This window comes from Amblyomma americanum, chromosome 5, assembly GCF_052857255.1.
Source record: "Amblyomma americanum isolate KBUSLIRL-KWMA chromosome 5, ASM5285725v1, whole genome shotgun sequence".
NCBI classification, from domain to species: Eukaryota; Metazoa; Arthropoda; class Arachnida; order Ixodida; family Ixodidae; genus Amblyomma; species Amblyomma americanum.
In genome coordinates, this window is record NC_135501.1 from 73,703,085 (window position 1) to 73,767,987 (window position 64,903).

Here is a 64,903-nt window from a genome sequence, read left to right on the forward strand (position 1 = left end):
GAGGTGTGTTGTGTTGGCTTTGAAGATTGAATGGGCAACTAAGGCCATCAAGTTGGCTTTGAACATTGAATGGGCAACTAAGGCCATCAAGCGGTTGAAAGCGAATAAAAAAGTACCTATAGGAATGCCATAACACAAAAAAATACTAAAACTCTCAAAACTTGTGATTAAAGTACAAGGAAATAAAACACACCTTAATCTGACTAGTACAACAAATCTTCAGACCTTCATCGGTGTCCACAAAGAACACGTGTGGAAGCGGCCGTGATCGCGCGTAGGTTTCTGCACTCATGATGAATTATAAGGTTCGCCGTGGCGGCAGTTCTGGAAAGGACAGCTCACAGCGGAAATATTGCTGATTACTTGAAAGATTAACAACAGCTGGATGTAGAATTTTTCTTTCAGGCGTCTTTATATGATGACGTCACAGTATAAGAGCAACAACCACCAAAGCGAATCCCAAAATGCCGTGTCGCGTGTGCCATTCATCAGTGCACCTGTTGGCCCACTTTTTTTTGGTGACTTAAACTGGCTGTGCGCAAAAGTGCCATTTAAATTTGATGTTGTGATGGCGTTCAATAATATCTATATCGAATTGCTTGGACGGCCCCTGCGAATGTAAAAAGATGAAAAGAAATGGTGTTAAACATACATTTAGCACCACTGCATGGAGGGTCAACTGGGTCACGTATCCCTATAAACAACACTGTTGCGGGGAGCTTGAACAAACTTTTCTGGCATTTGCTATAAGCGTAGGGCGCACGAGGAGCACAAGATCTAGCGTTACAGCGTTGGGATTCTTTTTTTTCATTTTGGCTGTGAAAACGGTAAAAAATTAATATTTAGGTTGTTCCAATTTGGAGGTCGTCATGAACGCGTTCTTGTGTTCTGTATAGGAAAGCAGCTGAAAATATTTATAAATGAGGCATAGTTCGCTAAACACGAGTTCGCATTTGAATAGGCAACTAAAAAACTTAGCAGAAATGTCTACTTTAATGAAAGTAATAGATATTCGTCAAAACCCGAACTTTAGGTGTTTGCTTGTACACCACACAATGTCGCACTGAGGGTTCTATGTCAAAAATTATGTGAAGGGAGATTTCTCTCCTTGCAGTTGCATCAGCGCGCATTTAGCGTAGGTGATCTTGGTAGAAAAACTTACTCGTGGCCAAAAGCGTGACAGTAGCGCACAGTTATTCCCGCTAATTCCGTGGGGATGGATATGGAAATGATCCAAACAGTGTGATGAGAGCTTGCAGTCCCTGTTCTGAAGCAAGGCCACAAAATGCCCGAAAAAAAACTACGTGATGTTAATCTTGCAAACTACATGAGACATGCAATATGCTTGAACAATGGTTAGCTCAGCCGTTTAACATTAGTCACATCGGGTGATATACAGAACACGACAGGGAGGTAGGCCATCAACAGTAGAGCCAGCAGACGCCATTTCATTGTTGTTTGCCCGCTGGCCAGGTCCTGACCCCCGACGTTTTGCTTTATTCTGTTATTCGCCATCTGGAATAGTTAAGATATAATATTTTGTAGCAGCTTATCTCAGAGGCAGTTTTTCGCTAAAGTTGGAATGTTAACCAAGAATTGATTTTATTTCGGCTGATAATTTGCAACGCTGCTTGAGCAATTGTGGCTGCTTAGCTGGGGTGTCAACAGTATATGAGCAATGAGCAGCAGAACCTCATTACAAAAATGAAATAGCTGAACAATACTACAAAGATCGTGTATGCTTGTTAACCCCCAGCCAGATACAACTGCAAGCACAATATAGAAAAACTATTAGAAAATGAGATTGCAAGAATAAACCCGAGCAGCATTTATCTCTTCGGACGCCTGAAGCCGATAACCTCGCGAAAAAATTTCTGTATATGGAAAGGCGACGTTCTTGTTCTATCTGCTAAAGAGCCTTCCTGCATTTTGATGTGGAATATAAGAAACACGATTTTTAATTGGGTGACGGCAGGGCACAGTGCGGTTGTCGCAGTATGGAAAACTGGAAAATTACACCTTGTTTGCATAATATTTACTCATTTACTGGAAGATTGGAAAAACCAACATGCGAGTTGTAGTCATCATTATGTATTTTTTCAAAAACATCAGTTTCTTTTCAATTTTCTCCCCGAACGCATCTGAAGGCCTGGATTGCAAAATGTTTTGCTTGCTGGTTTAACTTACCAATTTCCTTGGCATAATTCAGGGTATGGGGTGTTCGTTGCCTCGTTGTTGAGACACGTAATACCTTCAGTCACATTGTACACAGCACATTATTTCTGCCTTGTATCCAAAGAGATGAGGCAGCCTTCTTCAACTAACGAACATCCTGAGCAAATGACCAAAGATACTAAAACAGTTGGTTCGAGTCATTATGGAGGCAGCTCACGCAGCTGCACAACTGTGTCCAATTGAAGCTTTCCTTTTAAAATGGACAAGGCATTAACTTTCCATACCTCTCTAATTGCCCGAATTTAAGCGTCATTTAAAGCATACAATAACCGTTTCAGTTAAAAAGGCTGGTTTTATAAGCTCTAATGCGAAATAACTGTAGAGAGAAATTCTTTCTGAAATGTATTTACTCCCCCTTTATCAATATCATTATGAAGATATCTTCAAGAGCTCTAGTTTCCTATTGCCTATTCGATTTGATACATTTGAAGTAGTTTGTATTTTGGACGAGCTTTATATTAAAGAAAATCGGGTAAGCTATTTTCCTGAAAGAGCCTGGGCAAGCTCTTGATCATATTAATACCGATCGGTGAAACGTACAAGTATTCCTCCTTTGTGACACTAAATCACAGTTTCTCCCGTATTTAATAAATATTGGTTAGAAGACTTGCACGCAGGCCCGCGATCCTGCTGAACATAGCCAAAAGGTCAAATGATAAAAGCGTGGAGCATCCAAGATGGCAGAAACGCGTTACGAAGCCGTATTTTCACCCTCCGCAGTGGCTCAGTGCTCTGACCGAGGTTTTATGTCTCCCAAATGTATCAGGCCGGGCACTTCGAAGGGATACTGCTGTCATGTGCAAATCGCTCCGTATTAAGAGCATCGCATATGTTCCTAATAATTCAATTACAAAGTGGTAAAAGCACATTCTCTGACCGACAGTTTTTGCATCGGCAATGTGTTAGGCCGGGCACTTGTAGGGGTATCGCAGTCATATGTATATAAGAGCGTACTATGAGCGTCGATTATGTTCTTAATAATTCAATTACAAAATGGGAAAAGCACATTCTCTGACCGAGGTTTTTTTCTCGTCAATGTATGATGCCGGCAACTTGGAGTGGTACCGCATTCATGTGCAAATCACTGCCTATTAAGAGCGTCGCATATGTTCCTACTAATCCAATTACAAAGCGCGAAAAGCACAATCTCTGACCAAGGTATTTTTTTTATCGGCAATGTGTTAAGCCGAGTACTTGTAGGTGTATCGCAGTCATATGTAAACAAGAGCGTATTATGAGCGTCGGATATGTTCTTAATAATTATATTACAAAATGTGAAAAGCACATTCTTTGATCGAGGTTTTTTGCGTCGGCAATGTGATAGGCCGGGCACATGTAGGGGTATCGCAGTCATATGTAAATAAGAGCTTATTATGAGCGTCGCATATGTTCCTAATAATCCAATTGCAAAGTGGGAAAAGCTCATTCTTTGATCGAGGTTTTTTGCATCGGCAAAGTGTTAGGCCGGGCACTTGTAGGGGTATCGCAGTAATATGTATATAAGAGCGTATTATGAGCGTCGGATTTGTTCTTAATAATAACATTACAAAGTGGGAAAAGCCCATTCTTTGATCGAGGTTTTTTGCATCGGCAATGTGTTAGGCCGGGCCCTTGTAGGGGTATAGAATTCAAATGCAAATAAGCGGGTATTATGAGCGCCGGATATGTTCTTAATAATTAAATTACAAAGTGGGAAAAGCCCATTCTTTGATCGAGTTTTTTGCATCGGCAAAGTGTTAGGCCGGGCACTTGTAGGGGTATCGCAGTAATATGTATATAAGAGCGTATTATGAGCGTCGGATTTGTTCTTAATAATTAAATTAAAAATTGGGAAAAGCACAATCTTTGATCGAGATTTTTTGCATCGGCAATGTGGTAGGCCGGGCACTTGTAGGTGTATCGTAGTCATATGTTAATAAGAGCGTATTACGAGCGCCGGATATGTTCTTAATAATAACATTACAAAGTGGGAAAAGCCCATTCTTTGATCGAGGTTTTTTGCATCGGCAATGTGTTAGGCCGGGCCCTTGTAGGGGTATAGAATTCAAATGCAAATAAGCGGGTATTATGAGCGCCGGATATGTTCTTAATAATTAAATTACAAATTGGGAAAAGCACATTCTTTGATCGAGGTTTTTGCATCGGCAATGTGTTAGGCCGGGCACTTGTTGGTGTATCGTAGTCATATGTAAATAAGAGCGTATTATGAGCGCCGGATATGTTCTTAATAATTAAATTACAAAGTGGGAAAAGCACATTCTTTGATCGAGGTTTTTTGCATCGGCAATGTGTTAAGCCGGGCTTTTGTAAGGGTATAGCAGTCATATGTAAATAAGAGCGTATTATGAGCGTCGGATATGTTCTGAATAATTAAGATACAAAGTGGGAAAGCGCATCCTTTGATCGGTTTTTTGGCATCGGCAATGTGTTAGGGCGCGCGCATGTAGGGGTATCGCAGTTATATGTAAATAAGAGCGTATTATGAGCGTCGGGTATGTTCTTAATATATAGATTACAAAGCACATTCTTTGATCGAGGTTTTTTGCAACGGCAATGTGTTAGGCCGGGCATTTGTAGCGATATCGCAGTCATATGTAAATAAGAGCGTATTATGAGCGTTGCATATGTTCCTAATAATTCAATTGCAAAGTGGAAAAAGCACATTCCCTTACCGAGGTTTTTGCATCGGCAATGTGTTAAGCCGCGCGCATGTAGGGATATCGCAGTCATATGTAAATAAGAGCGTATTATGAGCGTTGCATATGTTCCTAATAATTCAATTGCAAAGAGGAAAAAGCACATTCTCTTACCGAGGTTTTTGCATCGGCAATGTGTTAAGCCGCGCGCATGTAGGGATATCGCAGTCATATGTAAATAAGAGCGTATTATGAGCGTCAGATATGTTCGTAATAATTAAATTACAAAGTGGGAAAAGCACATTCTTTGATCGAGGCTTTTGCATCGGCAATATGTTAGGCCGGGCACTTGTAGGGGTATCGAAGTCATATGCAAATAAGAGCGTATTATGAGCGTCACATATGTTCCTAATAATTCAATTACAAAGTGGGAAAAGCACATTCTCTGACCGAGGTTTTTGCATCGTCAATGTGCTTGGCCGGGCACTTGTAGGGGTATCGCAGTCATATGTAAATAGGAGCGTATTATGAGCGTCGCATATGTTCCAAATAATCCAATTGCAAAGTGGGAAAAGATCATTCTTTGATCGAGGTTTTTTGCATTGGCAATGTGTTAGGCCGGGCATTTGTAGCGATATCGCAGTCATATGTATATAAGAGCGTATTATGAGCGTCGCATATGTTCCTAATAATTCAATTGCAAAGTGGAAAAAGCACATTCTCTTACCGAGGTTTTTGCATCGGCAATGTGTTAGGCCGCGCGCATGGAGGGGTATGCAGTCATATGTAAATAAGAGCGTATTATGAGCGCACATATGTTCCTAATAATCCAATTACAAAGCGGGAAAAGCACATTCTTTGACCGAGGTTTTTGCATCGGCAATGTGTTAGGCCGCGCGCATGTAGGGGTATGCAGTCATATGTAAATAAGAGCGTATTATGAGCGTCACATATGTTCCTAATAATTCAATTACAAAGTGGGAAAAGCACATTCTCTGACCGAGGATTTTTGCATTGGCAATGTGTTAGGCCGGGCACTTGTTGGGGTATCGTAGTCATATGTAAATAAGAGCGTATTATGAGCTCCGGATAAGTTCTTAATAATTAAATTATAAAGTGGGAAAAGCACATTCTTCGATCGAGGTTTTTTGCATCGGCAATGTGCTAGGCCGGGCCCTTGTAAGGGTATAGCAGTCATATGTAAATAAGAGCGTATTATGAGCGTCGGATATGTCCTTAATATTTAAGTTACAAAGTGGGAAAGCAGATTTTTTGATCGAGCTTTTTTGCATCGGGAATGTGTTAGGCCGTGCGCATGTAGGGGTATCGCAGTTATATGTAAATAAGAGCGTATTATGAGCGTCGGATATGTTCTTAATATATAAATTAAAAAGAGGGAAAAGCACATTCTTTGATCCAAGTTTTTTGCTTCAGCAATGTGTTAGGCCGGCCATTTGTAGGAGTATCGCAGTCATATGTAAATAAGAGCGTATTATCAGCGTCGCATATGTTCCTAATAATCTAATTGCAAAGTAGGAAAAGCACATTCTCTTACCGAGGTTTTTGCATCGGCAATTTGTTAGGCCGCGCGCATGTAGGGATATCGCAGTCATATGTAAATAAGAGCGTATTATTAGCGTCGCATATGTTCCTAATAATCCAATTACAAAGTGGGAAAAGCACATTCTCTGATCGAGGTTTTTGCATCGGCAATGTGTTAGGCCGGGCACCTGCTGGGGTATCGCAGTCATATGTAAATAAGAGCGTATCATGAGCGTCGGATATGTTCTTAATAATTCAATAACAAAGAGAGAAAAGCAGACTCTCTGACAAAGGTTTTTGCATCAGAAATGCGTTAGGCCGGGCACTTGTAGGAGTATCGCAGTCATATGTAAATAAGAGCGTATTATGAGCGCCGGATATGTTCTTAATATTTAAATTAGAAAGTGGGAAAAGCACACTCATTGATCGAGGTTTTTGCATCGGCTATGTGTAAGGCCGGGCCCTTAAAGGGGTATAGCAGTCATATGTAAATAAGAGCGTATTATGAGCGTCGGATATGTCCTTAATAATTAAGTTACAAAGTGGGAAAGCACATCATTTGATCAAGGTTTTTTGCATTGGCAATGTGTTAGTCCGCGCGCATGTAGGGGTATCACAGTTATATATAAATAAGAGCGTATTATGAGCGTTGGATATGTTCTTAATAATTAAATTACAAAGTGGGAAAGGCACATTCCTTCATCGAGTTTTTGCATCGGCAATGTGTTAGTCCGGGCACCTGTAGGGGTATCGCAGTCATATGTAAATAAGAGCGCATTATGAGCGTCGCATATGATCTTAATAATTAAGTTACAAAGTGGAAAAAGCACATTCATTGATGGAGGTTTTTTGCATCGGCATTATGTTAGGCCGGGACCTTGTAGGGGTATCGCAGTCAAATGTATATAAGAGCGTATTATGAGCGCCGGATATGTTCTTAATAATTAAATTACAAAGTGGGAAAAGCACATTCTTTGATCGAGGTTTTTTGCATCGGCAATGTGTTAAGCCGGGCATTTGTAGGGGTATAGCAGTCATATGTAATAAGAGCGTATTATGAGCGTCGCATATGTTCCTAATAATCCAATTGCAAAGTGGAAAAAGCACATTCTCTGACCGAGGTTTTTGCATCGGCAATGTGTTAGGCCGGACACTTGTTGGGGTATCGCAGTCATATGTAAATAAGAGCGCATTATGAGCGTCAGATATGTTCCTAATAATTAAATTATAAAGTGGGAAAAGCACATTCTTTGATCGAGGTTTTTTTTGCATCGGCAATATGTTAGGCCGGGCACTTGTAGGGGTATCGCAGTCATATGTAAATAAAAGCGTATTATGAGCGTCGCATATGTTCCTAATAAACCAATTACAAAGTCGGAAAAGCAGATTCTCTGACCGAGGTTTTTGCATCGTCAATGTGCTAGGCCGGGCACTTGTGGGGGTATCGCAGTCATATGTAAATAAGAGCGTATTATGAGCGTCGCATATGTTCCTAATAATCCAATTGCAAAGTGGGAAAAGCTCACTCATTCTTTGATCGAGGTTTTTTGCATTGGCAATGTGTTAGGCCGGGCACTTGTAGGGGTATCGCAGTCATATGTAAATAAGAGCGTATTATGAGCGTCGCATATGTTCCTAATAATCCAATTACAAAGTGGGAAAAGCACATTTCTGACCGAGGTTTTTGCATCGGCAATGTGTTAGGCCGGGCATTTGCAGGGGCATCGCAGTCATATGTAAATAAGAGCGTATTATGAGCATCGGTTATGTTCTTAATAATTCAATAACAAAGAAAGAAAAGCACATTCTTGATCGAGGTTTTTTGCATCGGCTATGTCTTAGGCCGGGCCCTTAAAGGGGTATAGCAGTCATATGTAAATAAGAGCGTATTATGAGCGTCGGATATGTCCTTAATAATTAAGTTACAAGGTGGGAAAGCACATCCTTTGATCGAGGTTTTTTGCATTGGCAATGTGCTAGGCCGCGCGCATGTACGGGTATCGCAGTTATATGTAAATAAGAGCGTATTATGAGCGTTGGATATGTTCTTAATAATAATAATAATTGTTTTTTTGGGGAAAGGAAATGACGCAGTATCTGTCTCATATATCGTTGGACACCTGAACCGCGCCGTAAGGGAAGAGATAAGAGAGGGAGTGAAAGAAGAAAGGAGGAACTAGGTGCCGTAGTGGAGGGCTCCGGAATAATTTCGACCACCTGGGGATCTTTAACGTGCACTGACGTCGCACAGCACACGGGCGCCTTAGCGTTCTTTAATCCATAAAAACGCAGCCGCCGCGGTCGGGTTCGCACCCGGGAACTCCAGACCAGTAGTCGAGCGCCGTAACCACTGAGCCACCGCTTCGGGTTTGGATATGGTCTTAATAATTAAATCACAAAGTGGGAAAAGCAGATTCTCTGACCGAGGTTTTGTCTTCGTCATTGTATAAGACCGGCCACTTAGAGGGGTGCCGCATTCATGTGCAAATCGCTGCGTATTTAGAGCGTCGCGTATGTTCCTACTAATCCAATTACAAAGTGGGAAAAGCGCATTATTTTTTTTGTATCGGCAATATGTTAGGCTGGGAACTTGTAGGGATATCGCAGTCATACGTAAATAAGAGCGTATTAAGAGCGTCGCATATGTTCCTAATAATCCAATTACAAAGTGGGAAACGCACATTCTATGACCGAGGTTTTTTTGTATCGGCAATGTGTTAAGCCAGTCACTTGTAGGGATATCGCAGTAATATGTATATAAGAGCGTATTATGAGCGTCGGATATGTTCTTAATAATTAAATCACAAAGTGGGAAAGGCACATTCTTTGATCGACATTTTTTGCTTGGGAAATGTGTTAGGCCGGGCACTTGTAGGGGTATCGCAGTGATATGTAAATAAGAGCGTATTATGAGCGTCCGATATGTTCTTAATAATTAAATCACAAAGTGGGAAAAGCTCACTCTTTGATCGAGGTTTTTTGCATCGGCAATGTGTTAGGCCGGGCACTTGTAGGGGTATCGCAGTATATGTAATTAAGAGTGTATATTAGGCGTCGGATATGTTCCTAATAATTCAAATACAAGAAGGAAAAAGCAGATATCCCTGATCTCGGATTTTTGTCTCGTTAATGTATGAGGCCGGCCAGTTGGACGGGTACCGCATTCATGTGCACATTACTGCGTATTAAGAGCGTCGCATATGTTCTTAATAATGCAATTACACAGTGGGAAAAGCACATTCTCTGGATGAGGTTTTTTGTATCGACAATATGTTAGGCCGGGCACTTGTAGGGGTATCGCAGTCATATCTAAACAATAGCGTATTATGAGCGTCGCATATGTTCTTAATTATTCAATTACAAAGTTGGAAAATCAGACTCTCTGATCGAGGTTTTTTGTCTCGCCACTGTATCAGGCCGGTCACTTTTAGGGGCGCGGAAATCATGTGCAATTAGCTGCGCAGTACGAGCGTCGGACATTTTCGTAATAATTCAATTACAAAGTGGGAAAAGCACAATCTCTGATCGAGGTTTTATGTTCCGCCAATGTATGAAGCCGGGCACTTCTAGGGGTACAGAAGTCATGTGCAAATAGCTGCTTGTTGAGAGCGTCGAATATTTTCGTAATTATCGAACTACGAAGTGTAAAAGTCACATCCTCTGATCGAGGTTTTTTTGTCCGCCAATGTATGAGGCAGGGCACTAGGAGGGGTTGCGCAGTAATGGGCAAACAGCTGCGCATTAACAGCGTTGGATATATTCTCAACAGTCTCATTACAAAGTGGGAAAAGCACAGGCTCCAACACGCAACTGCGTGGTGCACCAGGAGATATTGGAAGAACAGATTCCTCACCGCTATTGTTGATGCCCTCATCAGGACAAGTCGGACGCACAGCTGCATAGGCAATGAGATAATCAGCTAGACAGATTAGCGGTATTTTATAATTAATGAATCGTGCGGGATGCAGTCAAGCGCTTTACAGTATTAACAGAAAAAGAGTCGACATTGACTAGACTACACTGAAGATAGGGCTACTCTAACATTAAAAGTTCCTCCTTTGGGAACCAACGTGAACTGCATTTTATTGAAAAAATATATTTGTAGATCAAATGGCGATGGCAGTACTGACAATAAGGACAGCAAATAAAGATTAACGTGTTTTAGATAAAACGTTGAATAATATTGAGCGCTGCCTTTTATAAGGTACTTTTGAGCGCACTCAAAGCCCTGGCATCAATAGTGCAGAATACTTCGTAAGAACTACAGGTAGGGACACAGTGGCCCGCGCCGTGTTGACATAGTGTACGCTAGTTGTCTGCGCGCCGCAATATCATCCTTCTCTGAGCCGACCATTTTCGTCTTCTATTTTAACCCGCTACACGGGTAAGAAGCACGCCGTGATGACAAAGCAGTAACTGTACCCTGAGGTTCCTTCACTGTGTCGTTTCTTCAGCCCATTGTTGGCTCGCTATTCTGCCGCTGCACATGCATTTATCACTCAGTACACTGGATTGCCATAATTAAAAAAAATACCGCATGCTTGTGGAGTGGTTGTTTTTGACAGCGGCCACCTGGCGAAAGGAAAAAAAGAAAAAAAAGCGTCGCCCGATAGCATCTCATTTTATGCTGACGAGAGAGTTAATGCGTGTTATTTTCCTCCTGCGGGTGTAGTTTTCCGTCTGATGAATAGCAGACGCTGCGATCAAAGCCCCGGTTTGGAGGTGTGAGAGGCGTAATACACGTGGCCGCTGGCATCCAGTGCAGTTCGCTTGCTGTCCCCTCGCTTATGTACAGTAGACCGCAATGCTGGACGACGCAATATGCATTCTGCGGTGCAGAAGCTACAAACAAGAAAACAACTGCTCACGTAACGCTCCAGGAGCTGAAATGAAAAAATTACAATGCTGCAAGAGAACTGAGAGAAACACACCTTTTTTTTCTTCTTTGACTGAAGTAAACATACTTATTTTCGAAATGAAAAAAAAAGATTGAAAAGGAGCGCTCAGACGTTCTTATGCAGTAAAGTCACAGAATTCACTTATTCTGAGAATGGTGTCTCTGAAAGGCCTTTGCTTTTGAACCAGATGCTGGATCTGACATAAGCGCCTTCCTTTTCTGTCAGATAGCATCTGAAGAGCTCAAGAGGCACCTTTTGCATGTAGTAGGCTCAATTTTTTGCGGCCACAAAAATAAAAAAGAAAAGCCCCTTGAGCAGCACCTTGCGGCGAATATTTATGACAGCTGTTTCTGATGGACAATAGTAACTTTCGAGCCGATTTTTTTTCTTAAGCCAAAATTTAAAAAGACACCTAGATATGCTTAACTAGTTAAGCAATTCCAAGGCGAAAGTATCTTCCTCATGTACGCGCCGTGCGTCTGCAGGAAAATACAATAATGAATCCAAGTTATAAAAACCAAGCGTAGCTTTGAGGACAGTTTTTTTTATTTGTGGTCACGAATAATTTAAAGTTAGTGTTATGACTTAATGTCCGAAAATAACAGAAAATAGACGACGGTTGGTTTCACTTGAAAAGGTCTCCTGTATTTTTTTATTTTTTATGTTTACTTCTGGCTCAAGCAGCTGTATTCTATTGCGATCTATTACCCATATTGCAGCCTGTATTTATTTCCGCCTCTTACAGCGTTCACTGCTCTTCGGGGCAGCAGCGACTTTCAACATTTTGTGGGAAGTGACCTGACCATTGGCTCATTGGTGGCCGCACCGCGCGACTGGCCACATTTCAACAGTCAGTGCTTAACCGGTTCGTGAGGCGGGTTCTGAAGGTTATGGCTGATTTGTTGACCTGCTACCTTGTGATTTCCGTCACTGGATGCATGCTGCTTTCGTCTGACGCTGCCGTCAAGTTGACCTGACACCAAATGAATTGAAAATTTAATAATGACTCCCTACCGAACATGACCCCTGGTAAACAATCGTGTTAAACCGTGAGCTTCGTTGAGCTGTTGGATGAGCTAGTGCAGCTGAGGAAGGCGCAGCGCTTGTTCGACGCGGAAAACAGCTCCCTCTTTTAATTGCTTTCGGACGGTAGCCATAGCAGTTCAGAGTGGATGCGATTTGTGTATGTTTATGGCTACTAAATTTATTTTTATTGGTAGCGCATTCTTTTAGCAAGCTTATATTAAATACAAGCATCCACAAGGGTACAAGATAAGTTATTCTAACAGTTCTCAAATTAAGAGTTCATGCAACTTCCCAGTCACACATATTTAAAGAGGTATGCGCACTTCCACTCCTTCCGTCCTGACGTTTTATCGCAGTGTGAAAAAGAAAAGCAACTAGGCTACCTTTACACTCCGCCTCCCATTCCCCCCCCCCCCAAAAAAAAAAAAACTTGGTGCGAAGATGGTGAATGAATGAATGAATAAAACTTTAATTTCGTTTCTTTCGGTTTAGCGGATTCCGGACGTCTTCATCTTCCGAGTTCCAATGGTCGGTGCCCTCATTCCAGGGCCCCGCTGAGCTTTGCCATCTAGCTTGCGTGCCGCACGAGTCCTCTCTGGACCGCCAGCTCGCTGCTGGTGAGCAGGCCCTCTCACTGTTCCGCACTGGGATTTTCTAGTTTATGGAATGCATAGTTGTGCCTACATTCCCATGTAATTTGATATAGCGTGGGTGTTGCCCCGCACCACGCGCATTTGTCATTGTATTGTCCTGGATACATCTTATGTAGTGTGTGTAGGTTTGTAAAGGTACCTGTTTGTAATCTTCGCCATCCCACTGCCTCGTGCTGTGCCAGCAACGGGTGTGGTGGAGGATACGGCAGTCTCCTTCCTCTGTGGTAATTTAGTATTTCTGCATATGTGGGTTCTACCGTTGTGGTATGTTCCTGTGACTCCGTTGTGTCTGCTCGGTGGGTCATCTCGCGAGTTGGACTGTCTTCCCTCAGGTTCCCTACCACTCCGGCGCGTACCGGTATCCAGAAAATTTTGTGTTGTAATGATGTATTGGGAGGCCCTGCCTGGAGGATGATTTGCAGTGCTCCCTTGTATATTCTTCCCGCCGTGTAGCTTCTACACGCGGCTCTCGAGTCCGTCAGAATCGTGAGTGATTTATTTAGTCGGTTCCCTTCAGCTACTGCCAGAGCAACGGCAACTTCTGCCCCCTCGGTTAACGAACACTTTTTGGTTGTTACACACGTGACCGCCTCTAGCCTCTTGTTGACGACCACTGATGTAACTCTATGTTCTTTGGTGTCCCTGTTCCACGGATACAGGCCTGCATCCGTGTACACCGTGTTTTCTTTGGTAGCTAGGTGTTTTTTCTGTGTACTCTGCCCTAGCGGCTCGTATAGCCTCGAGCAGGTTTGGGTCCATGTTTCTCGGTAAGGGGCAGACTCTGATGGTATGTCTGACTTCGTCTGGTATGTTAGCTACTCTGCCTTCTGTTTCTTTACTGCTATACCCTAACCTGCGGAGGAGCGCACGGCCGGTGGTCGACTGCCGGAGTCTGGTTAGCTGCGATCCAGCTTGCACCTCTCGTAGCTCTTCGAAGGTATTGTGGATGCCCAGCATCAAGAGTTTTTCATTTGGTAGGTTTAGCGCTGTCTTGAAGGCTTTCCTTATAAGCGTGTCCGCTTGGTCCTTCTCATTATTTGTCATGTAGAGATACGGCAGGGAATAGGTGATCCGGCTGATTACGAGGCTTATAATCAGCTTTACTGTATCTCCCTCCTTCATCCCGTGCCTGTTCTGTGAGACTCGGGTGATCATTCTGCTGACTTGCTGTGTTGATTGTTTTAGGAGGCTGAGTGTGTGGCTGCATCTATTGCATCATTGGATCCATATACCCAGTATTCTTATCATGTTTCGTTCTGGAATGGTCTGTCCTTCCAAACGCACTGTCAATTCTTCCGGCGTTGGCTTCTTTCCGATCCGCAGAATTTCCGATTTCTCGGATGAGCACGCGAGTCCTCTAGTCCTGACGTATTCCTCCACGCATGTCACTGCTTTCTGCAATAGTTCTTCTTAGTCGGCCACGTGACCCTTGGTTGACCTAGACAGTGATGTCATCCGCATACATGGCATGCTGGATACCTCACATCTTGCTCAGCTTGCGTGCGAGGCCGATCATTGCCATGTTGAACAGGACCGGTGAGATCACCGATCCTTGTGGAGTTCCTTTGTTTGGTGTGTTAAATGTTTCGCTTCTTAGGTCTCCCAGTCCCACCGTGGCCGTGCGGTTTGACAGGAAGGCCCTTACATAATTGTGGATTCTTCTCTCACACCTGGTATTGTTGATTCCTTCCATGATTGCTTCATGACTGACGTTGTTAAAAGCTCCCTTGATGTCCAGGGCCATTGCGATGTTTTCTCCTGTTTTGGGAATTTTTCTATTATTTCCTCTTTGACTTCTAGGAGTATGTCCTGGGTTGACAAGTGTGCTCTGAAGCCGATCATACTTTGGGGGTATTGCTCCTCGTCTTCAAGGTGTTGCTGTATTGTTTTCGTGATGACTCTTTCGTAGAGTTTGCCTAGACATGATGTTAACGAGATGGGTCTTAGGTTCTCTATCTGAAGCTTTTTGCCTTGTTTTGGTATCATAACCACCTCCGCGTGCTTCCAGTCTTTGGGGACGGTACCTGTGGCCCATAGTTCATTTAGGTATTCCATAAGCTGGGCTATTGCTTCATCGCTTAGATTACGGGTTAGCGAATTCTTGATCTTGTCTGCTCCCGCTGCCGTATTCTTGGTTATCGCTCTAACTGCTGCGTAGACTTTTTCATTTGTTATCGGCCTAAGTGTGGATTATCCTCTCCTTGATATTCTTCTTTGTATTCTTGGGGCCTGTTCTTGCCGTATCATTTCGTCTTGATCGCTTCGATCAAGTCATCGTTGCTGCCCTTGAATTGGTGTACTAGTCTTTGTATGGCTTTGGCGCTTTCTGCTTTTGTTTTGTAGGGATGCATTAGCGCTTTAAGAAGCCGCCACGTTCTTGCTGTGCTGAGTGTACCATTCAGTGAGCTGCTGAACTGTTCCCAGCCCTGCCTAGCCAGTTGCGTTGCATACTCTTCTGCTTTCTGCGTGATCTTCGCTATTTTCTTCTTCAGCTTTCTGTTTAGTTTCTGTCTTTTCCATTTCTTCGTGAGCCCACGTCTCGCCTCCCATAGCCTGAGAAGTTTACGGTCTACTTCCGGTGTGGTCTCCGTCCTGTCTATTTCTTGCGTATGTCGCTCCTGTATTTGTCTGATTTGCTCGCTCCAGTCCTCGATCGAGGTGATTTTGTCCTTTATTTGTCTGCTGCTGTCTCGGAATGCACTCCAGTCTGTAATGTGGGCTGATACTTTTTTTCTTTTGATTCTTTCCGCCTCTAGTGTGATTTTTATTATGTGGTGATCGCTCCCTAGGTTCTCCAGCAGGTTCTCCCACTCAGCCTGTCTCGCTCCTCTGACAAAGGTTAGGTCGGGACACGCGTCCGGGCTGACGGTATTTCCTAGGCGCTTTGGTTGGTTTTCATCGGTCAATAGGATGCAGCTTGTATTCTCTGCTGCTATGCATATCTGCTGTCCCTTTTTCTCGCCTTTTAGATAGCCCCCCAGCGTGGGTCTCTCGAGTTAAAGTCCCCAGCTATGATTAGGGTATTCGATCTTGCTAGATTGCCCGCATCCGCAAAAAGTCTTTGGAAGTTGCCGTTCTTCTGTCTGGGCGGGCTATATAGGTTAATGATGAACGTGCTTCTTTGGCTTTGTGTTGCTTTTTTCGAATGACCTTCGTGATTATGTGTTCGATTCCTGTGTCCGTGATTTCATTGTGCTCTATGGTGACTAGGTCTTTCCTAATTAGGGTTGCTATCCATCCTTTCTCCTGGCATTGATAGCCCCTTAATATCGGTGTTGTGTTGGTCTCTCGTAGTAGTATTAGATCGGGTGATGCCCCTTGTTTATATATAAACTGCTGTAGGAGTCCTTGCTTACGCCTGTATCCCCTACAGTTCCAGTGCCATATGTTTAGTTTGTTGTGTCCTGCCATGCAGATTGATTGGTGTTGCTTTGGTTATCATTTCCGAATCTTCTGTCGTTGTAAAGCCTATCCCTGGCTTCGTTAGTGATTCTTTGCATGGTATGGCTTTTAATGAGGCTACGAAAGTATTGGTTTTTTTGTTGTTATTGCATTAGCGCATTCTGCATTGTCTGCATTTGTGTATGCTTTGCATAAGGTTCTTCATCTGCTCCTCTAAGCTATTGTCTTTTGCTGACGTCTTTGTTTGGTTTTATGATGCCGGTGTTATCCTTGGCTGGCTTCCTGTTCTTATTGTTTGCATCTCATTTATGAGTTCTCTAATTTTCTCTTTGAGCTGTCTGTTTTCCTCTCTGCATAGCTCTATCTCTTTCCTAAGTGTTCTGTTTTCCTCGTCCTGTTTGTTATTATTGTTTTGCCCAGAATGCGGATAAAGTGATCTGGGAGGGCCCGCTCCCCAGCTCACCTTCAGTCCGCTCTTCTGCTGCTGTTGCTTTGATGCCGCTTGCTTGGTGCCCTGGGTGCCGAGCGGTGGGAAGGACTCGTCCCTGTGTCCCCTGCTGTGGCTACGTCCCCGGCTCCGGCTTCTTGAGCGGTATTCGGCCTGGCTGACCCGGCTGTGGGAGCGGCTGTTGCTCTCGTTCTCCGGCCGGAACCACCATGGTCGTCGTCCCCGGCCGTGGCTGTGGCTTCTCTGTTGTTGTCCCGGCTTTCCTTGGCGGCCCCTCAGTTCCGCAGAGGTCTTCAGCCTTCTTTTGCAGTCTCTGGTTCCTGTCAGGTGGTCTTCCCCGCATATCATGCACTTGGGTTGGCACTCGTGGTTTTCCGCCGGGTTAGATTCCCCGCAGCGTCAGCAGGTTCTCGCTCCCTGTGTTGGACATACATCGCAGCGGTGTCCCTGCATTACGCAAACGAAGCATCACTGCCTCGTGGGTTTGTAGGGGTAAGTCTTGTATTCACCGGCGCTGAAGGTTATTCATTTCGGGTCTGGGCCGTCGAGGGTTATCAGCACCGTTTCTGATTTCCCTAGCATCCTTGCTGCCAGGATTTCCATGCCCTGCGATCTTATTCTCAGCCTGGATTCCAATTCCTTGGGTGATATTCCTGATGGTAGGCCGTGTATAACGACACGTGTGACGTCGCTAGGCATTGCCACGTAAGTCTGGACTTGGTAGCTTGTTACTTGGATCGGGAGCTCTCTTATTTTTCTAATCTCATTCGCAGAGTCGTCATTCGAAGTACTTGCGATTATGATATTGGAGCCCGGCCGGAGTCTGAGCAGAAAGTCTTCTTCTTTGATCTTCCCTCCACAAGCCTGTACGATGGCCTGTGTGGCTTGATATGGTTTCATGTCCTGTATTTTGAGTCCTCCTCTTGGTCTGATGATGATCTTCGCGTCGCTCCTTGGAAGAGGGGCAGGTTTTGCCGTTGATGTACTCGCCGTCCCTCTGTCTCCGTGCTTTTATTGCTGTCCGATTGCGTCATCCCACCTGCTGCCGTGTGAGCTGGCGCCATCTTGTTCTTTCCGATGGGGTGTGTTGTGGCTTTCGAGTTGGCGTCGTTGGCTCGCCCTCTCCGTTTCTTGCTTTTCCTGAAGAAATATATCTCCCAATTGGTTTCTTCGTCTTGCGTCAGGTCACTCCCGTTCTCCTGATGCATGCGTTCCTCCTCTCCGTTTTCGCTGGGGCCTGTCCCGGTCCTCGCGTCGTAACACGCGGTCATCGGTACTACCTCAATTTCTTGAGTTTTATCCTGTCCTTGGATCTGACTAGTTGTTATGTTGCTTGCGGTGAGGTTATTCTGTGCCCGAGCTGCCATGTCCGCCGTTCCGAATGGCGTTCGGCTCGGTGGCGCGCCCGCTCGGGCCTGAAGGTGCTAGGCCTAGCGTTAGGTTTAGCTCTCCGACCACGTTGTTCCGCTTTCCAAGCCAGATAAAAGTAAAAAAATGGGCCTACCGGGTCGAAATCGGTGTCCTCGTGGTCCTGGTGTCTTGATCTTTTCGATTTATCCAAAAGTTTTGGTGGCACGATGGTTTTTCAGCACCGAAGATGGTGAAAAAATATTCTTGAATGCTTACCTAATTTTGAGATGTTATACTCAATTTACGAATGGAGCAAAAAGAAGATATGTATTGCCCTTATGAACGGCAGGTAATTTCCAGGCACGTTAGCAGGCGCACAGGAAATTTATTGTTCTTTAAACACATTGACGATTTCAGATATACAGTCCGTGTAGCTTCAGCATGAGGTACAGTTGTTTTAATATTTTACCTTTAGGAAACTATACAAATTATTTTAGGGTGTTGAAGGAAGCAAGCCTAGGCATAGGCCTTTCACTTCTGATGGCCTACACATTACTGTGCTGCTCATTACTGGGCTGGCCTGGCATATTGTTGCGACTGAAAGAGAAAGATGAGGCGCAATCGCTGCGCGCTGACGAAGACGCTGCTGCTGGCGAACCTGCCTGCTTGTGTGCTCCTGCTTTCACATGTGCTCGCCGCCGGTCTCTACGTCAAGCCGTGACATTTGGTGGAGATGCTGGTTAGCGCGTTTCATGCAGCGCACTCCCCTCGTAATTCGAGCCCGGTACTAAGTCCTGGACGTCGGGTTTTCTTGGAGCCCTCGGCAGAAACAGAGATTTGCGCTAGCCGACGTCAGTAAGGTCAAGCGCCGGAATTCTGGCTGTTGTCCGAGAGATCAAGGATATCTTGTAGCAACGTAACCATGGCATCCCAGACGCAACAAACTGACCCCGCGATTGCATCGAGGAAAGCCCACGTGCCGGTCAACCCAAGATCTGTCGCCCTGTTCCGTGAAGATAGTCTCGATGATGTTGAAGACTGGGTCCAGTACTAATGGGTAGCTCGACTTAACCGGTGGACACCCTACCAATGTCTGCAGGGCCTATACTTCTCTTTAGACGCCCCAGCGAAAAATTGGCCCTGGAACCATGACGCTTCGCAAACATCAGCGGAGACGTGCAAGATAGAACTGGTATTCACGTTCACGAACCAGCACCGGCTACAGAATGCTGAAGATCTGCTCCACGCTCGTATCCAGGGTCCTATTGATAGCGTCATTAATTTCGTCGAAGACGTGTTGCGTGTTGCGTCTTAGTGCCCGTGCTGACCCTCGCGCTACTGAAGAGAAGAAGGTGCGGGCCTTAATGAGGGGTGTCCGGAATGACATCTTTGGAGGTCTCATCCGCAATCCTCCTACCACAGCAGCCGAATTCGTCACTTAAGCGACCAACATATTGAGCATGCATTGGCGACAAGATCAGGGCACTTTCAGCGACTGAGCGCCCTTTCTGTCGTCTCAAGTCTTACCTCTTCTGGCCTGAGCGGTGCTGTCCTCACTGAAGTTTTCCAAATAGTCCACGACGTCGTCCGCGAGGAGCTGAAAAAGCTGTTCCGAGCTCCAGAGCAGCCTGCTACTGCCTCCATCGCGGCAGCTGTTCGGAACAAACTGCGACACGCGCTGGCGACAGAATACGTACACTGCATGAATTGATTCACAAGCAGGGACACACCACCGCCTTTCCGTCCATTTTGACAATTCAGGAATAAATTTCGTATGAGGGAAGCGTGAACACATTGTCTTTTACATTACATGTCTCAGATATCATAAGCACATCAAAGTCAAAAGCAAAACTTGCCAGTAGCATGCAAAATTGATCAATATTTTCGCAAAGAGACAGGGCATTAATATGAAAGCATTTTAGGGGAGCGTCGAAAAGATAGTAAATTCCAAGGTGGGTTTTTAAATCTTTGGGAAAGACTGGGACAGACAATTTTGTGTTTTTCGAAGTTTTCTTCAGTTGCCACCCATTTTACCTCATGAGAAATCTACAGTTGCGGAGAAGTCTAAAAATGCAGACGTGATGAGATCTAAATCACGCATTGAAGTTATGCGTAGAACCGTAGACGTTTCGCTCTGCTTTGCAAGAATTTTGCCGTTGCTCGTACAAACAAACTTCCAGCCTGCTGCCTTCTTTCGAGAAATAGCAGCACCGAGGAGCACCTTATTTGTTCGAATGAGATGTTCATTAACAAAAACTGACTTGCTTGGGCCATCATATTCAAGGGACTCAGTTATTAGGTGTGTCTTGCGTGCCTTTGCCAAGATGCTATTTCGCTTTCACCGGCGAGTGAAACGGATGATCACGTTTTTATCACTGGAATTCGCACTTCCAACTTTGCTGACATATGTCAATATCGGCATCTGTAATTTCCTCACCCAATGTCTCAGCTATGGTTTTAACCGTGCCCCCTTCATTTCTAGTTTGTTCGACCTTTGGTACTGTTCTAGGTCGTCAACTCGATCCTGCAATGCCCGATTTTCTCTTAAAGTTCTCTGTTGTTTTGAATGAGTTGTTTCATGTCGTCCTTCAGTTCTTACTGTCTTTCTGAATTTCTATTGCATTATCACAAGTGCCCATACATTTTTACATTATCACATGTGGTTTGAGCTAAGACATTAGCCTACAGATTGTGCGCCCTCAATTCATATGTATGAATCTATAACTGCACCACATCACTGCGGCTGTTTCGTTTGTAAACACATTTTCATCCCGCATTAGGTAGCCGATAATCGCTGAAGACCGTCTTTGTCTACTTTAAGAGCAATAACCGTAAATGTCTTAACAACGCACCTCTTTCTCGTCTCTTAATGTTTGTTTCTGGAGGTGTTTAAAGAACAATAATGTTATTAAAGTTAATTAGTGTCCCCAGAAAACTAAAAATAGGAATGCCATTTGAGAATTTTCAGACGAGGCGAAAGCAGGTACCACATTTGCCAAAAGTAACCGAGCAACGGGGTTTGCTTCTCTTCCGTATTGTGCAACCCTTAACACTCTTCTACGGACGAAAAAGTCTCTGAAAAGGAAGAACAACGGTTCTTCTCACCTTGCACAACATAGAGCTTAAGGGCTGCCACAAATGCCCCTCACTCTGGCTAAGAAGCAAAGCTCGTTCATCGGGTTCTTTTGGCAAAGCAGGTACTTCTTAGGAGGTGTGTCCACTGCCGGTTTGTAGTCCAGAATGCATTTCGTAACGCCGAGATTACGACAATGCAACAAATCCACCAAGAGGCTTACAAACTTTCTGTCGAGTAGCATTATGAGAGTGTTATCTTTGCGCCACCGTCGTGAAATGAGCAACGAGTTTCTCATCACGTGATTATGCAGGTATCAGTGCCATAGATGGAAAAAAATTGTGTGGTATACGAAGAAATAAATTATCAGGGCAGCTATCGCTTGAACAATTTCTTCTAAAATTGAGGTACTGGCGTACTGCTATGCATTGCACACAGATCATGCCTCTTCACTTGCCAGACGCTGAACTTTCGCTTAAGGGGAGAGCATCAGCTTCGTTTAAACTCGGCTGACTTCTCTGCCCGGCGGCAGAGAAAAAAATTGTCTATCATAACGGAGAGCTTCTCTCAATATAGATGACAGGTTAGAAACGCGGGCTGGATTTGAGCCGGTTTGACGATCGTTGGGATTATTCTCGCCCTCGCGCTACTGTTTCTTTGAGCGCTTCTACTGTCGGCAGGTTATATTCAGTTTTATAATCATCGCTTGTTCTTGTCTAGTGGAAGGCTGGGCACCCGCATAGCTATCTTTTTCCTTCCTTCCGAAAAAACTTCCGTCGTAAGCAAGAGCCCACGGGAGTTGGAATGATGCAATCGTGGAAGGTGGGATAAGCTACAATTTCTTGCAGTATTTTACGGGGCGTGAAGAATATTGAATGACTTAACTGCACACGATGGCACATTATTGCATCAGATGTCTCCAGTGCCAGTACGCTAATCGCCTCCTCTGTTTGCGAACACGATGTTGGTATATAACCACTGGCCACTTCTACCACCACGTGTTAAAATGGCCTCTTGTCCAACGCTACAGCACGCTTTCGGCAAGCGGCATGCTGGGAGTGTTTCTTGTTTTGTCACATTGCTGCTATACCTAAGGCCACGGTGCTTAGCCCATATAAGCTCTCTACAATAGCTGTCAGTGGAAATTAATTAAATATGGCAGCAAAGACAAAACGTACTTAGGTGCTTAGAGGTTTTGACGATCTCACTGGTTCGGAAGCATCATCTCATTTTATTGTTGATAACATACAGATTACTTTTCTTTTATACTGTCAGAACATTATCTGCATAAAGACAATCCAGATTTTGAGTTTTTCGAGCGCGGAATGATGAAGAGGCAAAGAGAAGAGGAAATATAAGTCGGATGGATCAACCAGGACGCAGCACCGGTCAGTCGGCCCGCATCGCGGGAAGGTATGAGAATATATTACCGTGATGAATAATACTGTAGACTAAAATAAACTTTGTAAAGGCTGTGAATGTAGCGTACGGCTAAGCTATAATATAGCGTACGGCTATAGCGGACATAGCGGACATATTGGACGGGATGTAGCGTACGGCTAAGCGCTCATATGAAGAATGAGGCAAAAATATCAGAGTATTTATTTCGCGGAGAAAACATTTCTACAGGAATATTTAGGTCCGCTTAGACTGCGCTTAGATGGAGTTGAAATGAAGCGATAGTGCGTCAGCGTGACCTGTAGTGGCAGTGCTTACTCTGTGCTTAAGTACACAAGAATAGTAAACTTCTGTACAATTAGAGGTGCACTGCGAGAATGCGAATTTATGGCAGTATATTTCGTTGCGAAAGCAATAATTCAGTAGCAATCCTCTAAAAGCGATGTCTGTCCGAAGCCTCTCAGATTCCTGCGCAAAAGCAAATAAATACTACCGTGACTGGTTTTCGAATCTGCGGCGACGCCAACAGATCAGCTTCGCTGGCCATTGCACGAGAGGACTATGCTATCGCCACAGCCGATCCCGCCTTGTGCTAAACCGAAAACCACTTTCGCGCGGTGCATTTCATATTGTCGTCCTGATGACGTTTCTTCTGAGCGCAAAAGTCGCGAAACGAAAAGAAACGCAGATGAATGACTGCCTTGGTAAGAGGGCACGCCAACCATGCTTTGAGCTGCGTGGCGGTAGTGACAGATAGATGTGCGCACCTCGCGCTTGCGTTGCTAACGTTTTGACAGAAACGCAGCACCGCATCAATAGGTCGCAGGCGTTGTATATGTGCACTGGCGTTGGCAACGTTGTATGTTTCGTTCACTTTCAATAAAGGGAAGGTGCATTACTGGCTGCCTCTGTCAGTGGACATGTTCCTCGCACTTTCAGATGCGAGGCGGTGGTGTCCACCTAAACAAAAACTGCTTCCGGACAATATTTTCTGCTTAGTAATGCTAAACCTTCCACAATTTTCGTTGCCTTTATTTCTAATGAAATGCGAAGCATTGGGGCTATTTCAAGATTCGACTATTTTGCCTGTTCAATTAGTTATATTGTTATGAAAGTTCCCAATTTTGTTTGAAAACATTGACAGTTGGCAAGAATAAGGTTACAAATACAGACGACTTAGTTTTTCCACTCCCTCAGGTCTCATAAGCTCCTCCCCCCCCCCCCCCCTCCTCTTTTTCTGGCGTTCAAGATAATTCCCATAGAGGCAGCATTTTTTCCTCTGTGTTAAGTGCCACTGCAACTTCGATATCGCCGGCACCGTCGTGCTTATAAAATATTTCTAAAATACATAGGTCCCAAGGTTGGCATCCCGTCTTGCCAACAGTTTAAAATAATAAAAAGTTTGAGTTGATCAGTACGTGAAGTAAGGTTTACTACAAGAACCGCGCCAAATAAATGTTGCTGGCGACCTTCGCTGTGCATAGAAGTTTATTAATTCTCCTCAGGACTGATATATGAAAAATTATCCAAGCCGATTGTATTCCGTACTTTTGTTGTCTTCAACGCCGGGTAATATCGAGCAGTTGTCGGCCATGGTTTTGGTGACGCCAGTGAGAAACAGTACAAATGATACAATATAGCGGCATAAATCGTCGCATTACACCCGTCTTGGTACAAATAAAGTGGAACGGCGTTACAGCTGCCTTAATAAGAACACCCGCTGATTATTATGATAAACCTATACACATCCATAATGAACGCTCCATTCTGTCGTCTTTCTGTTTATTTCACATTACTGCAGGCAGCGCCACTGCCCAAGCAGGAGAGGTTACAGGATGAGCGTTTTTGTAGAGCACTGAAATGTAGCCTTATCAGCGCTTTCAACAGCAGATAAAATAAGACAGTTCCTTTGCTCAATGATAAATAGAAAGAAGGATATTTGAAAGAGTTTGGTTCTTGCAGGAAATGGGCGTACAGGTCTTAAGTAGTTCAAGCTTGACGATCTTTTTGGTGTCGGAAGCGCAAACTTTTATCTCTTGGCAAGTCTGTTTTCTGGTGGTAGAATAAATACAGGAATTCTAGTTTTGTTATAGCTCGTAGTACTTGAAGCGGCTCAAGCCCAAGCCGCTTCTCTACTCTGATCGAATAAAGCTGGCTGTAAATCGTTCGATCGGCTCCAGCGCGACAATATGTTTTGCAAAATGTGAGTCCCGCTAAAATGCCACATACTCGAGGACTGGGCGAACGAAGGTGCGATAAGCCTCGTGGCTAACTTCCGAGGGCCATGTTTTAGATTTGTACGCAGGAAGCATAACGTATTGCAAGCTTTCGTGCATACGTTTTAGATGTGCACTTACCAATTAATCCTACTGGTAATAGTTAAGTGAAAGTATTCAACTCCGGTAGTTTTGTTAAATATATGACCAAAAATAAAATAAGTGAAATTAAGAGGATTCATTTTTGTTCCAATGGACATGGAAAGGGTTATAGTAAAAATAATTTTCATTCTTTACGCTCGCACCAATCCTTGAGCTTACAAACATTTTCATTGAGCAATAATTAGGAACATACCATGTTAATAAGAGAATAAATAGCACAGTCAAAAACAATTTCACATTTATATAGCCACCCACATTTTTCGCAATATCATTACCATGGATCAGAAACAGCAACAGTGTTTCAAATAAGAATTAATGATTCATGTCGTTTAAATTGAAAGGCTCCGAAAAACAACTTTATTTGGGTCGGCCAGATACACATTCACTTCACTTGGCACATCACCTTTCACTTTTTTTTCAATCTCTTGGATAGAAGATATCGAAGCACTGTATACTGATGAATTGAGAAAATTCTTCCTTTGGCATTTCCCTGAAAACTGCACTGCACTGCTTTTCCGCCTGACGAAGGAAAAAAGGATTCTCTATAAGCTAGAATCAACGCTCAAAGCTTTATCTTCAGTGCCAGAACTGCGCCCCTAAGGCGCAGCAGGTAACCTAGAGGTTTAGTGCGATTCAGCGGCACCGCAAAAGTAAACTACACTGCACAAATTACAGCATTCCTAAAGATACAGTACTTTCCTTTCGGGAAAAAGACGCTTAGTTTTTCATCCTGAAGTGTTTTTTTGGTTCCAAAATTGAATGGCTTCACTTTATGACTACCATAATTGTTGTCTCAACGAACGGGCTCGCATATCTACGCAACCCTTCGTTCATGTTCAAACGGTACAACTTGCCTTCTCTCGTGCAAGGAAGGCACACATCTCTTTTGACGTGCAGTCTGCTCTTCCTAAAAATTAAATATAGCAATCTCTTTTTTATTACCGAGCAATGCCGTAATAATGTACACAGCAATCTGCGGAATGGCAAGAATAGTATGCTTTAACCTATGGAACGAGAAGCCAGTAAGCGTATTCCGCGAGGACTCCGATAACCAACATAAACTACGCATAGTGACAAAGGGTTTTTCTGTTATATCCGCCTCATTAGTAATATGAAAACTACCTGCGGCTTGGCATCGAGCCTAATGTTGTGATATGTGCTAATTTCAGATACAGTTGCGCCCTATTTGGATGGAATCACCGCCGGTATTTCAAGTTAAAAGCACAAATCACATCATTCTGAATGGCGCGTTCAGTGTTGATGAGTCGTACCGAATCAAAAATCAGCTCCGCCAGCGCAAATTGAATACCGTATACACAGCCTTAATTTTCTTCGTGTTTTACCCCTAGTTGTAAAAGCACTGTATATATTTTAAGACTTTTGGAAAAGCGTTCAATCTAGGGCAGTATATGGTATTGCTCGGTAGGTAATATAATAAATGTTTTGGATATCGTGTGAATAACGCTAATATGGTCCTTAAAAGAAAACACAAAACAATACGCATGAAAAAGGAAATTTTCTGTTGGAAACAGGTCGCCTGAAAAATGCAACTGCTTTTTTCACGTTACAGCATTACGGCAGCTATGGACTAGTTGTTCGAAAATTAGTCGTGCATGATGTAGGTGCGGGATTTCATTCCTTCTAACGCCGCGCACGTACCGCTACCTAGGGGTATTGCTCTGACCAGGTTCCCGGCTTACCTTCTAAAAAGTGCCTGGGAAATAGCTGTATGATCTGAACCTGTGTAGCTAAACGTATTTTGTGCCATGGCTTTTTTGACCAAAGCTGCCCTTGCGCCCTAAAACTGACAACTGTGATCACATTTGTAGCATAATCAAAGTGCCTATTTAGATCGTACAAAACTGTCGATATGACTGAATTATAGGCAAAGACGTGTTCGTGGTGTGCCAAGCTATGCGCAGTTTTTATGGCAATCATGCTCAAAACGTTTGCGCAATACTCCTGAGCTTCAGCAAGTGCAAAACAGCGTGCGAAATACTTAAGTGCCGGCGATATTACATGCAATATTTAAATCAGGAACAGCGCAAATGCTGACAAAGATATGTTTGAATTGTATTTAGTTCCTTCAATCACAGCTTTTCATTCCAGGCTAAGTTCTCCCTAGAAAGTTTTCTCTTCTGAGTGGTTCATAACGAAATGCACCTTGAAACACTGTTTATTTCAAGCCTGCAGAAAGCTCATTTATCTACTCTTCCACAAAAAGTAATCTCACACTCTCATATGCCCAAGAATTCTGCGCGAATGTTTTTGCTGAATGGTGACCGATTTGCGAAGAATTTTTTCCAAAGGTTATCAAAAATTTCTACATGCCTCTGCAGGAAACGTAAATAAATAATAAATAAATGCTTTGTCCTTATCCGAGCTCTATTCCAGAAACCAGCCTCGATCTAATTGTTAGGAAAGTTAAACTGTGGTTATAGCGGCACATGCGCGGCACACGCGTTTTAATAGACGAATGCAGGTTGAACAGCCAAGACTGTGCCTAACGTGGCTTAGAAAGGCGCAGTATGAAGATAGAAGGATGAGATATGTTTCTGTTGCGCAAATCTAAGCAGCGATGTTTTTCAGAATCTTCTTACGCCTTCAAGATTACGCATTTAACCTTTAGGTTGACAGTGTGATAGTTACTGAAATTAATGCTAGCACTCTGCGGTGAGGCCTATATTTTATATGTGCCTCTAGGGCAGTATTTTGCAATAAGATAAATATCTGGATGTGAAAACAGATGCGCATCTTCTCATCATGGGTCTGTAGTTGATGTGAAAGTTTGACTGGCTGCTACAGCATTTTACAATAAAACAGTGCTCCGACAAATCATGAAGCGAGTACACCGCACCAGCGCTGACCTGTTCACAAACAAAAACCTTAGAAAGCGTCGATCCTGTCTACTCTCTTCATTTGTTGGCGCCGCACTGTTTCCTTGTAATATTCTGAATTTTCATTGCTCCATTTACTTCTCACTTTAAATACCATCTGTAAACATATTTCCCCGATTTTCCATGTATTTTTAAAATTCCGAATATATTTTGTTTCCTAGTGTACGAGCGAAATGCGGTGCTAATGCTAATGATGGCAGAAGAGCAGCCTTGGCAAATCGGAGCCACGGTAAGAAGGCTTTTTTGTCAACATAGGTTTGTTTCTAAGAGGTATTGTCCAAGTAATTCACAACAGAAAAGCCGAGAACCACGTCCATGGAAAGCTTGTGCCTATTTTATAAACGACGGGCATCAGCAAACTGTAATCACATGTGAGTTACTCGACCTGAAACTATTAAAGATATCTCTACGATATCCATCATTTAATAGTCTTTCATTTCCATATTGTTTCATGTGTAACGCGTCGCGCACAGCACATGAAGTTGAATATTCTTTTTGGGCTACTTGCATCTCACCATAAACTTTATACATGAAAAGTTATTTCACATACTCTAAAATTGTCTGGTGTTCAATTAAGACGATATTCTCATGCCCCATAATGACATTATCAATGACGATAACCGCGATACTGCAAGCAGTGCGCGGTCCAATACGAAAACTTGTCTTATTTTTTAAACTTCGTTCAATAGATTATTTCTATCGGCTTTGTTGGGACCGTGCATAATAAACTACCAATATAACTGTCTTAGATTAAATCACACAGTATTAACATATATTGTTATTGCTTTCGTTTTGTTCATTGTTTAATATTTTCGTGTCTACTCCCCCACTCCTTGCTTTACACATTTAGTCAGAGGGGCAAACAAATGCTGTCAGAGGACAGTTCGCATCCATGCTTTAGGATCAATACATGTTCCGCAGAGTTATAATGCCGTTCAAAACTTGCACAAAAAAATGGCCAGGCTTAGCTTGGTTAAGCCAAGAATGCGTTGCATATCTCGATGGAGTTCCGTGCTGCTCCGTTGACTCGATAGGCTATTGACTCAATCGCCATTGAAACTGCCCGTGTAGCAGCGCTCGATCGCCTTTGAGTCGATAGGCTATTGGTTCGAGAGCCCTCGAAATGCCCGTGTGACAGGGGTATAAGACTGTCCCGGCGAAGGAGCGCAGCTCTTTTATACATATGCCGTGACGTCAATCACAGCGCAGCGCCCCTAGCGGGAGGAGCGGGAGTCAGGTGGTGGCTGCGGCCGCGCGCGACCGCGCGAGTTGGGGCCCAGCTTTTCCTCCGGCTGTCGTGACGTCACGTCATGTGGTTTGGTGGCTGCCTGGCTGCGCCCAAGGGCTGAACTGAGTGATTGCAATATGCAACGCACAAAACAGCGGCAGGTGCGATTCATTCGTGCCTCGGAATTCGTGGCCGCTATATTGAGGAAAGCAGCCCCTAAGTCAACAACAGGTTGCATACCTTTTCAGATGAGGATGGGCAGTCTTCTTTACTGAAGGTCATTTCTAAAGCACACTTGGTCGGGGAAGCTGTAAAAGTGACGTTGTGCGTGATCATGCGGAGCATTTTGTTATCCTGTAAACAAAAGCACGTGATTATGAAGCGTGCGGGCTGAAGAGGCCAGTTGATGGTCCAGGATATCGAATGACGGAAAACAGCGCTACATTTTTTATGCAGCGCAATACCAGCCTCGTTGAAGCGGAAAGCCGTTGTCCGGTACCAGTGTCGCACTTTTTTATGTTGTGAAATCAAAAGAAGGTAACAGGAAATAGGATTAGTTTCAGGCTGAGTTTTTGAGTTTTGTTATAACAAATAGTTGGCTTACATAATATAAATACCATGAAAGAGGATGTACAATCCTGGTCGTTTAGAAGGTTACTGCTGAAGGATTGTGCCCACCAAAAATGTCCTAAAAGTGTTGCTGAGTCGCAATCTACGTGAGTTTTTCACAGAACTACTAGTTTCAGCTTGCATTAGCCGTCGGCTAGGAATTCGAATAGTTAACTAGCACACATGGGTGTATATTGTAGCCAGATATAAAGAAATATGTGCACTCTCTCAAAATACATTGCTGGGTATGTGAGGGATTAAAGGCGCATAACAAGGCTGTATGCTTTCGCTTTGTTACACGTAATCTGTGAATAAATGCCCCCCCCCCCAAAAAAAAAAAATTTCTACACTAGCACTAGTGGAAAAAGAATCGCCACTTGGCCTTCACGGTAGTCAGCGCCGTGTTGTTCGTGATTCCTATTGTCTTTTTCTAAAATTTTGCGCTTTTCGGTGACATGAATAACGATTCACATCAAAAACCCTTCCTCCTGATTCATAAGTAAACAATGTGATGTAGAGACTAGTGAGAGCACTCTTTGTCCAACCGTCAAAAATAAATAGGTGGTGCTAGACAGCACATTGCTAGAAGTGAATCAAGAAGTGAAGCATTGTTTTTGCCTACAATGCTTCGCCGATTCGCGAACCCCATTTCATTTCAGCAAACCTAAGCCGACATACAAAACGGGTATTGCCGCGAATCTTTGCAGCGTTTGTCTGCTCATTCTTCACAGCTGCCGGCATGCCGCTTTATCGCTTTTTTTGAGATGCAAGACGAAACCAGATTTATCTCGATTGATCGCATCAAGGCAGGGCTGATTCTACGTTGTTCCAGAATGTTCCAGTAACTTCGCACGCTTTATCCTGACAGTTCGCTATCAGCTTTAATATGATCACGGCCGACAGCGGCGGGCATTCTGTTCGATTACCGCCGAGCACGCTTGTTGCTGCGCCGCCGCCGATTGATTCAGTCCATTGTGGGAGCAAGTCAGCACAAATATATAGTTTTGTTTAGACAACATTCGCGCAGCCTTTCTGCTCAAAGGACTACAGTCACCACCTCGTGACAATATTGTGTTTGTTCACATATGCAGTGAGATTCATACGTTGGGACACATACGAAGAGTTCGCACCTGTTACGCAAAGCTATTTCACTACTGGGGATGTTTATACCTTATAAATCGTTTATACGGTCATATGATAATAGAGAGGCGCTTTGAGGACCCTGTAATTTCCAATTTTTTGCCCTTCAGAAGTTTAAACATGTCTTTGTTGTTTTCTGGTGAGATATTAGCAATTCTCGTGGGAACAGGTTGGCGCAACGTAGGGAACGTTCACGAGGGAGATATTCTGTGTCGCGCTAAACTGTTTCGCACGGGAACCAGCTAACCCATCAACAAGCTTTACTTGAGGTATTCTTAAGCTGCCGTTCATAAACTAATAGCTATCCTTGATGCACTGCAACCAAATTCTTATAGCCGATACGACTAATACGGACGGAGTAATTTTTCTTCCCGTTCTTGTCATATTTATGTGGGCATCGTCCGAAACCCGAAGCGAACCTCAAGATTCGCATATCGCGAACTTGAAGCGTGGAATGAAGTGAAACCTCAGGCTCGGTCTGCGGATGAACCTCAGAATAAATTGCGGATGTTTCCGTTTAAATATTGTATTTAGAAAAAAAAACATTCCTATGATCCGAGCTGGATACGAAGCGGGCGCCATCGCAAGTCGAGCCGCATCCTCTCCCGCTTCATTGACTAATCAACCGTGAGTACAGGCTCGCACGTTCTATATCCAGATGTATCATGTATAGCTTGTCACTCTAAATGGGTTTTAACCATCGTAATTTTTTATCCGTTACGTCAGCGCTTCCGAGTGCTTGGCGGCAGAAGTTCGGTCACCGTAGCTGTATAAAAGAGCTGTACAAATTGAAATATGGAAAGGCGCGCCTATATCGCCAAACTCGCTTTTACATAAGTGAACAAGAAGGTTCGAAAGCGGCATTAGCGTTATAACGCATCGCGACTGCCGATGAATAACGGGCGAATTTAATGCCGAGACAATAAGTGAAAGCGGAGCGTGTTTCATGGCTCGGCGCCTGTGTCCTTGCCACTAAAGGGCGATACTGACTTCAAGAATTCCATTTCGAGAATTGGTGAGTGCACAGCGGTGCGCAAAAAAATGGCAAGCAACGATGCACCACGCAAAGGACAAAAAGCGGCGAGGGCTGCCGAACACCCTCTATAACTCGAAGTGGCTGATGGGAGTGGCTGCTCAAGCGGCGATAGCAGCCAGGGGGTAAATGCATGCTGCCTAGGCAGGATGTTCAGGTGGTGTTCATTGCTCAAAATAATAGTTTTCATGGTGCTGTGGGAAAGAGGCATAAACAGGAGTTCAGTGAGTCTGCGATCCCTCGCGTGAGCACCTGTACCCAGATTGAGCGAAGATATTAGTGATCAACATTCCGAATTAATCTGAAATGCACTACTACTGCATGACGACAGTAGGCCTTAACACATGCGCTAGGGAGAATTTCAGTTCAATGAACAACACAGCGTCAAGCACCCTCGCTTTGCGTGGTCAGAAACGTAAAACCTTGTTTGTTGCTTCGTGGCACCAGCGTAATATTGATGCACTGTGTTCAGGTGCGCCATGGGAGAGGCCAAGCTTTGCTGTGTCGTGAGATGGAGTAAACATGTTTGGCTTATCCGTACGCGCTTTTTTGAGCAGGTGGGAACACATCATTAACATGCAATATATTTTGTATCTGCTATGCTATACAGTATTGTTAAATTCAGCCTCCATTCGTTATTAGAAAATTTCTTTAGTAAATACTTCTTCGTTTTAATAACGTGCTGTCCCGGCTAAACAGAACAATTTATTTGGAAGCTGCGGAGAACCCTAGCCGACGGAAACGAAATCAGTGCACGTTAAAGAACTCCAGGTGGTTGAAATTTCCGCAAACCAATCAACCAACCAACCATCCAACCATCCAACCAACCAACCGACCGACCGACCGACCTACCGACCGACCGACCGACCGACCGACCGACCGACCGACCGACCGACCGACCGACCGACCGACCGACCGACCGACCGACCGACCGACCGACCGACCGACCGACCGACCGACCGACCGACCGACCGATCGATTCGTGCTCATCAACGATTTTGTCGACGAATGCAGCATCGTTCTCTGCCTTGGAGAGCAAATCAGCGCTCAGTGATGTCCACGAGTCCTTCTGGTCCTGTGTGAGGGAGTGCTGCACAAGTCTGGCATTCAGCTTTCGTTTCCCCAAGTTCTCACGCAGAATTTGGTGGCATGTTGCCTTACTAATGTCGAGAGCATCTGATAGCATGCGGATTCTGATGGTGCGGTCTTGCTGTATGATTTCCCTTATTGAGTCACGTTGTTTTCATTCCGTGAGGTTTAAGGGTGCCCCTGCCTTGTGTCGTCTTCTGCCGACATTCTCCCTGAACTGAATTTCTTGTGCCACCTGAAAACTCGCGCCCGCGATAATGTCTCGTTGCCGTAAGCGTCACTAAGGAGCTCATACGTCTCTGTGGCTATCTTGCCAAGCTTCACACCGAATTTTAAGTTTACACGCTGTTCGAGGTGGACGTCCATCCTCCACATTCACTCAGAGTAGAATACGCAGACGAATAGTGACAACGTATTTTTCTACGTGTCATCTATTGGCTGCCGCAGCAATTAATATAAATAGCGCTGGGTAGCCCGAAAAGATGGCGCTACACATACGCACCACCATTTGTTTTGGGGAATCATTTGCAGTGAAGAAAATTTATCAGTCTCGAAGCTTTGCGGAAAAACGTTGTTGTGTGCTTAATCGGACAGCTCAGTCGTTGGAATTCAAGTGTGCGTTAGACAAATTAATTTCGTATTTACGAAAGTACACTTTAAAGACATTGCCAAGATGTCATTTGCCGAATCGCGATTTCTACCACAAACTTTTCAACGGCAGCTTGAAGTGTTCCGAAAAGTATACTTTGGACGAAATATTGCACAAACTTTTCAACGGCAGCTTGAAGTGTTCCGAAAAGTATACTTTGGACGAAATATTGTCTTATTTGCGAAAGTACACTTTGGGTACGTTGCCGTCATGCAAAGTCCATTTCCCAAAATGCGATTTTGAGCACTAGATTGTTATACGGAAGTTAAAAGTGTGCTTCAAATACGTTTAAAAGGACTGCCCGTTTGTTAGAATTGAAGTATACTGCAGAGGAAATGATTTCATATTTACGAAAGTACACTTTTAATACTTGACAAGATGCTAAAACCACATACAAACTTTTTTCCGTATTTGAAATGTGACGAATTTTTGACGAATTTTAAGAAAATGTTGCGAATATTCAGCACAATATTTCACGACCATAATTCCGGCATATTTTTAGTGCATTCATGAATAGAAAATATGTTTAATACTCATTGTTAATATCCCGCCGTATATTCCAAACGTTTTAGTTTTCCCTAAGGGTGCACTAAGCCAAAAACACATAATATACAACGGATATGTTTCATCGCGTGGCACTAGTTGCTGCAAATGAGGGTCAGAACGCGATCAGGTGATTCAAGGAATTATTCTCTTCCACATAATATTTCGCGCAATGACTGTGCTTTGACCTCTTGAACATGTTCTTGAACTAAATACCAGAGGGCTTGCGATAGAAGCAGTCATTGGTATGTTTATTTGTTTTAATGAGAAAAGCAAAGAAAATGCCACCCTTATTAGTTTCTTTTTCGACAATATTGCCACACTACTGACATTCTGCTGGCGCCACCTGGTGGCCGAACCTGTCTCCCAGCGCGTGGCCGAACGTCGTCTTCTGTCTCGAATGAGCGCGGCGGTTCGGCAAGCCTCGCCCTAGTAAACGACTGTGTTTTCCGCTTCTTGCTACGTTTGTCGGTGACATTTGGTGGAGCCGTGCTGGTACCATTCCATGTACGCTGACCCCGTCGAAATCCTTGACGCTTCTCCCCGACGTGCGGACGCCACACCTGTCCACAAAGCCAGCCGTCGCCTACGAGGCCTCCAACCTGAGTTCGAGCCATTGACAAGGCCTGTGCGACCTGACTTCCACCACTGGTAGCCAGACAGGTCAGTACTCTGGCAGTGCCCCGCCGTTCGTAATTCTCGCACCTCGGTCGCCACCATCTTCCACGGCGACCGGTTCGAGGTTGTTGAATATTGGTTGGCCGGTTTTGACCGGGTTGCTGCATTCAACCAATGGGACGACGAGCGGAAGCTGATGAATGTTTATTTCGCACTGCAAGACTCGGCGAAAGCGTGGTTCGAGAATCACAAGGCATCCCTTTCCAACTGGGCAGCTTTTCGCCGTAAGCTGCTGGTTACATTCAGCTCGAAAGAGCCAAAGGAAAATGCTGAAATTGCCCTTCGCTCCAGGTCACAGGAGTGCAACGAGAGCGTGGCCATGTTTATTGAGGACATGACCCGCCTCTTCAATCGGGCCGACCCGGCCTTGCCCGCAGCTACAAAGGTGCGGCACCTAATGCGTGGGGTAAAGGAGCAGCTGTTTGCTGACCTCATGCGCGACCCTCCGAGAACCGTCGCCGCCTTCGCTAAGGAAGCTACGAGCATGGAACGTTCATTGCAGGAACGGAGTGCCCAATACGGCCGTCAGGCATATGTAGCGGCCGCTCACTACTGCACGTCCTTACCAGGTACCGGGGATGAGGCCCTGCGAGAGCTTGTGCGGAGCATTGTTCGCGAAGAACTGCGACAGCTCCACTTGGATGCTCCGTTGGCAAGCACACGTTCTACAGGCGATGTCCTCCGTGACGAAATTCGGCGAGCGGTGCAGCCACCACCAGCACCACTATCGGAGCCGTACGTGATGTCCTACAGCGATTCCCTGCGCCGACCTGCCCCCGCGCCGAAAGCGTTTCGCCCCGTTGCCGAACCACGTCCACCCCATCGTTACCTGCGTCCCGTCGAGCAGCAGCAGAACCTGTGCCCTCGTTTCAGCAAAGCGCAGGTATGGCGAACATCTAACAATCGCCCGCTCTGCTACCACTGTGGGGAGCCCGGCCATATTCTGTGGAATTGTCCGTACCGGCGGCTGGGTTTGAGAGGATTCCCAGCAGACGCACCTCGACCGCGCTATGGTGAAAGACCGCAGGACATAGAGGAGTACCTGGCCACTCAGGTGCTGCCCCCGACATCGCAGCGGCGCCAATAGCGATCGCCGTCCCCGAGGCACTTTGCTCCGGCCCTCATCCTCTGGTCAGTTCAGAGGCACGTCCCCTCGCCGGGAAAACTGAAGACGGCGTCGTCCGGGTGTAGGGCCGCCGCCACTGCACAGATTCAACAGCCCCACCCGACGATTTGACGCGACGGCCCGAGCAGCGACGACCCGATCCGACGTGCTGCGAACGATTAATTGCTGCTGAAAATTGTGAAACCGCCGACAGTCATGAAGTGACCGCACTCGTTGATACCGGCGCTGATTTTTCTGTGATGAGCAGGCAGCTCGCCACAACCCTCCGTAAGGTTCTGACGCCTTGGTGTGGGCCCGTGATCCGCACCGCTGGTGCCATGTAGTGACGCCGATCGGTGTCGGCACCTGTCGCATCCAGATCCGCGGTCTTACTTTCACTGGTTCCTTTGCCGTTTTAAGTGACCGTTCGAAAGACCTCATTCTGGGCATGGATTTCCTTCAAGAGTATGGCGCGGTCATCGACCTTCGGGAGCTCATGGTATCTTTTTCCGCACAGCGAGCCGATGACACCAACACCGTGCCCAGCAGATTAACGTTGCGCGTATGTGACGACCACATAACGATCCCTCCGTGAGCCAGAAATTTCATCCCAATCGAGTGTAATGACAGCACCGGCACTCTTGGCATCGCTGAATCAAACGTGTCGCTGCTACTCGCTCGGCAATTTTGTGTCGCTCGAGGCCTAGTAGAACTTGACAACGGTCGCACCGACATCTTAATCACCAACTTTACCCGTGAACCACAGCATTTAACGAAGACTGCGGTCATCACTTATTTTGACGAGCTTAGAGAGTGTACCAGGCAGTGCTCTTTGTCCACCGCGTCAGACCTCGACGAGACGACGGCTACAGCCATTCCGGCCGACGTAAACCCGCACCTCTCGGGCAGTCAGAGATGCTGCGTTGAAAACCTCATATCTTCCTTCTGTGGCTGTTTTGCATCGACTTCCAAGGTACGACAGACGCCGCTTACCAAGCACCGAATTATCGTTGCTGAGGACCAAAGACCACTAAGCCAGAGCCCTTATCGGTTGTCTTCAAAAGAAATCCGCCGTCAGGTTAATCAAATGCTTCAGGACGACGTCATACAACAACCACGAGCCCCTGGGCATAGCCTGTTGTCCTCGTCGCGAAGATAGATGGCACCCTCAGGTTCTGTGTGGATTAGAGACGCCTCAATAACGTCACGAAAAAGGATGTGTATCCTCTGTCACGCACTGATGACTTCCTAGACCGTACAACATAACTTGTGGGCGCGTTGGTCAGACATAGTTCTTGTAAACCAGCACAACGACTCAAAGCAAACCGGTCTGGTTCAGCGCTGTGTTTTGTCCTTTTCTGTTTGGCCTCGAGCCGTTGCGCTGGTTTACAAGAACATCCTAGACCGCCTGCGCCATGCCACCTACTTTTCATCCCTTGACCTCTGCAGTGGGTATTGGCAAATAGAGGTCGACGAACGCGACCGAGAGAAGACCGCCTTTATTAATCCCGACTGTTTGTACGAGTTTAAGGTGCTCCCTTTTGGCTTGTGCTCTGCCCCTGCCACATTCCAACGAAAGATGGACACTGTGCTGTCTGGCCTGAAATGGCAGTCGTGCCTCGTATATCTCGACGAACTTCTCTGACACACTCGATGACCATCTTAAACGTTTGCGTGCTGTTTTCGAGGTCATGCGTTCCGCTGGTCTCTCTCCCAAGCCAGAAAAAAGTCACTGCTGACATTCTGCCGGCGCCACCTGGTGGCCGAACCTGTCTCCCAGCGCGTGGCCGAACGTCTTCTTCTCGAATGAGCGCGGCGGTTCGGCAAGCCTCGCCCTACTAAATGGCTGTGTTTTCCGCTTCTTGCTACGTTTGTCGGTGACAATATTATTCCTTTTACTTTTTTTGCTGGAACAGAATTATCCAAAACTTTGCGTGTTATATGTGCGGCTAGCTTTTTGTGACATGTGAAAAAAGCATACTTATAGCTTTAATAGACTTGTTTCTAACGGAAAGACACAAGTATATTGTTCTGAGGATTCTTTTGTTTCCTTTAATATGGTTACCCTCCTATAAGAATATTGGCAATAGTCATCAAAGGAGGGCAAATGTGTGAGCTTCACATTAATTTTTTGCTCACTGCACAAGCCAAGCATAACTCATAAAAATTGTAGTACCTCAGCAACGGACTACCGAAGCGCCGCGAAGGAGCGCCTCATATTATAGATTTATTTTACTACAATGTCCATATGGTATGGTGAAATACCTGAAAGCCCGTATGATTTCCTTATCTCTTTTGTAAGGGCTACATTTCCTTTCTGTGTTGATTTTAAACAAATTCGCTCTGATGTGCAAGTTGTCGGAATATTTGGTAAAAATTTCAAACTTATGTGCATTGCCCACAAAGTCGAAATAGACTCCGTGTTTGCCATACGATTACCTTATGAGCGATGCGCCAGACGTATCGAATAATGAAAATCTTTCTACGGAACATTTAAATAGCGTGAATATCCTCCTTGTGGCTAACCATGGAGACTGCTTACCTCTAATTGGGCACCTACGAGGTCGACGATAGTGTAGTGCACAGTGTTATTGATTCCAGAGTAGACTAGTGCTGTCTGCGCGATATTGAGTGTCTTGTTTTCGTAGTAGATACTTGCATCGCGATCGACGATATTATGGTAGGGCTTTTCCTCTGGAACCGTCTCGTTCATGGAACGCATTGTCAGAAAGACTGTTGCTGTGGCCGTCATTTCTCTATGGAGAGCTGTCAGCGCCACCTATAAAAGACGCGAGGACAAGTTATATTGTTTTAAAACGCCGTTTCGCAAAACGCAGCTGCTGAGACACATCCGAAAACTTATCGCAGCCTCAGGTCCAGCATTACGGATTCGACATCACAAACCTAAAGTATCAAAAGAAGATAAATACTCACCCAAGTTGTAGTGCTCTGTCTAGAGCGTGAAAAATGTTTTGAATGTATGTTTGATAGGATTCTTTTTCCCACAAATATAAAATGCGAAGAAAATTTGATAATCAGAGAAAAAAGGTTAAAAACATGGTTAAAGCTCTACGGTATATCGATACAAGATGCACTTATAGACATAACGCCTTCCAGAGCGAGCATGCCACGTGGGTACATCTTAAAGGGACACTGAGAAGAAATTGAAGTTGGCTTGTATCGATAGAATACCAGCTCCTGAACACAAAAACGCTCCTCTTATTGAAAACAAAGCTCTTGTAAGGTAGAAAATAGCAAGAACCAAAATACAGGTACCGCCACCACAGGCCAATCTCGCAAGTACAAGCGTGGTGACGCCATAGGACAAGAGATGCCACCTTGGAGGAAATTTTCATCCTACTTAGTTTCTCGAATCTCTGAGGCTGACAAAGGTAAGTTTTGCAGATCAATATTGAAGCAAGTTTTGTTTTAAAACTAATAGTGCACTTTTATCACACAAGGAAGGCAGGCAAAAGACAACCTGAATGTTGGAAGCAAAGAAAACGATTGCTTGGCGGCGCCACAGGCGGCCAGGAGAGTTTCGATTTGTTATGGCGCTTCGCGTCTATGAGTGCCCCGTGGTTTTGTTTTTGACGCGCTTCGATTTACAAGCGCCGAACAGCAGAGGAACTCCAAGTGCCGCTTCAAGTGCTAGTTAACCTTTGAAGGAGCCTGTTAAGGCTTGTCAGATGATCGCCACGGTCGATGAGCTATGATGGCATGATGGTCGGTGATCGTACAAGGCATAATTTGTGTATTCGCAAGCTTGTCCGGCGAAACATTCCCGGCTGTGCCAGTCAACTTCAAACTACTTAACAGAAATCGTTTATTAGGGACGGGAGACAAGGTACAAGGCAGTTCAGAAAAATTGCTGATGGCCTAGCTCTGTTAGGACAGGATACACCTAGCGAAAGTGCGGAGATTTCTGCATCAGAAGAGTGCATTCAGTAGATATGCGCCTTTATCGACGGCTGTAACTTGAGCCGTCGTGGCGGAGCGGCAGCGTTTCCACCTCAAACGCCGAAGGCCCTGGTTCGATCCCTAACCCCGGCACCGGACTTCTTTTCTTTTATTCAGTGAGTGGGCGGGGGGTTTCAGTGGCTCCCATGGATGCCGCCGCTGAATACGTTGGTTAGCGGTTAAGCGCAGGCTGTGTTAAGGTGCGTTTATGCTGCGGCGAGGCGCGCGCCCTGCTCGGCGAAGTCACGTCGGTCAAAGCGAGACCCTCTATACTCCAACTGCGCTTGACCGCCGGCGCTTTCGGCGTCTTCGGCGCACTCTGACAGCACTGGCGGGGAGATTGGAGCATGTATCTATTTCGCGCCGAGTGCGCCAGCCGCCGCCGGCCCGGCCAGACTGATTCGGCTCCGCGGCGAGGTGCGCGTTATATTCAATATCTGCGGCAGTTGGGCGGAGCTGTTCTTTTCGAGCTCTGCTATTTTAATCCATTCACAGTACATATCTGAAGGTACATGCAAGTTGGCGAGAGAGCCAGATCCAGTGGACCCGTTGGATCTAGCGGAAGCCGCTGAAGCGTCGTGCGCCGGCTTTGGTTTCAAGCCGCCGACTTTAAACGCGACCGCCCTCGAGCACCCATTTGTTTTTGTGGCGAAAAATAAATAACTTGGCCCTTGCAACCGTGGGAGACCTCGACGCCGCCTGCTGCGCTGTGCAACCGCGCCGTTCAAGGAATCACAATCCGTTGGCCCCAAAGCCCCGGCCAGCCTCCGATGGGCGCAAGGCGCCGACCTTGTCCTAGCCCCTTGCGACTCCCTGCACTGGGGTTATGATATTTAGTTTGCAACGACTGCTCTCTGAGGAAGGGGGAAACCACCCGCCGGCGCCTAACCTAACCTAACCCCCCCTAAAATCATCGCACGCTTTTTGGGGCTGAGGTCGCTGAAATGCAGGTCAGAGTTTTTGCGAGAACTACGTCGTCGGGTTCGGGAACGGGATCCATCGTAACGCTGGCAAGACGCCGGTGCAAACGTAAACGAAGCGACGGTGGCGACCCCCGATATATGCCTTCAACGTGCGGCGGCGGAGCTTTCATTTCGGCAGCTGCTAGACCGCACCGCTAGCAGCCAGAAATCAAGGAGTCTCCGTTTACGTCACGTTGCACGTCTTTTCGTTCTGTGTCATCACAAGAGTTCTCGAGTTTGAACCGGAGCAACGGGAAAAACTTTTTCAACTTCGAATCAAACTTTCTTTGAAATAAATGCATATTTCGCTCCCGAAGAAGTGTCAACAAAGCCATGAAATGCCGAACTATCAGATATCGCTAACAAAAAAATTTTGATAGGGTTCTCCTCAGTGTCCCTTTAAAACGGAGAGGCTGCTCTCGTGGCAAAACGTTAGTGGTAGTAGATGACCTAGATATTTTTCATCACAAAATTCAATTCTTCTCGCGATTATCACATTTGTCTCATATCGTAGAAACAAGGCGCACGGAAGTATTCGGTCCAAGGAAATAATTTGGGGGAGATGGGCATTTCATTAAAGGCAAATTCTGATGGAGATTCTTCATTTTGAGTGCCTCGCTGGAACCCTCACTTTCCTCGTTGCTGTCGTGGTTAAAGACAAATAGGGACCCCAACATAAAGTTTGCCGCGTGACAACAGCGCCGTGCTCCTCCCGTAGAGGCAGAATTCTGGGGCGTCGATAGGGCACGACGGCGCCGGGGCGCTCTGACTGGCCGTGTTCGCGTGCTGCGCGGGCATCTCCCTCCGCGTGCTCCTCGTGCCCGTCTCCTCGCGGGAGCGGCGGATGCGAGCACAGCCTGACTACACAGTGCGCCGTTTATGTCCATCACTGGGCAGTTTTTACGCGGTGATCGAAGTGGCACCGTGGTTGCATAAAGGTGGGGAAGCGTCTTGCTTGACTTCTATGGAATGACGCATTTGCTTACTGACGTGTGTGCTGTCAACAGAAATTTCCCAGGTGGCAGGAATCGTTCAATGCGAAGTACCGGTGCATTATCGCGCGCTGCAGTATTGATTAAAAATAGTACTATTTATCCATCACCGGCGGCGACAGGAGGGAGCGCTGGCGGGCACTTAATATATGTGCACTTACTCGGCTGACACCATGTTAAGTGGCAGCGCATACAACTGCGAAGGCGAAGATGGCAGACACGATTCCACATGTGAACTAACCTTGTGTCTCTGTCGTACACACGAGTAGCAGTGTGGCTCTGCAAGTTACACTGTAGCTAGATCATTGTTGTCCGTAGCGCGTTACAAGTAACGGCGTTAGCGGTAACGCATTACTTTTTTCGGTAAATTAGTAACGTAGTCGTTACCAATTCGGAACTGTAACGGGTAACGTACTTACGTTAACATTTTTCGGTAACGGGAGGTGCCACGTAACTAGTTACTTTTTGTTCCAGTTGTGACCCACTCCGCCCCATTTTTTAGAAAAAAAAGCGCAGAGCACCTAAAGTGATGTAAATAGACAACATGCACAGGTGCTCCCTACAACCCGTGTTGGGGTTCGCATGCATGCCAGAAAACGGCTGCCCTTGACAACGCACCCTACAAAAAAAGACGGAATAGCCATAAAGCACAAAACACCTGCACGAACACGCATTCACACACTTGCCTTCACCTACCTCCCCTTCCCAAACCACTCACACACACACAACTTTCTACAGAGCGGAAGCATGCCGATCATTTTGGAACATCACATTTTTCAGAATTACTCTAAATTTGTTGAGAGTTCAGCGATGTTTTCTTTGTGTAGTTAGAATTTATGATAGAGTGTCATTTTGTCTTTAATGCCACATTCATAAGATGGCTTCATCATGTAATACACAGTTAGAATCGAACACATGTAACTCTACAGGCATCTTTAGGCTACTGTAACATTGCTAAGCTCCTGCACATTTGTGCAAAGTATTCTCGTTAAATCAGGATATCGCTTAAAACGGTTGTTTAGGCTAGTTGTTATTTGGGAAATGTGAGCTTTATAAAATTGTTATCGCAAGTTCTTAAGGTGACGAAAACTTAACATTTATGGCCATGAAGTAAGGGCAAAGTAACGTACGGTACTTTTTTTTCGGTAACGGTAACGATTACGCGCCACCTTTTTTGTAGGTAACCTATGGTGGTAGCGTGCTCCTTTCTTTAACGTAACCCGTAACGTATTTAGTTACTTTTTTTCGGCAACGCCAACAACACTGAGCTTGACCTCGGGCGGCCGCGCAATAGTGTTACGTGCCCCGTCGATGCGCATCAAAACTGAGTTGTGCCAGCGGTTTGTGAGTTTAACGTCCTAATACTGTACGTATATTGCGCGCAAAGCCGTTTCTGAAGGGCTCCGTAATAACAGGTATTATTTTTAGATATCCGTATGGTAAATACGCCATATGCTGTAAATACGACCATATGGCAGAAGCGGCTAAGCAAGCGCGACACCGGTAAATACGGCAATGCGTTACCATATTGGTCGAATCAGCCGCACTCCCATGCTAACACTCTCAAAGCTCAACAGAATGGGATTCATTAATGCGCACCTATATTGCGAAATACGCTTTCGTATTTCGCACAAATCAAAACGCGGCGCGATTTGATCTGTGACACTGGAGTGAGCAGCATAGCGCCAAATCCATTGAAACACCGCGCAAAGGGAAAAGAAAAAGGTAGCAGAAACATGTCACCAGCACGCACGGCGGAAGCAAGCAGATCGAGCCGAGCTAGCACTATTTGAAGACACGAAGGAAAAAAACGCGAAACTCATTCGTGCCGCATCTTCGTTGGAAGGTAGGCTAAATTTCAGTTTTCACTTAGTACACTACGTGGTTATGCGCTCTTGGTACAAGTCTAGGGCGTCACGAAAGCAGCGCCCTTTAATAATAATAATTGGTTTTTTGGGGAAAGGAAATGGCGCAGTATCTGTCTCATATATCTTTGGACACCTGAACCGCGCCGTCAAGGAAGGAATAAAAGAGGGAGTGAAAGAAGAAATGAAGAAGAGGTGCCGTAGTGGAGGGCTCCGGAATAATTTCGACCACCTGGGGATCTTTAACGTGCACTGACATCGCACAGCACACGGGCGCCTCAGCGTTTTTGTGCTGTGCGATGTCAGTGCACGTTAAAGATCCCCTTTTGAACTGTTTGCTTGACGCCGCGCGCACGAGCTGCTCCCTCTCTAAACCACGAAAGCGCGCGCAAAATTTTCGTAGCAGTGTCAAAGCGTGCGGAAAACCCTAGAGCGGACGCGCTCTTCTGTTACAACGGCGTCCATGCACGAGCGGAGAGAGCATAGCGCGCGCGAAGCACGCTCCTCTCTCAACGGCGCCGTAGTGCGAGCCAGAAAGAACCAGTGCGGGCGCGCGAAACTCGTTTCTTCCCGTGCGGGCCAGGCAGCGCACGCAAGTCAGTGGCGAAGCTCGTCGTCCTGCCCGATCAATTAGGAGGAATCGCTCGGAGAGGGCGCTGTTCACTGGCGTCCGCAGCGCCCTCTGACCCAGGTTGTGCCCCCAATGGGTGCAGAAAAGCCATGGGTTTTGTTCTTCGTAACGAGGAAGCGGCTGCTACAGCAACGCGTGACATCCGCCCCTTTCCCGTGGCGACATCGAAGGTTCATTGAACATCGATCCCATGCGCATAAATGACGTCACTATCGCCGTCCACTGCCTAGTCATTACAGTTCTGAGTCAGGACGCCGACGTTGGAAGCAATTTTGGAAAAGTTTTAAAGGACAGTTTTCATTTAAGGCATTTCTCGTTCAATTACTTTTTAATTGAAATGGAACTAAAACACAAAGAAGATTGTCAACATTACACTCAGAAAGAAGGTGATCGCGAGGCAGTGGTGGCAGCTTGTGGAAACAACTTCAATCGTGGAATGCTGCTTATTACAGTTGACATGCTGTCGCTCTGTTCATACAAGGCATCGTGCGAGCCTTTCGATCTGTTTCCGTACCTGTGCCAACCACTCAATGAGTGGCACGCTAGAAAACTCCATGCGCTGATCATCTTGCTTAGCCACTTAGACCAACATCGCGAGCGCACGCGCACTTAGCACAGCTCAGCAAGCGATATTAATGGGCGTTTTCCTGCCCTGCGGTCGTTTAGCAGCGGCTGCAGCTCGTGGTAGGACCTCTAATTGTGGAATGCTGCTTGTTACAGGTTGGTGTACAAACCACGTTTATTAATTTATTAAGAACCAATCCACAATGTTGCTGCTGCTGCCGCTATAGAGTTTCCAAGTGGTCCGGCTTTGTTCGTTTTACTGTTCTTACGGTTTGCCCTGTTTTGTGCTCAGCTTTTCTGTCAGCTAAGTCACTTCCTTGTTTCTCATGTAAGTTGCCTGTTCACACAGAGCAAAGGTCGGTTCAATGCTCCGGGTGCTCTTACAAATTTCACTTCGGCAAGTGGGCTGGCGTAACCAAGAAATCATTCAAAGCAACAACAGAAACCACTGAAACCTGGTGAAAATTCGACACATGCAGAAGTAGTGGAGCGCCCGTTTTTCACAGCGAAGTGGAATCCGACGTTCTTGCGGCAATTTATCAAAGGTTTGAAAGCTGCCTGTTCTTGTGGAAAAAATTAGTGAGACTGAAAAATCACTCGAATTCATAGTGGAGAGGTTCGATGAGTTATCATCGCTTTCAGAAGCTTTCAGAAGCGGGTGACAGAGCTAAAAAAGAAGAACCTAGTTCGCAGTGCAGTACAAGGTAAACTTCAGTAAGAGGTAAATGACCTAGAATTTCGCAGCCGGCGGCTTAATCTAGAAGTACTACATGGCGTGCCTGTTTTCGGGAGCTAGAACATATTGTATTGACAAAATTAGGCTGCTGACACTCTTCAAGTAAATGGGCTCACTGATGGCAACATTGAATGAGCTCACTCCCTACGAGTGAGGCAGGATAAAGTTCCCGGAGTAATTATCCGGTTTATCAAACAACAGGCTGGGGACATGTGGCTGCCGAAAAAGAAAGCACTCAAGGACAGTGAACAGAAAGTTTTCATTCAGGAAAATTCAACTCGTCACCACAGAGAACTTCGAGCTGCGAAAGAAAAAAGGCAATGCTTCTGTCTGGTATGTGGACGGAAATGTTTTGGCTCCAAAAGACCAGTGCTGCAGTTGCCATATTATTAGGAGTAAATATAAACTTCAAAGCATGTAACTGATGCTTGGTTCATTCTTTTTTCTGAAAGAAATCGCGATGGATGAAACTCGCGATTCTTTGTCGAGTGATGTGAATCAAGCTGTGTCAGAGTTTCCGATGGCCTCTCGCAAATGTATTCAATTGAATTCAAGATCCGTGATAAACGAAGTACTTTCCTTAGAAGAATTTTTTACAAGTCTTTCCGTTCAATTTTCCGCAATGATGTTAACCGAGACATGGAGCACACGCGATTTTGATGTTTTCAGGTTGAAGCGTTATACCGCCTTATGTGGTTATGGACAACATGTTCCCGGCGGTGGTGTTGCATTATTGCTGGGCGACGACATAGGACAATTACTTGAAACACATATATAATTATCACCGATTATGAAACCTACTCGTACGCAAAGTGCTGCGTTCCTGTATGCTACCGGCTTCCTAACGGTAATATTGCACCATTTTTGCAGTTTTATCGCCTCTTTCTGGCTTCTGTTAGTCAGTATCACAACCACGATACTTTAGAACCTGTGGCGACCTTGATGTTTATATGAATACTGCCAGGCCATATGCTAGACATTTTATTACTGCCATTATGTCCAACAGTTTTGATAACCTGATTAACATACCAAGAAGAGCCACAACTGAAAGCCATTCTATTCTCGATTTGATTACCACTAACAATATGCAATCGAATGTTATATCGAATGTTATGACGCAAATTCAGCCTATTTTATGTTTACTGACATTTTTGAACAAATACATTATAACTGTTTTCCTCTCGTGACACGAACGAATAGTCGTAAAATCCGCAAGCCGTAGGTAACGCCAGAGCTATGCAGAGAAATATAAACCAAAGACGAGTTATACAGAAATTTTTTGCGCACTCGGCAGGTTCGGGGCCATGTGATGTTCAAGAAATATAGCAATAAACTGACTAAAAATCTGCGATCTGCGCGAACTTCCTGTCACCTATTATTTCTAGATGTTAATAATACTCGACATACTGTACCATAGGCAAGATTAAAGAAGCTTCTACAGCGGGATTGTGCACGTACCGCATTAACGAAACTGAATTAGATAGAAAGGACGTTTCAGGTATGGAATAAGCTAACTTAATTAATAGCTTCTTAACAAACCTGCGTTCTCGTGTTGCTCATACCGATGCGTGCAAATATATATGCAATTGAAACGATGAACTTTTTTTTTCTGCATCCAGGTACAAAAGGCGAAGTTGTGCCAGTGATAAGAAATCTTAAGAGCAGCAGTAGCTGCGACAATATGGCATTGAAATACGGTCAGTCAAGTGTATAGATGATATAATCGTGCACATGCTTGCATATCTTCAACGTCTGTTTGGTAACTTCAGTCTTTCCGGCAAGAATTCAGTTAGCGAAAGTTGTTTGTCTTTACAAAAAAGGGCCCCGCCGCGGTGGCTCAGTGGTTAGGGCGCTCGACTACTGATCCGGAGTTCCCGGGTTCGAACCCGACCGCGGCGGCTGCGTTTTTATGGGGGAAAAACGCTAAGGCGCCCGTTGTGCTCTGCGATGTCAGTGCACGTTAAAGATCCCCATGTGGTCGAAATTATTCCGGAGCCCTCCACTACGGCACCTATTCTTCCTTTCTTCTTTCACTCCCTCCTTTATCCCTTCCCTTACGGCGCGGTTCAGGTGTCCAACGATATATGAGACAGATACTGCGCCATTTCCTTTCCCCAAAAAGCCAATTATTACAAAAAAGATGATAGAAATGTTCTTGCACACTACAGACCAATTTTGATTCTGCTAGTGTTCTCAAAACCATCTGAAAAAAAATGCTTGGTGAAAAAATGTCAAATTTCCTCAATAAATTTAACCGGCTAACCCCATTTCAGTGAGGATTCCTCAAGGGCAAATGAACAAAGCTCGTTTTACTCGAACAAAAAGAATACATATTAACACTGCTTGAACACAATGATGGTGCCCTGGTACATCACAAAATCTTGCAAAATAAATTGAAGTGCTATGGGATCGAGGAAAAACAATATCACTAATAAACTCGTGTTTATCATTTAGGCAAGAAATGGTATTGATTAATGGCATGCAGTCTAAACCAAAACCTCTTTTATGTAGTGCCCCTAGAAGAAGAGACGTGTACCCGCTCAAGGACGAGGAAGCTCTCGACTGCGTCCACGGATCTTAATACATTTCTGTCGTTGATCTTCGTTCCGGTTATTGACAAATCGCCGCTGACGAGCAGGACCGCTATAAAACAGATTTTGTCATGCCTGACGTTTTATGCCAGTTAAAAGTCATGCCGTTCGGGCTTTGTAATGCAACAGCTACCTTCGAAAGGATGATGGACTCGCTCCTTCGCGGATTTAAGTGGAGTACGTGTATGTGCTACCTCGACGAAGTTGTCCTTTCGCCCAGATTTACACCGCACCTCCAACAAGGATGTGACAGGGAAATGCTATTTACATTTTTTACAAGCGTTAGGGGTTTATAATGAATAGTTCCTAGCAAGGAGCACCAACGAGAACGGGGCGCCACGTTTGCCCTTTACACGCGAGAAGCCCTTTGTCTTCCACTACCACTTCGCCGTAACAATAATGCATCCTGCACAATCTAAAATATTTAATTACAACTCAAGCTTCAACTCACGTTTATATTGTTGCCAGTTAGTGTGAGGCACTACAACTTTCACTAACCTTGAACGCATTCATTTATTCCAGAAAGGTACCTCCAACAAGCATATAACTCATCGAATCGATATTAGAGCGCTGCCTTCTCTGCTCGTTCCAGAGCGATAAAAGCACATGTTCACTATAAATATCGCCTTTGTGCCATCTTTAAAACAGAAATTAGAAACAATGTCACCGTCGTCAGCATTGTTGCTGAACCAAGGGGAAAAAAGTTTTAGGCTATCCAACAAGGCATGGCGAGTAATAGATAGTATCGACACCTCACCTGAACCTTCGAAAAGAGTGCATTTATTACAGTTTTCCTTCTCTTCTTACATTTACGCTTCCATTATTTCAATTTGTGGTCCTGTTTCCGCCGAGGACTTCACACCATGTATTTCAATAAGAAGACTTCAATGTACTTATGCGTACAAATTGCTATTTTTTGTGTTCTTTGGTGAATCGTTGGTGCATACGTCTTCGTTTTAAAACTGTGTAACTTTCAGTACTGTCTGCTTGCTTAACATTAGATATGTAGACTCCTCAAACTGCTTCTACGCAGGTTTTTTCTGCAACCCCTCCATCTGTACTGTAAAAAATGGAAAACGATTGATTGATCAATATTATTCACGGAACTCAATTGCTAACCTAGAGCAAGCAAGAGGAAGATGAGACTCGAAACGCAGATTTCGGGACTTGCAGCTATTCGAAATCAAAACGTGACACGTACATGGATGAACCATCAGATATACTTTCAATAAGTCCCACTCGCTTTGTCGACCATGTAAAGACCGTGTTTTACTCTCCTGTATTTATGTTATCTGTTGTATGTCTTTACGCAGTACTTAAAACTAAAACTGCATCTAAATTCGTATCCACGAAGGAAAGTGGCCAAGTCTGCCGACATCATACCAGGCATCGGGAGTATTTCCCTGCGGAGAATATCAATCTGCAGTACCACTAAAGACGTTGAGCTGAATGCAGGTGTTTTCATGAAGCTTCATGCAGGACGGGTTTCGACCAACCATGGCAGTTATTCGTTCATGGTCAAGGGTAAGGGGGAGGATGATTGATATTGTGGGCTACGGGAACAAAGCCATTCTCTTTAGCAACGTATAATAAAACTAACTCGTGAATATTGCACACAATAAAATATAACGGCACAAAAATGTGACACAATCGTCTCTTCTGAGAGTAGAGTTCCTTCTAGAGACAATGCAGTGATGAACATTCCTACAAAAAAAGTCTTAATTTTGTTGAAATTCGGTTGTGTAGGCAATAATCGCAGGATCTAAAGAAACGGGTGGCCCTCCAGCGACATCTTGTCGATGCATTACAATTCAGGTGTTCATTGAGTTCTGCGATGGAATGGAAAAAAAATGCTCATTTTAAAATATTGTGTACATAAATATCACGGTTACATGTCGCTCGCGTCAAAGCTGCTCTCTTAAGAAAAAAAAAATATTACTTATTATGAGAGACGTGTTTTCAATATCATACACAGTAGTGTGATTCCCGTAGCACCGGGCGTCGGAAGACACAGGATGATTACTTTTCTCTGAGGCACGCAAGGTTCATATTTACTTAATGATTCTTTGTAATCGGAAAATTCTTTCACTACAGAATACCTCCGGACGACTTTGGTTTCCCAGCTGTACATATCGAAATTAAAACGTATGTATGTTAGGGGACGCAATGTTCAGCTCTACAGGAACCAATCACAGATAAAAAATAATATTTCATTATGTAACAGGTTACATGTGAAATTTTTTTAATCTTATAGCATGGTTGACATCTCACGAAAAATCGTCGCCTTTTCCGCAAGTGAAAGTCTCTGATAAATTGGAGGCCTTGAGGTCATCAACACCACGTGACCACTAGTGGACCAATCATGAGGCACCACCGAATGTTGAAGTCACAGGACCCAAGAAATTTATAACTTGGCCCGCACCCTAATATTTAAATTAAACCGCAATTTCGAAACTGGCTTGGATGGAAACAATTGAATAGAAATGGCTTAAATACTTGCGTACTCTCAACATCAAAGAATTTGTCATTAACTCAGCATTGTATATGTGGTAAGTGTTCCATCCAACAACATCTCAGACCTACTGCGGCAGCATGAGGTGGAGGAATAGACGAGGATGGTAGCTCAGTTTTGCAAACACGCGAGAAATTGAAATTGAGGAAATGACACAAAATGTAATCGCGCAAAGAAAATTAGAACTCATTGCAGACACCACAGCCGGCGACATAAATGCTGCCGAATTTTATTCTCTAAGGAGAAGCTTAGCGATTCCCCGATGTTTTAAGAAGTGTTTTCCTCTTCTGGCCAGAAGAAATGTTTACCAAAGAGATTATTGAGTTTATCACATTTCAACGCAGACATTGTTTAACTGATAACCAAAATAGAATAAGTAGTGTATAACAGTTACAATGCTTGATATTTCAATATTAGATTTCACCGCGGTAGATGGAGCCGCGCGCCGGTCTGGCTTGTGCCGACCACATTGCAGTAGTTTGTAGTTTGTTCTAATTACTTTGCCAACTATTCGCTGCACGAGCACGCAGAGCACGGTAAAGGTGTATAGGAGAACTGGGCAAGGTAAACTTAGCCTAGTCATCTTTTCAAGTGTCTCGATTGGTGGCCCACCACTTACTCAATATTAAATAAATCCCTTGCAAGTTCAACATTCTTGCACAAAAATTTTGAATATTGAAAAATTGTAAGGTATTGTTAGTGAAATAAGGAAGGCAATGGCTCTCCTTCCGATGTGTAGCCGTATGTTTTTTATAGTTTTTCCATCGGTCGCATCGAGAATTTAAGACGGCCATTGAACACCAATGGGGAGCGGTTTTAACAATAGCAAAAACGTAAAGATAAAAAAAGCTAGCATGCGGACGCAAGATCTGCGGCTATATTGATTGTTATTGCTAAATCTTACAAGGTATAAAAAAAAATGCGTTCATAAACTCTTCTCCTTTCAAAAATGATTTTGCCCAGAACTGCTGCATATGGAACGTCCTCGTGAATATATCCTTGGGTGCATACCACGAAGGTGGGAACACACCCTAAGCACCTGTGAGGGAATTTTCTCAAAACATCATATTCGAAGTATTCCTGAAGTTCGAACACCCCAAAAGCGCCTAAAGACGTCCCTTGCAGCATCTTCACGTACTTTACCATCAAATGGAGCTCCTAAGTTCACATTGGAAAAAGTCCAAGGTGGCGCTAGCCCCACGCTGCGCCGTGATTTTTTCAATCACCCGTTTGAATGTTTTAGTTACAGTGTTGATGCATTATATTTCTATTAGAATATCCTGATGCTCGCCGGCTTCTCCTTTAAGCGCGTGCAAGAGACAGGCGAACCACGGAACAAAGATAACTCTGTGAATGGAATGAAGATATCTCTGGTGGATGAAATGCATAGATGAAAAAACAAGGTGAACAACAATGGAACACCTTTAAGCAGGTATTTCATTGTCCGCTCTAATTTTACACTCCGGCGAACAGAGCATTCAAGAGCTACATAAGGTGCTTCGAAATAATGTATTACTAGCAGGCTGACACATGATGCAGAAAATTTGCGTTGAAATATTGTCCTTTGTAATTTACGCCATTATATAAACATATGTAAAACATGAAATATTTTAGCCCTAGCTTTAAATATGAACCGCACAATTACGGCTACGAAAGAACGCTGAAAGCAACAACGCATCAATAACGAGATAAATATTTCGACACACGCCAGTAAGCACGAATTTCTGGTTTCAGTATGAATGCTAGAATTTATGCGTAGCGCATCTAGAAATTGGATCTTCAAGGAATACGTACCAGCACTGTGAGGATTATATGCGGGTAGACGGCTGAAAACGCCGCCATAAAGGACGCCATTGCGGAGCATAACCCACAAAATGAGCTTGGCACTTTAAGGAGCATTGCCTCTCTAACACTTTCTGCGCTAATTTCTGCAATATTTCGGAATATCTTGGTGTAGTTCCTACTGATGCCACATTTTTTATGTCAACTAAGTTGATATAAACGACCCATAATAATTGCGGGCTGGGCTTGTTTGCTGATTCCTTGTCTACTTCTCTACCGCAGACAAGAATGTTCTAATATCCGTGAAAGCTTGCATTTTTCAGCATTCTTTGTTGCATGCTATTATTGAATTGCTTTTCAGACAGCAATCTCGCACTGACAGCTGGCTCTTTGTTTTGAGTTCTTGGCAGCTGCGACTAATAAAGATGAGCTCAGCACATCGGAAACGTTTCTCCTTCCCAAGAACGAGGCGTAGAGAAAAGCAAGAGCCGCATGCGCTAACCGTCGATGCATATCTTTGTGATCAAGCCAGATCTACTAATCGAGTTCAGGAAGGATTGGTTTTAAGGAACTGCTGAAAAATACGCAACAAAGGTGGTGCTACTAGAGTAGCCTACTGCTATTTCAAGCAACGACTGCCCGGAGAGCGACCCACGCTCCAATGTCGGCACCTTCTGGCGAAAAGTTTTCATTTTGCGAAAGAAAAAGTATTTTTATACTGCAAATAAAGTTTAATTTGTTACAGCACGTCATTGCAGCCTACACAAGAATATGATTCTTTATCATGCCAAGCACCATGAAGTGACTAAGGCAAGTTATTATAAGTAAATTACTTTTTAACTACACCTCACATTATGTAAACGTTGCTCTTTCCAGTGACCTCTGCAAGGGCACCGCTGCTATTTCGGCGACAAATCATCGCTAAATTCTGCACCGCTAACTTCAGCGCACGACACTTTGTTTTCTCGAAGGTAGGCCTATAAATGAAAAGTATGGACGAACGATGTCAGAAATGGTTCGAAAATGGAAGCAGTGGTTTCTTGTAGAAGCACCGTCTGCCCGTGAATTACAGGTAAATTAGTGGTGCCAGATGGGGCTTCAAATTGCAGAGAAACAGAAACTGATCATCTGGGCAAGGAATGTTTAATAGAAACGCTAATTCACTTTACAACATGTGCGATGTAGAAATGCGCATGCTATTTCTATATGAACTTACATGAATGATAATATTAGGCTCAGGAAATAGCAATGGTTATGCAGCGGAAAGAAAGGTCAAGTAATGTGAATTAACAGTTGTGATTCCGGCAATTATTACGGCAGATTTACATGGCTAAAAGGCGTTGTTCATATCACATAATTGGCATATTTTTTTACGTCAAAGGGGCCGTTTTTTGTGATTGTTACTGTCCTTGTTGCACTTACAAACTGTCGGTAGCGCACCATAGGATAGAGAATGTAAAAGTAATACCAAATAGTAATTAATTCCGCCCACCACAGAAAAATAAACATTATACAGGCTTCATGTTTTGCTTATTTCAACGACTTAAGCATCGCTAGCTTTTCAGCCAATAGAGCCCCGTTTTGTAAGTTGAGGATCCATAAAATCCACTGCCCACAGTGCTGACCAGCAGAGGTCTCACTGCAAAAGAATGTGGCCCACAAAGTAGCAGTGACACTCGATGGGTAGGACATGTCGGCTTGGTTCGAAGTTACAGGAATATCTAGTGGTACTTGCAAAGCCAAGGTTTAGTTTGCCTAGAAAAACCTATGAAAATGAGGAGCACATCACTGATTTCATGAAGTAACTACATACGCACATGACATAACGCGGAAAGTGACAAGATCACCATTGTATCACTTCGGATGGTGGATAGAGCACATTTGCTGAATCGCAAATCAATAAAAAAAAACGAAACCAATATTCAGTACATTGAACATTACTGGTTGATTTCATTGAATTCCATGGAAGCTGCGATTAGTAAAACTTGGGGCATGCAATTTTTTATCTGACGGGTTATCTTGCACTTATTTGCAGTTTTTCAAGCACTATGGGTCTAACTGGCACAAATTACCTGAGGATCCAAATATCAGCACATTACGCCGAACGAAATCATTGCCCAATATTTATTCACTGAGGCCCAGGAAGTATCCCACAACTTTGAAGATTAACTACGATACAAAACAGTGATACAAACTTTCATGTTCTGTCTTGCTTGTGATGCAACAGCTGTGAAAGAGCAGTGCAATAGACCGTAGATTATTAGCTTGATGCCTTTAACCATAGCTTTAACTGTAAGCCGACACTCGACATACGTCACAATATTTTTCATTGAAGCTGAAGCTCAGCAGACATGGGCAGGTGGGGCTTCGGCAAGGGGGCGGAAAGGTGGATGTCTGCTGGTGGTTCGTGCCTCTGGATGGCACGTAGCTCTTCCAAAGGTCGGAATTTTTTTCAAGTAAGCGACATTTTGGTCACAATGACGCAAGTAAACTCGACATTTTCTTTATTCCCTGTACTGTTAGCACGCAAATTATATTCATCATGGCTTTCATGTTTTTATTCTTACGTCATTGCAAATTCACGAAATTGAGCTCTGCGCGAAAATTCTTGCTCCGCCACGACGTCGTTTAAAGCTCTTTTCTTCAAAAATATTAGCATTCTCACGAAACAAAATAAACGGTTGGCCTGTTGAATAATATGTGCACAATATATAAAATAATCAAGAATATTAAAAATTTCAAATATTTTGGTAGCTTGATTTTTCGTGGAATTCCCCCACCAGGAACTCGGTATTGGTCAGCGATCCTCAAAAATGTGTCATTTTTCACATTTCTATGTCAGGGCTTATTCTTTATGTCAAGAATTAACAATCTTTAGCTCATCTTTATGACGCCGGCAGACGGGACCCAGGCTGGCCGGCCGGCCGGCAGGCTCGGCACTCATCACGTTCGCGCAAGAAAATACAAAACAGCCATGCTCCAAGAAAGGCTACCTCCTGGATTTGGACAACGACAGCATGCCTGTGCAAGAGTGGAGCTTTCGCAACGACGCAGCCTGCGGGAACGCTGAGTGACGAACTGCGCTCTTCCCTGTCTGGCGTGGTTGTCGCTAAGCCTAGCCGGTTTCGCGTCGATGCCGCAACTGACGGCGCTTTGGGACTGTCCATCGCTCAAATAAAAGTGCTACTCTCGGCACCCCTGTATTGCTAACCCGTCCCATAATAAAAGATATGTTCGATTTCCGCGACGCCTCCGCAACGGAGCTAGCAGACGCCAGGGGAACCGCACCAGGCAGCAGGATCACCAAAGCAGCTATTGGATGAAATTTGCTTGTATGGCAGTTATCACTTCTGCTAGCAACTCGGTATCGACAAACGATCCTCAGAAATGATGCATTTTTAACATTCACGTATCCCAGGGCTTGTTCTGAACGTGAACAAACAAGATTTAGCGCATTTTTTATCTGACACCGGCGGCCGTCATCCAGGCTGTCAGGCCGCCCCAGAGAAGGGCGCCCACACGTCATCATGACGCTGCCGCTCTCCTCGCTCGCATTGGCTGCCGCTTCTCGTTGTTGCGTTCGCCGCGAGCAGCCCGTCGCTGGCACCTAGCAGATTGGACGCAGACGAATACCTGCGATCGGACGTTGCGACGCCGTTCACTACCAACTTTGCTAAATAGGTAATCCAGTAACGTTGGTTCGCAACGGAGCGCCGCACTGAATCGCACTCACTTTTCGTACATTCGTGCCCGCAGAAAGCGCCAGCTTCCAAAGAGGTGCTTGTGACTTCAGCACGACTCTATACTCCGTTTCATACTTAGCTGTCTACGCAGCCAAGGCTACGGTGCCTGTTTGCGATCCTCGTCCGCATCATAATATAGTGCGTCAAAAATAAAAATAGAAATGAATTGACAAGCGAAGTGAACAGTAGTTGATATTATAGTAGACCGATGGAAGTGTTTTATTTTGCAAATAGATTGATTTTTCTTTTATGTTTTCCAGAACCGAGTGACGCAGATTTTTCGTTTTCTCAGGCGCTGGCTGTATCAGGTTTTCGCAGCTGAGCCGGCAGGTCTGTTTGTGAAAATGGCGTCGCTGTCACCTGCTCGCTTGTTTTCTTCCCCCGCTTCGACTTCGAAAACATCTCCTGTTCGCCTCTTTTCCAAGGTGAAGTCTCCAAAGTTTTCTAAAGACTGCAAGGCGGTGATAGTTGATGTCTACGCAAGCATAAGGAAGCTCCACCCCGAGAAGACTGTGCGTGACGTTCTCGCAATTGTGAGCGAGATGACCGGAGTGAGCCCTCGGACAGTTGTGAGGTTTAAGAAAGAAGGTCTTTCTGGCGGAGTAAAATAATTGAAGCCACACTGAATTCTATCACCCCACAATTAATGATTCATTGTGTGCAGCATGCGAAAAAATCCGTGAACACCGAAAAACAGCGCCTCTCAGCACGTCCGTTGCCAACTCTCACTTCACTTTCGTTTCCCTGCGGAAAAAGTTAACAGCACGCTTCTTATTAAAGAAGTCATTTCATTTTGATAACAAAAAAGGCCACTTATATATGGCTCTCATTTAGACTTTCTGTCTAGAGATTCGCCGAAAAAAGATAAGAAAAAGAACAAACCTACGCTGAGGATCGAACCTGGGCCCCCTCACAAAATGAACAAACATGCCCGCGCTTCGTACCACCCAGCCACGACGCGAGGCGGAGTGACACATTTTGTTAGTTTTTTTTTGACGGACTACTTCCGTACCTTTGGCTGTGTAGACAGCTATGTATGAAACGGAGTATAGTCCTTGTCGACTGCACGACCCCTAACATGTTCATGACGGCTGCGTCACGTGGGGAGATTGTAGTGGTGCCGGCGGCACGCGGTCGAGTTGAAGGCCCCTTTGGTCTGTTCGGAATCTGCATGCACTCTCTAGTCACACTGGGCGCGGAGCCCACGCTGTCATTGTGAGTCGCTACAGTTGTTTTAAAAGCAGCTGCATTAAGCCGTGTTTCTTCGTATTGTTCTGCGTCTTCGACGTCTGTCGTTGAATTCATACGTCCCTCGATGATTCAGCGCAGTAGCGTTCGGTCGCTTTACGACTGCACTCACAGCCGCCGAGCCCGAGGACTCAGGATTGATTCCCAGGAGCAGCTGCCATGTTTTCACGGAGCCATTGTGTGAAGTGCGTCCACGTTCTGGGCGATGTTAGCGCTAGTAAAAAGCTCCAATTTGTCCAAATTATCTTGAACCCACCAATATGCATGCTTTTTCTCTTCCTTATTTTTATCGCTGCTTTAGCCCTTCATTCACGGTGCGTTTGATTGGCGCACTAAGAAGTAAGAGAGTTCCTGCGCTGTTCCTTTCCGAAGAAGCAGTGTTTCTCTTACCACCCTTCGGAAAATTTCGCTACTTTGAACGGACGAATGAAAGATTATAAGACGAAGAGGCACAAAGTCCTACGTAAGGCGCTGCGGTATAAATATGTGGCGCGAGTTTATATACTAACAAGTGCATGAATTCTTCAACTATGCTTAGCGGCGGACTTAATACACTGCATCATACCTGGCGCTATCCCTGAAGTAGTTCGGAGAGCCGAAACAATTCTGCGCCAAACAATCTGAGGTGTCGAAACCAAATCAGAAGGATGGCTAAGCAGAACTGCGTAAGATTCGTGCGCGCAATTGCGTGTACTGTTTTTTTTTTTTTTTGATAATCAAAGTCTGGTGTGTTGTTCTTCAGGTGTTGGGTTTGCCTCGGCTACTCGTCGCGCATGAGTTCCACCAACTAGATCTTCAGTACCGAATTGAAAATTGGGCATCCAAGGCTTGTTTGACAGGCATATGATGACCGTTTATTTTTTTTACATGATGGGAAGACTGCGTGCACGGCCGCTCAACCCAATATAAGCGTGACCGGCTGCATTCTAGAAGTGGTTTCTTTCCGACTGCTGTGTCATTGTTAGACACATGTTGCCTGACCCAATATGCAGGCCGGTTTATTGTGGTGGCAGAAACCTTAGCGAAGAAAGGTTGTGCTGAAAATGCAGTTTCAATACGTTGTATTATTTCGTATTAATTTTGCATTTTTTGTCCGTGTGCCTAAATTGTCATACGAATGCTCAGTAAGTATGCTAGGATACTATTTTGAACATTCTTACAAATGCTTCAAGAATGAATTTTTTCCCCGCTTAGTATATTTATTATACATTAAATATATACCCAAAATACACATTAAATACATTAAAAATATACGAAAATGTACACTTAATACATTGAAATATGCTAAAGGTATACATTAAATACATTAAATGTATACTAAAGGTATACAGTAAACACGTAAACCTACATTAAAATACAATAAAAATATGCATTTAATACACTTCAAATATATTCATTTAGGTTCGGCTTAAAACGCTGGTGCAGTGATGAACGATTTTGCATTGCTTTATTAGGGCCTCGACGGCGTCCGAGAGAAAAACACGGCCGCGGTTACTTAGGAGTTCTTTCGGGGAGCTGTGGCGAAGAACAAGACTGTGTAGAATGAAGCGAGCGACATCATTTGCGGTAGCAGATGTGAGAGCCGACGCTTCGACGTAACGTGTTACGTGGTCAATAGCCACGATGACCCAACGATTGTTAGCCGATGTAGTTGGAAGCGGGCCATAAAGATCAATGCCGACGCGGTCAAAGGGACGGCCATGGCAAGGTAACGGCTGCAAAGGAACTGCGGCAGAGTGGGGAAGTTTCTTGCGACGTTGGCAGGCGGTTCATGACCGAATGTGCTCTAGTATGTAGCGGTACACACCTCGCCAGTAATATCGCAGACGAAGGTGAGCTTATGTTTTCAGTACACCGGCGTGGCCGCATTGTGGATCGGCGTGGAAAGAGACACAGATAGCAGCACGAAGGTGCCGAGATATCACCAACAGCTACTTCTGCCCGTCGGAGTGTTAGTTACGGCGGTATAAAAGGCCATCACGAACGGCGAAGTGGTGGGCTTGGCGGCGAAGGGTCCGGCACGAAGAATGCGGCGAGGAATTGTTCAGGAAGGTGAGCAGGGAGGTGATCCAAGGATCCTTCAGTTGTTCAGAGAGCATATCATTTACGTCGAACGACGAGAAATTGTAGGCACAGACGAGGGCAGAGGTTGAATCGCAAGGGAGCGGTGAACGAGAAATGGCGTCGACGTTCGAGTGCATCCAGCCAGAGCGATAAATGAAGTGAATATCAACTCCTAGAGACGTAAAGCCCAGCGGGCGAGTCGGCCAGAAGGATCTTTGAGGGAGGATAGCCAGCAGAGGGCATGATTGTCTGTGACAACATAGAAGGGCCTGCCGTAAATGTGAGGTCGAAACTTGGCAATCGCCTGAAGGATGGCAAGACATTTTTTTTTCTGTGAGAGAATAGTTCGATTCCGCCTTGGGGAGGGCACGGCTGGCGTAAGCGACAACATATTCCGGATACCCAGGCCTTCGCTGGGCACGAACTGCGCCCAAGCCCACACCGCTCGCGTCAGTGTGAATTTCTGTCGGACAGGCGGGATCAAAATGGCGAAGGATGGGGGGAGAGACAAGCAGGCGACGTAAAGTGCTGAACGCGGTATCGCAGGCTGGAGACCAAGACGAGAGGTTCGGGCTGCCGGCAAGACACTGCGTTAGAGGTTCGATGATACAGGCGAAATTGCGGATGAAGCGGCGAAAATATAAAACTGCCAAGTACTTTTAGGGTGGTCGGTTTGGGGAAGTCAGCGACGGCGCGAAGTTTGGCAGGGTCGGCAAGAACACCGTGCTTAGAGATGACATGTCCTAATATTCTCAGCTGCGTACACCAAAGTAATTTTTTTTCAAGTTGAGTTGTAGCCCGGCATCAGTAAGGCACGTGAGTACGCGCGGAAGGCGCTGCAGATGGGAAGTAAAATCTTTGGAAAACACGACATTGTAATCCAGGTAACATAGACAAGTTTCCCATTTGAGGCCGCTGACAATATTATCCAACAGTCTCTCTAATGTTGCTGGAGCATTGCAGAGGCCTAATGGCATCGCATTGAATTCATACAAGCCTTCTGGGGTGAAGAAAGCGGTTTTCGGCCGGTCAGCCGCAGCCATCGGAACCTGCTGGTAGCCGGAATATAAGCCGATAGATAAAAAATAATCCGCTCCCTGCAAGCAATCCAGTGCTTCGTCAATTCAGGGTACATGATAAACATCCTTGCGAGTGATTTTGTCAAGACGGCGGTAGTCCACACACAACCCCATTGAACCATCTTTTTTCATCACCAGAACAACAGGAGAGGCCCAAGGGTTGTGAGAGGGCTGTATAATGCCGCGCTGAAGCATGTCGTCAACATTGTCACGGATGACGCAGCGCATACTCGGCGAAACGCGGTACGGTTGCTAGCGCAAGGGGGCGTGGGTACCAGTGTCAATTGCATGAAAGACGGTCAACGCTCGCCCCAAGGAGGGCTGGGAACGGTCGAAAGAGTTGCGGAAACGGTGGAGAAGTTCCAAGATCTGGTCACGGTAAGCGGACGGAAGGTCGGGAGCGATGGCACGATGAAAGACGCCGGAGGAAAGCGGATCGGGCGCAGTCTCACAAAAGGCTAAGGCCGTAACTGGGGGAGAGGCACGAGTACCGGCGAACTCAGACGCAACTGCAGGGTTCAGTGCTTCAATAGAACCTTGGCATTCGCCGTGAAGAACAGACGACAGGCAAGAAAATGGGTTTGTGACATAGATAGCGCAGTGGCCGTCGGAAATCGTGAAAACGGCGAATGGAATCAGAAAGCGCTGATGGCGGTAGGCGGCGGCGGTGGGCGTGAAAAGAACAGGGCTGCTGACGGAAGAGTCTGGGCGGAGCGGGACGAGGTCAGAAGGAAAGAGAGGTATGTCGGTGTCGGCAGCTACAATAAACTTAGCGGAGGGCACAGGCAGGTCACACAATGAAACATTACACACTGGAGAAACCTCAAGTTCAGCACGGGCACAATCAAACGCTGCGCGGTGGGTTGAGAGGAAGTTTCAGCCTAGGATGACATCGTGAGAGTAGGCGCTCAGCACAACAAACTCGATGGTATAGGCGACGTCGTTGATAGAAACGCGGACCATGCAGGCTGCGATGGGATGGATGCGCTGAGAGGTGGCCGTACGTAGTGAATACTCAGACAGCGGCGTTCTCACCGTACGTAGTTTACGGCGAAGCTCATCACTACTTACTGACACGGCAGCACCCGTGTCGACGGGCGCAATACGGGGACGCCTTCAACAGACACCTCAATCACGTTAGCAGGAGGAAACGGAGGACTTAACAAGTTCGCAAAACACGCATTTCTTGCCTCCTGAACGGCGCCATTCAGTTTTCCTCTATGAGGGGCAGCGGACCATTGGAGAAATGGAACGTCGGAAAGGTGAAGGCGAGCGGAGAGTAGGGTGCTGGGAGCGAACCGTAGATGAGCCAGAAAAGAGATTAGGCAAGGGCGGCTCAGAATCGTAGCGCAACGTGCGCACGGCATCGCCAGAACGAGGGGATCCCTGACGGCAAAGACGTGCGACATGGCCCGGAAGACCGCCAGAGTAGCATATTGGTCGATTGTCGTCGGTTCGCCAAGGGTTCGTAGGGTGTCGGCGGGGTCGACGAAACGGGACTGGCGGCAGTGGCATGGACGGCGGTGGGGCATGAAATGCCGGGCTGCTACGGTAGGCGGCAGAGGCGGGCGAGCGCCGTGTACTGGCGACTGCTTCAGCAAACGCGAGCGGGGCTGCCACAGGGGGAGGTGGGGTAAAACTGCAGCCACCTGCTCCTCATCAGCACGGCGGGTAGTGGACGCGAGGGATGGCGCGAAGTCGTGCGGAGGGCAGACGGAGTCGGGAATGTGATGCAGCAGAGAAAGCTGGCGAGCGACTTCTTTGCGGACGAAGGCTCTGACCTGCTGCATGAACAGGGACTGCTCAGAAGACGAGCCACCAAGGGCGAAGCCAGCAAGACCCTCTACAGGTGCGCCGGACTGCCGCGTGGACGCGCGTTGCTTTCAGAGTTCGTCGTAGTTTTGGCACAGTTGGATGACAATAGCGAAAGATCAGGGGTTCTTCCCCAAGAACATCTGTAAAGCGTCATCGGCGATCCCTTTAAAGATGTGGTTCAGTTTACCAGTTTCGGTCATGGACAGGTTGACACGCTTGCACAAGTCAACGATATCTTCGATATAGCTTGTGAATCTCTCGGCAGAGAGCTGTGCTCGAGCGCGAAGACGTTGCTCGGCGCGATGTTCCCGGACGGCGGGGCAGCCTAAAAGGTCGGAAACGCTCGTTTTGAAGGAGGACCAGTTTGGAAGGTCGGTCTCATGGTTGCGAAACTTTAGGTTGGCAACGTCCGTGAGGTATAAGAGGACGTTGCTAAGTTTAACGAAATCGTCCCACCGATTGTAAGTGCTGTCGCGCTCGTAGGAGGCCAGCCAATCGTCGACGTCTTGGTCGTCGGTGCAACTAAATGTAGAAGGGTCACGCTGGCGCTGCACCCCGGAACAGAGGACGGTAGTAGGGATGGGCTGCGCTGGTTCGCTGGGACCTTCCGGCATGGTTGCGGGGACGAGAAGCGTCCCGCTTCGAAGTTCCAAGATGAGGACAGGGACGGGAACCGAGACACCTCCACCAAGTGTAAAGGTGTTTATTCGAAGCGCAGGTCGGTTGACGTTGGTCGAACGGCAACACGACGGACACAGGCACAAGCGTCACTCAAAATCCCAGCTGTACTTTGTCTACTTCTTCGCTGCACTGCTTGAACTTCTGCCGGTCGGTCCCAGTACAGGATATATTGCGAATACCAAGCATAAAATAAAGGAACTTATTTCCAGCATATTGTTAGTGCATTCATGAATACAAAAGATGTTTAAAATATATTATAAATATCCCGAAGTATATTCCAAACGTATTATTTTTCGCTAAGGGAAGAAACGACACGATAAAATAGTTTAAAAGCTTATTCTTCCATTTGCAATTATAAGTCTTTTTAAGATTGGTATTAGAGGGATCCGTCTTGAAACTTGGTTTTAAGAGAAGTGTATATGTGTTCTGTTGAAAGCTAGGAATGACTATAGATAAAAAATAGGAAACCGAAGAACATCGCTGTGTTCAGTGCTGGAATGCAATCTTCCTCTATGGTATTATACAGCAGAGTCCTAAATCCATCTTAAAAGCAACCGGACACAACACACGAAAATAGATGAGCACAAGACAAGGCATTGTGTCTTCTGCTGCTTTTAAGATGAATCAGTGCCGACTCGCCTGGTCGTGAGACTTGTTGATACAACTAACCCTCTGGCAGTATGACTTTTCTGAATGTCGAAAATGAAAGAGACTTAACGCTTGTGATATTCATGCTACTAGGCCTCGACACTTTGAAGAAGACTACAATGCATTTACAACGAGAAGGCGTGAAACTGGAGGTCCGGACAAAAGTAAACGGAGCACGCCATTGTTTTCTGATATTTTCACTCGTTGTCTTATTGAAACTGGTAGCAGCAAAAATTTCAGGCTGGTAGAGGACACAAGTGCCTTTTTAATGAAGAAATAAGGTTTCTTCATGTCCGATAGAGAAAGCCTTATTGCAATTACGACAGAAGAGCGTGCTTTATAAAGGCTATGAAAGGGTATGAAAAGGCTATGAAACGCTACGAAAATTTTTTGACTGCATTTCATTTTTAGAAAAATCGAAATATTGACAATCTGCATTTTCTTATTTTACCATAAAATCTTGGTGCGTTTAAAAGATATTCAGACTTTGATGCATCAGCAGACATTAGTTTAATATTCAACAGCGTCAAGTTTCGGGCACTTTGCAATGGTACCACATGTTGGAGAAGAAAAGGGAACTCAGCGTTAGACAGGGCTTAGGGGCGAAAAGTGGATAGTACCAGAGCTGCCTATCCGCTCGTATTGTCCACTTTTCGGTCCTAAGTCGTGTCAAAAGTTGATGCTCCTTTTCTTCACCAGCATTTCGATTGTTGCGCTTGCTATACCCGCTTGTATCTGTACTTTTGTCCTAACCGGAAATATTGAAAAGAGAGCGATGATGGCGAGCGGTATTAAGCAGTTGGCAGCAGAGCTGACCGGCTTGAACCACCGGCGGTTTTGACCCCGCTCGAGCGTTAACATTTATTCTGGTTGATAGCTGTGGACGGAAAGGTTGCCGGATGTTCACACAAGCTCACTCGAGATATATGGCTCTCATTGTGGCTGATGTATGCTTTAAGTTGCTGATAATGGAAGCTAAAACCACTCCACACTGAAAATAACCAGGCTGAAACCGAGCTC

The 64,903-nt window shown here is 45.3% G+C and overlaps 1 protein-coding gene across 2 annotated transcripts; it reads right to left on the minus strand.

Moving 5' to 3' along the window:
• Window positions 1–397: 397 nt before the first annotated feature.
• On the minus strand, window positions 398–52,892 carry LOC144134806 (uncharacterized). Of its 2 annotated transcripts, none has more exons than XM_077667639.1 (4): window positions 52,618–52,892; window positions 38,553–38,789; window positions 29,405–29,518; window positions 398–610 (listed from the first exon to the last, which is right to left on the minus strand). In XM_077667639.1, the coding sequence occupies exons 1-4, from the start codon at window positions 52,720–52,722 to the stop codon at window positions 524–526; spliced, it is 543 nt and encodes a 180-aa protein (XP_077523765.1). In that variant the 5' UTR covers window positions 52,723–52,892; the 3' UTR covers window positions 398–523. The 2 variants fall into 2 exon arrangements, with proteins under 2 accessions (XP_077523765.1, XP_077523764.1); XM_077667638.1 differs by lacking the exon at window positions 398–610 and adding an exon at window positions 25,368–25,558.
• Between the last annotated feature and the right edge of the window lie 12,011 nt (window positions 52,893–64,903).

What these genes read in the sequence shown, in the direction of transcription:
- LOC144134806 (XM_077667638.1), bottom strand. Translation starts at nt 52,722, where the DNA reads ATGCTCCTTAAAGTGCCAAGCTCATTTTGTGGGTTATGCTCCGCAATG. An exon ending in ATATAATCCTCACAGTGCTG is followed by an intron (nt 38,790 to 52,617) that starts GTACGTATTCCT and finishes CGTCTTTTATAG; the next exon opens with GTGGCGCTGACAGCTCTCCA. An exon ending in GCCCATCCTCATCTGAAAAG is followed by an intron (nt 25,559 to 29,404) that starts GTATGCAACCTG and finishes TTCCTTCGTCAG; the next exon opens with GCGGAAAAGCAGTGCAGTGC.